We start from the raw sequence: 66066 nt of genomic DNA on the forward strand, positions 1-66066 counted from the left end.
GAGGGCTGTGACCTCTTGTAAAGAACAGGTGGTAAGAGCAAGGAGGGGAAACCCTTTGGGCAGCCACTCCTGCTGAGTCCTCTATTCTGAAAGAGTTAATTGGAGGTGGAGTTGGGGGACACAGGTAAGCAAATGCCTGACAAGCTTGAGTCTTTTTTACAAATATATTCCAGTTTCTTGAGCTGGGAAGAGTATAAGACGTAGGTTACTTTACCCTAAAAGGTAATCTCAACAGCCAGGCTTCAGTCGGATCCATGGATCCATCCAAAGGAAGCTGGGGACCTCCTACTGATTTCCTCTCTCCCTTCTGGGAAACTCCACATTGACTTTCCTAATCGTCACAAGGCACACTTGGCCCAGGGGTGTTGGAGACCCTGACTTAAGACAATTATTATCTCGAGGGCCTTTCTGGAGGCAGAGGTCTGAGAGGGAAGCAGGCCTTTGTGCATCGGAGACAAAGCATACCTATTAGCTAGGCCCAATCGACTTGCCATAAGTAGGCTCCTGAGGCTCAACCTCACACCTGGCCAGGCCCAGGGCATTCATTCCCAAAGACTCCTGAGGCAATCTGGACCGAAAAGGGCTGGTAAACGCAGTGTGCTGGCAGCTTCCTCTGGAATGTAGGTTTCATTTTCTTCACATTTAATCTTGCCAGATGTTTTTCAACTCTACCCTTAGATCTTAAGAGGAAAATGTTACTTTTATGAACTAACATAGAATAAGTAGAAAAATCTACACTTCTTGACTCAAATTCTATGACTTCCTCTGATTCTTTCTTTGAAGAACTTACTTTGCCCTCAGCCAGGAGTGTCTTACAAGCGCTTAGTGTAATTATAAGTGGCTTTGAAACCACTGGTTCTTAAAAACTCCTAACTCTGGGGGCCTCTTCTCAGAAGAAATACAATGAGCCCATACACAAGCGGACAAATATGATTCTAAAGCATGTGTCAGTCACTTCTCTCCCCAGGTAATTTTGGGGGTGGGTTAAATATGTCTATGCCCCGCCCCCACCATGGCTGACATGTACAATACAAGTCCCGCATCTAAGGCTCAAAGAATGTGAAGGAAGAGGAGAACATAAGGATTGTAAGAGCCAGGGCACTGAAAGGCTGCTGTGAGATGTCGCCTCCTGAATATGGCAGGGAAGCTTCACCCAGGAGACCTCAGCAGTATGGCTGCTGAGTTAAGACCTGAACAAGGGCCACACCAGTAGCCATGCTATCGGGAAGGGGGAATTTCCTGGGGGCCCACCCCTGGAAGAAAAAACAAACTACGGGCAAACACGGAATCCTGAGAGCGGAAGAAATGGTTCTCTTCCGGGAAGAAGCCCCCCAGTTGGCTGTCTAATACCAAGTGGTCAGCTCTGAAATCATATACCCATGAGCAACACCAAATGGACTCAGAATGTTATGTTTACATGTCTAAACACACACGTATACACACACATCACAATAACAACGTTTTAAAAAGAGACGATGATTTCAAGAGGCAGTAAGGTGGGGGTTAGTACTGGGGAGGGATTGGTGTGAGAAAAGGGAAGGGGAAAATGAAATTATGTTTTAATTTAAAAAAATCACGAAGAATGAAAAAAAAAAATCTCATCTCTGTCTTGTGCCTGGAGGCAAGCATTGAAGCTGGAAGTGAGAAGCTGAGTCTGAGGCCTTTAGAAGCCAAATTCTCCAAAGGAAGTCCCAGGACCACACACACACACACACACACACACACAGACACACACACACACACACACACAAGCTCTTTGGTTTAAAGCAGTAGCTGATAAATAACTATTTTTCATAATCCCATGGGCTAACGGGCCGCACATGGGCAGTTCCTGCTCTGGTCTTCCGCAGTTACAGGCAGATGGTGGTGGAGCTGGAACATTCTAGAGGGTTCTTCACTCCCTTGTGTGGATGAGCTGGACTAGCCAAGAAGGATGGGGATGCCCCACTCTGTGTTGCTTTCCACCAGCCAGCTTGGCCTCCTAATGGCACGGTGTCTGGACAGTCAGACATTTTATGGGGCATCTGCTTCACAATGCACAGGAGTTCAGAAAAGCTTAGTGAGTGCTTAGACCTCTGTCTGTCTGTCTGTCTGTGTTTCTGGTGTTTGTGTGTGTGTGTGTGTGTTACCTATTTTGTTTTTGTTTTCTTTCTTTAAGACAAGGTCTCACTATGTAGCGCTGGCTAGTCTGGAACTCACTCTGTAGCCTAGGCTGGTCTCAAATTCACAGAGATCCGCCTGCCTCTGCTTCCTCAATGCTGGGATTAAAGGTGTGGGCCACCAAGCCTGGTTTAGGGTTTCTCTGGACTGAGCCTCAGAAGACCAAGAATGCCACACCTACCGCTTTCTATAGGTAAGGCTAAGGTCATGTCAGATTCAAGGGCAGGAGAACCAGGCCCTGTCTTTCAGTGGGAGGAGGGGAACACAATGTGTGACCTTGTGTAACCTTTAAGCCACATATCCATTTGTATGGTCAAGCATTTTGCATGCTCTAAGTTTCCTATTAAATGTCATTTTCAAGTTCTTGAATCTCTAGACAAGGCTAATTTCTCCTTTTTGTACAGTGCATCTATACAACTCTAAAACATAGGCACATAGATTTTCCAGACCTTCACACTTTACAGCTACCCATTTTTCCAGTGACTATAAATTCTACAAGAGCAAAATCATGGGTTTTTTAAGGTGTGTGTGTGTGTGTGTGTGTGTGTGTGTGTGTGTGTGTCCATGAAGTCTAGAAGAAGGCATCAGATTCCAGGAGCTGGAGTTACAGGTGACTGTGAGCTGCCTGGTAGGGGTGCTTAGAATTGAATCAGATCCTCTAAAAGAACAGCAAGCAATCTTAACCTCTGGGCCATCTCTCCAGGCCAAAGCCATGGTGCTTAGTGTTTTACGCAACACTACTTCCCAGACATTTATCCAGTGTCTGATCTTTCTTCAGCTTCTGCATCAAGCTGAGTCAATCCTGGCTTTCAGTGAATGGGGAAGGAGGGTCAGAGCTAATTTAGCTGGCATCTCCCTGGGGTTCCTCACTCACTCTGAGCCTTGATACTCATCTCCCAGACCACAACACTACTCTTGCAGATCTTTCAAATAGAAACCTCAATATTTTAGAAGCCTGTTGGCCATGTGGCCGTGCGGGTTGACCGCAGCATCTTGGAGGACTCAGAGTTTTGTAATGGCACAGGTCCTGTCCAAGGCCACTCTATAGTGTCCCAGGCATAAGATGGCACCACCTGTGAGGTAAGGAGGCTCCACAGTAGTCAGTGACATCTTGGAAGCTGAAGGTGGAGCATGGGAACAGGGAATTCAGAGCATACCCTCAAGAAAATGCATCTTGTGGACTTTTAGGGAACTTTGGTCAGACTCTGCTATTGGAAATGGGGAGGTTAGGAGGAATTTTTAGAATGGGGTTCTGATTTGGCCAGTGAGACAGAGATGGGCCACAAAAGATAAGAGAGCCATTTTCCATCAAGCCTTGAGGGAGAGGCTGGGCATGAGTGTGAGCCAGACCTCAGTCAAAACCATGCCTCAAGAAGAACGCATCTTTATTTCTATCCCTCCTGCTAATTCCTGGATACTCATTTGTGGTAGCTGTTACGGCTATTAGAGGGAGGCTTTGTCCTTCACACTTCCTGCATGTGCTGTGGTTTGTAGAAGCAGGTGACTAAATCTGGCCAATGAGATATGAGAACAAGAAGACTCCACCCCCTAGACCCGCCCCCCCCATCAGAGCCTGTGATCAGAGCCCTCCGAGATCTCCTTTCTTTGGGTCCTATGTCTAATGGGACAACATTGGTGAGTTCAAGGCCAGCCTGGGCTACAGAGTGAGTTCCAGGAAAGGCGCAAAGCTACACAGAGAAACCCTGTCTCACAAACAACAACAACCCCTCTCCAAAAAACCAAAAACAAAAAACAAACAAAGACAATATTGAACACAGCGGCTGCCTCTTAGCCCAGGCCTCTGAGTCATTTAGTGATGAAGAGAAAGAATCCTCTGGCCTGCCTGGAACAGCCCAGTAGCTGGAGGATCCCAAGGACCTGTGCTGCCTCAGTCACTGTTGTGCAAGATGGCCTGTGGGCTCGCCAACGCATCCCACGTCAGAAGGATCTGGATGCCATTCTCTCCCCGATTCTGACACTCATAGACAATCCTGTGTTTTAGAATTCCCGCAGAGTCCTGGGGAAGTTGAGAAGTTAAGCCCCACCCCTTCCTCACTCTTCCTCATCATTGGTACATCACATCACGGTGGCTCCTTTGTCGTAGCTGAGGAGCCAGCACTGAAGGGTTATTATGAACCAAGGCTCATTCTTTTCTCTCATTGCCATAGTTCTTACCAAATCGTTTTTTCTGTCTTTGCACCTCCTTAGGCTTCCCTAAACTGGGGCAACTCTCAGACTTTTCTTGGGGTTTGACGGTCTTGGTAATTTTGTTTTTCCCTTGATGGTTTTGAGGGATGCTGGTCAGGAGTTTTATAGACTGTTCTTCAAAACTGGGGCTTGTTAGATGTCTTCTTCATGATTAGACTAAGGTTATGAATTTGTGGAAGGAAGGCCCCGTAGATGGCCCTCAAAGAAGGATGTAGACTATCCACACAATATCACTGTCTGTATTGGCTGTGTTCAATTTCTTGAGGCCAGCTTTCTCAAGGATCCACCCTGGAAACTTCTTCCTCGCTCACACCAAGTCTTTGAAAGTGTCTTAGTTACTTCTCTGTTGCTGTGATTAAAACAAAACAAAACAAAACAAAACAAAACAAAACAAAACACTGACCAAGACAACTTAGAGAAGGAAGCCTTTATTTGGCTTAAGTTTCCAGAGGGCAGAATGGCAGCACGTAGCAGACGTGAAGGCAAGAGGGAAGCACATCTTAAACTAAAGCAGGAAGCAGAGGGAACAAACTGGGAGTAACAAGTGACTTTGGAACCTCAAGGCCCGTCCCAAATGGCATACTTCCTCCATCAAGGCCCCGCCTCTTAAACCTACCCAAACAGTGCCACCAGCTGGAGAATGAATATTCAAACACCTGAGTCCATTGGGGGTATTTTCATTCAAACCCCCACAAGAAGTCACTAAACACAGCCCACACGTGAGTGACAGGAGACATCCTCCACCTCCCTGAAGGAGGTGCGTCTACATGTATTATCTAGAACGCATATGAGGAATTTTTCTCTTCTTACCCACTTACTTTATTTGATCATTTGCTTGTATTAGCATGGACTAGTGAATATTTATTTCATACACTATTTTATGTCCCTATGGTAGGTTATTGCAGTGTTCACCACTGGGAACTCATCCAGTTATCGCCCGTGTTGCTCTGGTACACCCTCATCTTATGTTCCTTGAACATGCCCTTCCTCACCACACAGCACTCCAGGCTCATCCTGCTTATTTCTTATCCCTGCTCTCGATTCAACCATTGCGGTAAGAAGGCCAGGGTTTGTTTGTTTGTTTGTTTGTTTATTTATTTAGAAAGGTGGGATGAGAATCCAGGTTTGGGTGCTGGGTTAGACACCCAGACATTTCATTCTAATGTGCAACAAGGATTGGGAACCAGTGAGTTAAAGCCACACTGCTCCTCGGCCCTGTTGCCCATGAGCGTGAACTTGATCATCAGCTGGTTCTTGTGAGGTCACCAAACTCTGCACAGCACAGCACTCTACCACCTGTCACAAGCTATTGACAGATCGGACACACACACATTTTCACTTACAGTCAATGGAAATTGGCTTTTATGAAGGAATATCTATGTGTTGTTTGTTGCGATGCTTCTTGTAGTTGAAGTATTAGCAGAATTGATGTTCTAATGCCAACTTCTCCCAGAGCCCAGTCCTCTTGGCACCCAGAGAATACAGGGAGTAGAGAGTTCAGCCTCTCAAAGTGCTAAGCCCAGAGGAGCTAACCCAACACACCAGAGATCAAAGTGTGGAGGGGACCGTATATGTTCTGTAACCAGCAAGAGAATTCTTGCTTGGTTTGAAGTGTGTGTGTGTGTGTGTGTGTGTGTGTGTGTGTGTGTGTGAGGGTGGGTGAATGGATGTGACTGCGTGTATACACACACACACACACACAAATGGTGGTGTGAATGTGTGTGTGTACCTCCGTTTTGAGGTGCGAACCAATCAATGTACATGAGAATGTTGGTAGGTATGAGATTGTGTTTGTATGAGAATCCACATATAATGTGTATGGGGCAGGGAGACTGTGTGTGTGACTAAGATGTATGAGTGGGTGTGTGAGCATTAGAGAGTGTGAGGTTGGAATGGAACAGATCACCTTTTCAACATTCATTTTCCTTCTTTATTCCACATGGAACATTGCCAAGTGCCTTCTCAGGGCACACTCCGGCCCCTGGAAGGAGATTAGTTGTCTCCAGAATGGGGGCTCTTGGTGTGGCACATTACTAAGCCTCATCTTTCCCTATCTCCTGAGAATCTGGGTGCAGCATGAAACAGCCAAATATTTTCCCTGTCACCACTAATGATGGCCCCACAAGTTCTCGGATAGCAGAGTTAATTCATCGCCATAATTAACAATTTTCTGATATCATACTAACACCAGCTAATTATTCCCTTGGAGACAAAGCAGACTGACAGAATGCCACTAGGAAAGAGGACACACCCCTCCCAGAAGCTCAAACACAGGCTGTGTGACAGTTACATTGCCATGGGTTTCCAGACGGGCTTGGTGACCTGGAATGTGACTGTGAGACAGAGGTAAGTGAGCGTCAGTTACCACTGTGGGAGCCCAAACTTCTCTCTATTGGGCTTGCTCTCTTCTGGCTCAAAAACACCAGAGCTTTGGGGGCATGCTGACCATCCTGCTAGCCCTTCACTGACACCAGGGTAAGCCCAAAGCAGTCCCAGCCCAGTCTGAGGTCCTAGGGTGCAGAAAAAGAGGCCCTCATCTCCACCTCTTCCAGCTACCCAGACACCCTAACAGCACCCACTCTCTCCAAGGCCCGTTTGCACATTATTTGAGCGGCACGCTGACCAGCCCAGGCTCACAGAAGCACATTAACACAGTCACTCCCCACCCCTGCAGACAGGACCTCTCACGGGGGTGGGGGGGTGGGGGGGCTTAACACAGTGCTATAAGAGAAGGGCCTGGGCCCAGACGTGCCTCTCAAACACCTGGGACAGATGGCCCCCTCACCTCCCGTAACACCTCAGCTCCCTAGTGAAAACAGGAAGCCAGAAGTGAGAGCTCTGCTCACACTCTGACATGGGACAAACCACAAACCCACAAAGACTCATTTGATGAAAAGAAGAAAATCCATCCCAAGGCTATTTTTGCTGAGTGACTGTAATGGCCCGAGTGGACACTGGGTTTTCTTCCCTCAGTTACTCAAATGGTAACTCTAATGGTGTTTTCCTTTCCCAAGCAAGAAAGTCCCTCCTCAGGGGGAAAGTTCAGTCAGCTCTTACCTGAGGCCTCTCTGTATTCATACGCTCTTTTTAGTAGCTGTTGTTTCTTAGAAAAGTCTCGGTTCCAGCAAAATAGAGAGGAAAGTACAGAGCTTTGTTGGATGCCCAAGCCCCATACATACACAGCCTCACTACTGCCAAGAGGCCCCACTACAGTGGCACCTTCCTTACAACTGATGAGACCCAGGATGCATCCTTACCACTCAAGGTCCGCCGTGTCATAAGCGTGTTTGCTTTTGGGGTTGGACAGTCTATGTGTTTGGTCCAATGTAGGATGACATGGGGCCACCCCATAATATGCATGGCATGGTGCCTTCCCTCCCTAAGGACTCTTGCTTCCCTTCTGCCTCCCTTCTTCTCTGAGCCTGACTCGGCCACACTCATCTTGTTACTGTCTTCATAGTTTTGAATGTTCCAGAACTCAGAGCATATGGCACATAGCCGATTCAGACTGGATTTTTTTTTTATTTTCGATGTGGGAAATTACTCAAAGTGGACCATCTTGGACTGGAAAAATGGCTTAGCATTTAAGAGTAATTTGCTCTTCTAGAAGTCAGTTGGCTCACTACTGCCTGTAATTCCAGCTCCATGGAAGCTGACGCCCTCTTCTGGTCTCTGAGGGTACTGCATACATGTGGCATACATTCATACAGACACACACACATATGCATTAATAAAGATAATAAAGTGAACCATCTTAGTAATATGCCTGAGGGACTCCATGTTCAGGTCTTAGTAATTCATTTCTTTCTGGCACTGAAGAACATTCCACTGTTTCCTTAGTCGTTCAACAACTCTGAGACACTGTGTTTGCACGCAAGGTTTGACAATTGCAAATCAAGCCTCGCGTAGAGTTTTGTGTGAACATAGATTTTCAGTTCATTTGGGACAAATATAAGGAGAACAACTCTGGATTGTGAGGTAAATGTGCTCAGGACACTTTCACTTCTTCGTGGAGGAACAGCAGACGGATGACACAAGGGATGTAGTCAAGATTAAGGACAAAGGTGTTGAGGTGATGGCTCACTGGTAAAGTGCTTGCTGATGCCTTTGGTCTCTTCTGTCATCAGTGCTCCTACTGGGGTAGGAGATGGAAGAATTCCCAGAAGCTCGTGGATTAGCTAGCTCAGCTAAGATAGCATCATAGCAAGGACAAGACAAGACAGAACCACAAACAAAACAAAACTCCTGCATCAGACAAGGTTGATGGAGCAACAAGATCTGAGCTTATCTCCTGACCTCCACATGCATGCCTAACCACATATATGAACCACATGTTCATATAGCGCATGCACGAGAACACACACACACACACACACACACACACACACACGGTTCAGGGTGAAAATGAGCAATTAATTCTTCCCCCATCTTCACTCTCCTCAGAGGAACCCCACATTCAGTGTCTACAGTCTGCATGGAATGGGGCCTCTAAACCGTAGGACACCAGAGCTGAGTGAGGCTCATCACCACTTGTGTACATACGTGTGTGTGAACGCACACTTGGAGGGAAGACACATCAGTCTCAGCACCTATGAGAAATCATTTTTCCCTGTTGCTTTATCACCTATAATTTTTCATTTCATAAAAATGAATATGAACCTAATGAGGCACGTTAGGATTTGATAGCATCAACAATGAGGCCAATGGCATGGATTTTATCCTTTGCATTTACACGGCATTTCATCCCCCAAATTGGTCCCTAGGTCCTGTCACGATTACCATGTCATAACAAGCAGATGATACAAACTGTAAGACTCTGGAACCTTTTTTGCAAATGGAACTCGCACATTCATCCTGGACCCTGCTTTCTCTTGACAGGGTTATCATAGGAGCTCCCAAGACAGAATGGTCCTTTGGATGTCCTGTCAAGTGGACAGGAGAGGTTTGGAGAGTCTGCATCACCCTGAGTGGCCAGATTTGGAAACAGGGAGCCAGAGAAAGACTGGGACTCTAGAATCTGCAGGGACAGAGGCAAGAGATGATAGATAGATAGATAGATAGATAGATAGATAGATAGATAGATAATACATACATAATACACACATACATAGATACATAGATATATAGATACATAGATATATAGTTATATAGATACATAGATACATAGACAGACAGACAGACAGAGGGAGCCACTCAGTGAGCCCCAAACCATCCCACCTCATCTGCAACCAGGTAGCCAGCAGAACACAAGCCCCAAGCCACAGGACACACAGATATAGAGCCATGATGGGAACCTGCCATCACCCTGCAGCCGCACTTCCCTTCACAGCTGTTCTTGCTCTGCACCTTTGGGACATTCCCACCCCCTGCCTTTTCTCACACTGCCTCTCAGCAGGAAGGTGGTGGGCTGTAGGGACAAGATAGGCAGTGTGGGTGGGTGTGGATGCCAAATAAATCCTACCGGAAGAGAAAACAGAAGAGAGGGCTGCAGCTCAGGTGCCTAGCCTGTGCAGGGCCTCGGGGGTCGGGGTTGGGGATGTGGGGGTGTGGAGGGTGTGGGGCGGGTTCCTATTCCAAGCACCTAACAGCTCATAAATAAAGTATATGAATAAGGTCCATTCCCTGATGTGATTTGCACATGTGACTGACTTTATATTTCAATTGTTTTGAGGAAATCTATATATACTAAGGAATGTGGGCTCTAAAATTTTTAAATAAAAAATGGGGTATGGGGGGGAATGCCAGTGATAAGCTGGTTTGCTTTGATGACCTGAGCATCCCAGTGGTGTAGGGGGTATGGGGACACTGTCCTCCTGGCAGGAAGAGGTACAGTGTATATAGAGAATTTAAAAACAATAATCCATCCAGCTCAAGCTCATCTGCCCTTCACCACCCCAAAGGTCACTACTGTGATTAGTGTAGGTGACAAACAGTTCCCACAGGCCCATGGACACACGGCCTCTTTGCTAGGAAATGCAGGCCAGGACTGCATGTGGCTCCTGGGGTGTCCTCTGTAGAGGTGCTGGGGGGGGGTGGATCCCTCCTTTCCTGACCACTCCCACTTTCTCTCTTCTCTTCCTTTCTTCCTTTTTCCCCTTTCTGTCTGTCCTTTTTGTTTTTTCTTTCTCGTTTTTCAAGACAAGATTTCTCTGTGTAACAGCTCCAGCTGCCCTGGAACTCGCTCTGTAGCCCAGTTTGGCCTCGAACTCATAGAGATCCGCCTGCCTCTGCCTCTGCCTCCCGAGTGCTGGGATTAAAGGCGTGCGCCACCACTGCCCTGTGGCAGTTTTCTTTAATGTGAAGTTTTTCACCTTTGCCTTGAGTCAGTGTGCAGCCATCCTCCTGCTGCCAAACCTAAAGATTTGATGTCCTAGTTCTGAGGCTGTAGGACCAAAAAAAAGTCAAGGTCCCAGCTCCAATGCAGGCAGTTGGGTGAAAGCTGCCCCCACCCCCACCCCTCAGTCAACTGATTGGCCGGGACCCATGACATGATGGTCCTCCTTTCTTGGTCCATTGGTCTATATATTAATCTCATCTCCAAATACCCTCACAGAGACACCCAGACATGTGATCAGATAACAAAAATTCCCACCACTGCTCCTCACATGGAAGAGATGGGATGAGGGAAAGAGATACATCAATTGATGGTCCAACTGTATGATTCAGATTCTTGGCTACACTACTGCTCACACCTGGGCAGGCCATTTGGGTTCTCTCTGTGCCTGTGTCCACATCTCACTTGGGGCTCTGCCAACACCCACCTCTCAACCAGCATATGCAAAAAGCTGCTTCCCTAAGCGCCATTACTGGCGCCTTTAGTGTGTGTGTGTATGTGTGTGTGTGTGTGTGTGTGTGTGTGTGTGTGCACGTGCTTGCACTCCAGATGGCTGGAGGATTTCTGATCAAGGGAAACAATAAACTAAGGCAGGCTTACCCAAGGCTCCTGAAGAAAACTCCAATTACTCCCATGGCTTTGTCTTATTATTATTTTTTTATTGCATTTAGCTCTATGACATGGGACCTCTTAAGGGTAAGAATCTCATCAGATCACAACACAGCTTTTCCTGAACTAGCTAACTGTGTACATGTGGGTCAAAGTCCCAGGAGACTAGAAATCCTTTCTTTTAAGGCCCAGCCATCCCCTAACCTGCACCCCTAGGGCCCCAGGACTCACTGAGTCCTGGATTTCACCAGAATGCTGAGCTCTGGTCTCCCTCTCTAACCGAAGCGCTTTCTAGCCAGGCATTCTGGTTTATTTGCTACAGCACGTGTGAACTCAAGCTACACTTGAGAATGTACTGACACAGGAGTGAACAGCCCTTAGAAAACAGACTCCAGGGGCTTGGAAAAATGGCTCAGCAGCTAAGAGCACTGGCTATCTTTAGAAGACCCATATGGCATCCATGACTCCAGCTCCAGAGGCTCTGATACCCTCTTCAGACTCTTTGGCCTATACAGGCATCAGGCACACATGCGTGTATCACACACACATGCCTGCAGACAAAATACTCACGCATAGAATCAACAAAGCAAAAAACAAAACAGACTGCAGCATCCACAGCCCAGCAGCCTTGTTGGTGAGCAATAATGGGTCAATATGTATTTATTGAGCACCTACTGCATACAGGACATTGGAAGCAGACACCACAGTGTCCCTTGAGGTCAGTGGTTCTCAACCTGTGGGTCACGACCCCTTGGGGGGGGTGTCCAATGATCCTTTCACTGTGACAATCTTAGACCACTGGAAAACACAGATACTTACATTATGATTCATAACAGTTGCAAGATTACAGTTATGAATTAGCAACAAAAATAATGTTAAGGTTGGGGGTCAGTACAACGTGAGGAACTGGATTAAAGGGTTGCAGCGTTAGGAAGGTGGAGAGCCATTGCCCTAGGGCCTCAGAGGGAAAGGTCACCCACTTCTCTTACCCCAGAGCTGCTCTTCCTCTGATTGGTTAGAACTTGATATTTTCAGTCTGATATACCTGCTTTCCTCTCCTCCTGGGTGGGTGCTCCCCTCTCCTCCTGGGTGGGTGCTCCCCTCTCCTCCTGGGTGGGTGCTCCCCTCTCCTCCTGGGTGGGTGCTCCCCTCTCCTCCTGGGTGGGTGCTCCCCTCTCCTCCTGGGTGGGTGCTCCCCTCTCCTCCTGGGTGGGTGCTGTATGCCTTGAGAGCCTTAGTCTAGGTTTCTCTGTAGGAAAAGAGCTGATGATTCCTTTCTCAGACCTCCAGGAAACTGCTGGCAACCGTAGATAGGTTAGCACAAGGCACATGCCTGCCACCTGTAGTGGTTCGTTTCTGGACTGGGGTGCTCCTGGTTGTTGTTTCCTATGTGTTGGGGTGAGATGCCACTCTAGGGTTTAGGGGCACAACAGGCAGAGGTTCAGAGGGGTCGGTAAAAGCTCAGGCTTCTACTCCTGTGGGAGTACAGAGAATTGGGAAATCAGTACTGTTCAGGGTCAATGGGGACATTGCTACCTTGCTACAGGGCTGGAGCCCAGCAGCTCAGGAGGTAGGGGTCTCTATTCAAGGCTCTGTGCTAAGTCTCAGGAAGCACTGTCTGGCCAGAGAGCGCACCCCTGGCAATTAATAGGCTTGGCCTAGTCCCTTGCAGGGACATTTCACAGCCACCATCTCGTAGTGAGGAGGTAGTAAGGGCAATGGAGGGAATGTGTGCCTGGGACCATCCTAATCGGAGGATGATGGGCACAATTCTTCCTGCTCCCTTCTGCGCACTGGTGCTGAGGAGGATGGGAGGAACAGCCCCACACAGAGGTTCAGGGTTGCCTTTCCTGTTCTCCAGCATACACTAGGTCTGCCCAGCTCATCAGAGTGTGTCCCTGGGGATGCTTTCAGCATCGGTTGTGACAGCAGGTGTGAGTGGTCTCAGGAAGGAAAGGTGGATGGTGGAGAGGGAGAAATCTACCTCCAGGTCTAGGTGGTACGTACCCACAGTGGAGGTGTGTCACCAACATCCCTAGTCTCAGAAGGTGAAGAAGAGTCATGGATTGCTAACTTTTCTCACTTCTTATCTCACCACTGGGAAGTGCTTGATTTATCCCACAGATAAAACAGAAACCCACTACTACCATCATGAGTGTAAAGATATTTTCAACACCCAAGGTTATTAGTGAGAATTTCCTAAAAAAATAAAATAAAATAAACGATTGCATTAGAAAAATGTATGAGTGTGTATAAATTATTTACCATATCAGGAAATACATTAATCATGTAATACATCATAAATATAATAAACACCATGTGCATTTTATATAATAATAGTATATAATAGACACTGTGAACTGTACTTCTTAAATGTCATTTTTCTTATTTATTTGTTTGGCAATGAGTGCCTTGCTGGCATTTGGAGAGCTCACAAGAGCTCCCAGGAATGCTGGATTCATCTCTACTTCTTCTATAGCAGTGGTTCTCAACCTTCCTAATGCTGCAACCCTTAAATGCAGTTCTTCGTTTGTGGTGACCCCCAACCTTAACATTATTTTTGTGGTTACTTCATAACGGTAGTTTTGCTATCATTATAAACTGCAATGTAGATATTTTTTGGAGATACAGGTTTGTCAAAGAGGTCATGCCCCACAGGCTGGGAACCACCGCTATGCTGAGCTATGGCTCACACTGCATCCCACCTATAAATGCTGGCCAACTGGACTCCACCAAACATGTCTGAGACAGGCAGAGTTTTGGTCACCCCACAGCACCTGGGCACCCACAGCCCAGTGGGTGCACCTAGCTGGATTCCTTCAAAGCAGCGAAGGCTGGATCAAGATTCAGTCTTGCTTCGGAGGCTTCTCTGTGAGGTACAATTTATATGGCTGTTTCCTCAGAATTGAAACATTCCCTTCTGAAGAGAGTGGGGGGGTCCCAGATGCAAAGGGCAACATGTCTAGGAAAACAAAACTTGGAAGGTTCTTGGGGGGGCCCTATGCTGCCTGTATAAGAAGTAAACAACTGTGCAGGCGGAGATTCTGACCACTGAGCCAGAGCAAAGAATTCTCTGACTGTCCAGCTGCCTGTAAGCTGTGCAGAACTCCAGGCTTGTGGTTCTCAAGAGTGGTCACCATGTTGAGGAGGGGGTTCCCTGAGGCTTTGCTTTTGAGTCATCTCTGCTTCTTGTAAGTCACTCCTCCCCCACAGTCTTGTTAGTAACCTCGAGACAAACCCATTGGCTTGCCAAGTTGGACATTGGTGCAATTGTCTGTTGTGGGCTTCTGGGGTGAGTAGATGTGTGTGTGTGTGTGTGTGTGTGTGTGTGTGTGTGTGTGTGTGTGTGTGTGTGTGTGCGCCATCTCCCCAGGAAAAGTCTCACACTGCAGGAGCCCAGATGAAATGAAAAAGCAACCTACCAACGGCAGAGTCTGGCACAAACTCTAATTGAATCCTCATACGCAAAGAGTGTGTGACGTGTAGAAGTGAGAATAAGAAAATTGCCCCAAGTCCAGAGTAGATGACCTTGAAGGGACATGGCTTGCTGTAGTGGAGTTCAGCTGTCAACCTCATTAGCTCTGCCTAAGGCCAGCTGGAAATCTCTGCTGTGTCAGCGGCGGTGGCTATGCAGAGAGGTTCCACTTCGGAGGCTTGGAACACAGATCTCAGAAATTTACAAACACCCCTGATTCTCTGCAACTTTCTCCATGAACCGATGGAAAAGTAAAATGCCATTGCAGGTGGAAGGTGCCTGAGACAACTGTCCAAGGTCAGAGTCTGCCTTTCCTAGGACATGTGCACCAGCCAGACTTGGCCAACCCCCCAGCAGACCCCTTTCTTCACTCTGTATCTGGGCTTCCCTGCCACCAGCTCCATGACAGAAGGCTCCAATGGTGGCTGTGGTCTGGCAGAGTCCCCACAAGAGGTGGCAGTCAACCCCTAGAACCAATCTCCTCAACCTTGGGCTAGGCCGGCTGTGCTGTGGGATAGGGCTTGTTCTCGGGGTCTTCTCCAGGAAGCCCCATGGCTAGACATGTCCATTTTCTCCAGGAAGTAAGTCTAGAAGCTGGGGTGAGCTGGGAGCTGCCCACCCACAGGCCTCTGTGGAGCCTGGTGCAGGCTCCTGTCGGAGAGACGGATGATGTGGCTTTCTGGTCTCACAGATTCACCTAATATTCCATGTCTCACCCACATTCATGCAGCCCCAGAAGGAATGAGACTTTTCATCTCCCAAGTCACAACAGACACCCCAATGTGGCTTCTAAGTGCAGCCACTAAGCCCCACCACCCCTTGATTCTATCCAGATAGGGCGTGCAGATCTGGTCAGCCTAAAAGAAAACCTCTTCCAACCCAACTGCTAATGCTCTGCACTGAGACCCTGGGATCTGGGGTGATGTTGGCCCAGGGCAAGGTTGTCTACAGTGGGCTAAAAGGCCCGCCCTCTCTTTCCCCAGTGTGTGAATGTAGGTAAGGTTGCCCAGCTCTCCCAGACTCCTTACTGCCTTCCTCCGGGAAGCGCAACAGTGACTGTGGCGATCTCACGGGCTCCTGTGAACAGCCCACACATGCCAGCTGCTGTGACTTGCTGGGATTATCACTGCCCCTCTGATAATGGCTTAATCAGTGGTAGCCATCCTCGTTAGCTGTTCACCCTCATCTTCATTATGGGGCTGTCCCGACACCACCGCATACCCTGGCTCTCTGGTTCTTACTCTGCTGTTTTTAGCAGTTCCTAAGGAAGCATGTGTTTTGCAGGTGGAACGCTGGGCAAGAGCCCCATTCCTGTGGACCAGTGAGAAAACAATGCCAGGGCTGATGAGGGGAGGTGGGCAAGGCGGGGGGTGGGGATGCCAAAGAGCAGAGGGCCACTCTGAGGAGGGTGGCGCCACCGCCGGCAGCACACCGATGGGCCCCCTTCCTTTTGAAGGACTCTTTCCCAGACTCTGAGTCACCGCCAGCTTGTTAACACTTGCTGGTTTGTCTCCATCCCCGAGCTTGTCACTAAGTGGTGAGAGGGGCTCAGGGCTCGGACTTGTGAATTCCCCGGTGATGCCAATGCTGCCAGTGTGGGGGCACAGACTTTGAGAAACGCTGCTTTAGTTCCAAGCCCAATGATGTATCAGTCAGACGAAATCACTGGCAGGTGAAAACGAAGCAAATGAACTAAGCAATGATATGAGAGCTTTTGGGGGTGGGGTGGGGGGCACTCTGGACACTACCAAGGCCCAGTTCCAAACCAAACAGAAATTCATCTTTGGCTTTAGATCAAGCAATAAAGAAAGAAGAGTAAGTCCAGACCTCATAGGGTGCCTCCTCAGAGAATGGGGTGCCTCCTCAGAGAACAGAATAGTACCCCTCAGTATTCAAGGCTGTTTCAGTGAGCCCCCCAGACTTGTGCAGATGTGAGCCCCACTGACTATCACAAAGGCCTTGTTACACAGAAGCCCCATCCCTGTCCCCGCAGCTTCCCTGAGAAGTCAGCAGAGGTCTCCCTCAGCTTCAGTAATGCTCCAGTGGTCCTTCTGTCCCTGCCTCCCCCAGGCTACTCTGAGCCCCTCCTCCTCTTCCTGTGGTCCCAAACCTGCAAGTGAAGTCAGGGCAAATTGCTCACCCTAGGCTTCCCCTGACAGATGTTATGCACATCCATCCCAAACCAAGGTATATGTTACAATCCCTAGTGTGGAAATAAAACAAGCAAGGATGCAGGATTCCGGGCAGCTAGCCCAAGGTTGCTCCTCTTGAAGGATGGTTCTTGAACTCCATCACCAGCAGATCAAGCCAGAAACTGATTCACCACACAAGACTCCTGGCTCCCTGGCCTTGACCTTGATTTATTGGATAGTTGTTTCCTCCCAGAGAGAGGCTCTGTAGCTTCCTGAGCTGTGAGCCAATGCAGAAGGTACAGGAATTCCAGTCACTGGAATAGCTGGCAATAATCAGAGTAACATTTCGGATGGCTACTTCCAGGTTCACAGTCCACCATGTTAAGACCCTTCCTGTCTTAGCAGAGGGCACCGGGTCCCAAAAGTTCAGCTTGGCAGGAAAGGGAAGGTCTCATGCCTTTCATGGGCAGTTGGTTTCTAAGCTAAACCAGTCCAGTCCAGAGGGCTGCCTAGCTGGTATTCCTTCATTCTTGAGGATGCAGTGCCCCCATGTGGCCATCGCCCAGCATAGCCACCAACAGGATATAGTAGCTATTTCTTCCTCATCAAACTGTTGTGTCCCTAGTGTGCTGACTGTGAGACCATAGCCCCCAGCATGGTCTAAGCATCCCTTCAGGCATTGCTGGGGAGGCTGACTTTCAGGTCTGTTTTTGCCCTGTAGGGTTTCACCCTCACCCCTTCACACCCCCTTAGTGACAGGTGAGACCAAGGGAACTGTTGTGTGACCTCTAGATGCAGGAGATGGAAACGAGGGACTTTTTACACAGAACAGCATGTCTACAGGGATTGGTTAAAGCTATGTCCACACTTATAAGTGCAGATGGGCCAGAAGTGTTAAAGAAGTTTCTCCCAAAGCCATCCAGACCATACGCATGGATCCAGAAGGAATTGCATGTGGCGGCTGCTGACGCTTGCTGAGCTTGGCTTTGGCACAGCTTAGAAAGGGTTTTTCCCCTCCCCTACATAATCTTAAATCCCTGAACATAGGTAGGTGGTTGGGTGGGTTATGTTCTCACCTTACCTCCCCTTTCCACACCTCACTTCCTGTTCTCTGGCTATAAATAAAACCTGCCTGAGCCACAGGGCACAGAGCTCTGAACCACCCCTCCTTGTGTCTGTCTGGTTCCGTTCTGAAACAGCAAATAAAATCAATTATGATCCTGCAAAACTAGACTGTCGTAATTGTAAATGATTCATACTTGTAAGTGGGAGGAATGTTCTGGAACATTCTTTTTGAAGAGGATGACTCACCACTATCTGAAGTGAGAGAGAAGAGAACACTAAATAAAAGCAAGAACTATTTCCCCAAGCCCTTCTTTTCTTTGCCCAACTGTTGTTCCTATAATCTCAAGAGAAACTCTCCTGGGAATGAGTTGTAACTGTGAACCTAGACACTGCCATATATATGTCCATACACGCACACGCACACACACACACACACACACACACACACACACACACACACACACACACATGTATACTTGGACCCACACAATCTTGATCTTGCAGCTTCCAAATCTCAAAACTAAATAAACTTCCTTTCTTTATAAGAAGAGATTTGAGTATTTTGTTATAGCAGCAGAAAATACGTTGTGGAATATTATTTTAAGGTGTGTTTTGTTTATGTTGCATTTGTTTAATTCTGTGAAGCTGTGTTACTGTGCCTGTGTAAGAACTGGCCAATAGCAAGGCAGGAGAAAGGAGAGGCGGGGTTGGCAGGCAGAGAGAATAAATAGAGGGAGAAATATGGGAGCTAGCTAGTAGCCAGAGAAGGAGGAGGACTCCAGGGGCCAGCCACCCAACTACACAGCAAGCTACAGAGTAAGAGTAAGATTTACAGAAGTAAGAGAATGGGGGAAGACCAGAGGGAAAAGACAGACGGGATAATTTAAGTTAAGGAAAGCTGGCAACAAAGAAGCCAAGCTAAGGCCGGGCATTCATAAGTAATAATAAGCCTCCATGTGTGAATTTATTTGGGAGCTGGTGGCAGCCCTCCCCCACCCCAAAAGAAAGAGCCAAAAAACAAACAACAACAAAAAAAACACTAAGATCTTTTCTAAAATCCATCCCTCTTCCCACTCACCTTCCTTCCAGTGTCCTGTTCCAGGAACTCTACTGGCTTTGGAGGCACAGATACCTCAGGCCAGTCTCTGTACTGACTGTATTCCCAGACCAGTGAAAACTGCATTGTGATGATCTGCCCAATGGGCCATCAATACCTGTGTAAACTTGAACATGGGCTTGAGGGCTTCCCAGTGTCAGGGCCAGGGCCTGAGCCAAAATGAAGCACAATGAGGTTTAATATGCTGGCTGTGGCTCGAAATGCACCTTGGTTATTTACTGCTTCAGGCCACAAAGAGTGTCTCAGGTATCAGGAGTCCCCAGATTACCTCACCCCTCACTCTTGCTGGTGAAGGAAGGGTGTGAGACACTGAGCATGTTCTTTCCTGACTGAACAGTGGTATTCTCCTATTCCTCTTTCCCAGAATGGACTGCTTAGGCTTTCTGTAAGAAAGTGCCTCTGACTGGGTGGCTTAAACAAGACCTTCGTTTCAACAGCTCTGGAAGTGCAAGGCTCAGGTTACCGGCTGCTTCTGAGGTGTCTCCTCGGTTTGCTGATGGCAGCTCAGATGGTCTTTCCTATGACTGTGCATTCCTGTGCTCTCTTCTAAGAACACATGGGTTTGGATTAGGGCCCACGCTCACGACCCCCCCCCCCCCTTAACTTCAGTTATCTCAAGCATATTTGAAGTCCCATCTCTCTACAGTCCCAGTCTAAGTCACTGGGAGGTAGGATGTCAACACGTGGGTTTGGGGGAACATGATTCAATCATAGGAGAATCATGCAAATAGGTATAGGATATGAGCAACTTTGTGAGAGGGCATTATTTCACCAACATCTTCAATCAACCCATCTAGACGGTGACCAAACATTGATCTCTTTACCTCCAGGCCAGGAGAAACCCAAAATCATGGGAGGGCTTCCCTGTTTGCCTCAGCCAGCCCCTTGGGTATGGAGGGCTTATCATTGACAAGGGAAGTCCACACAGCCCTTGGTGGTGCCCCATGTGGTCTTTAATTGTCAATACCCCCCCCCCCCACACACACTTCTGATGTGGCCACTAGATATTCCTCCGATACTAGCTTTTGTTTGCAGCAGTCAGCAGCCAGTACATTCCACATCTGTGAATGATGTTATAGCTGGAAACCACCAGATGGACTGTGGTGTGCGGAACGGTTATTAAGGAGAGTCCCTGGAACTGGCATTGACGGACGAAGAAAGGGAGGCGACGTGGGTCAAGACAGCAGTCAAGTGACAATGCCAGCCCATCAGTAACCTCAATAGCCAGAATGATCCCCCAGTGATGGCCTGGGTCAGGCAGAGCCAGCCTTTATAAACCCATATCGATCAGTCGCAGATGTGAGCTGCTCAGGAAGTGGATTGACCATAGGCGAGGCAGCTCTCTGTTGCTCAGCCAGCTCAAAAAGGAGCAGGAAGCAGGAGCCTATAGACAGACAGCATGGCTGTAAGAGCCAGGGCAGTGCATCCACATGCTGGCTACAGTCCACACTAAGCCTCTCTAGTTGGCTTCTAAGTGTGGATTCTGGAAGCATCTCTGGCAAGATCCCCCTGTTGATTTGTCTTCTTAGGAGAAACTTAAGGAGGCAGGGGGTAGGTACATGGCTGAGGGGCAGATCAGCTGCCTGATCACGCTGGAATTCCTGTATCGGATATAGGCCCTTACCAAAAAAAAATGATAGAAAGGGGATTCAATGTCAACATCTTTGGCTGTGTTGCTGGACCCAGGGCTATAGCTGGTATTCCACAGTACCCATCTATACTGTCCATTCTGCCCTTGCCCTCAGACATGTCTCAGCTATTCCCAGGGGCTTTCCTGAGAGGTGTGAGCCCCTCATCTTCCGGCTAGGGTAACTACACTTGGCCATTACTGTCTACCCGAACAAGAGACATCTCAGGGGTCAGTCACCTCTGTTCCACATTTCTTCTTCCCTTCCCCAGTACATGACAGCAGCTGGGCATCCCCTTCCTCTTTCTGGTTAGACACCACCTCCCCCATCAGGACCACAGCTGCTTCTGGTCATCCTTAAGTGCCCAGATTGAAACTGAAGTTTCAATGTGTGATTCAGCTAGCTTTTTCTCATCTTTTCAGACAGAAGGCTCCCTTGAGAACCAGATATTTTGATCTTGAGAACTTGCACCTAGGGCTTTGGGAAGCACATATGTTCCAAGAGGTTCCTGGGAATTAGAGGTGGCACTCGTTGGTTCTTAGACCCTTGGGTCCTCCTGTATGGGAACATAAATAATTTGTAGAGTTGATTGACCCTAAGTGTCTCCTTCATCCTGGAGAGTAGCATTCTGTTCTTGTATCGCTGAGCTGGCCCTGTGCCCTTAACAGGCCACACTGACTTCCTGTGAGCCTCGATTTTCATACCTTTATTCTGTAAGGAAGCTTTCCAGTCCTTTGACAATGATACATGATACCCAATGCTAAATAAACAAGCTCTCTGGGGGCACTCTAGTGGCGCTTCTGAAGAGCTCTGTGGTCAGACCAGGCAGGGGTATCTGTCTATTTCGATCAGAATGAGTCACTGGCTTTAATAGGGTGAAAGAGATCCATTGAGATCAGTTTGTTGCTGGCTCAGACTTGTTTATTATGGCAGATTGGGGATTTGCATGGTAGACCAAGCTTATGTCAACTTTGGCAAATGAATGCCTGCCTGCACCATCAGACCCATTCATAGTCTCCACTTCTACCACCATTGAACCAGCTCTGGGGTGGCCAAGGACAAAGGCTGGTTGAGTCATCTTCTCTACTAGGTCATGATGGCCTCCAGCAAACTAACATGAAACATGACAGCCATCATTCTCTGTCAATAGCCCACAGATGCTCCAACCCCCCTCTGCATCAGACACCCTGTCCCAAATCTTCCAGGCCTTGTCCTTCCAAGTTCCTAACAGTAGGTAAGCTATTTGGTCCTGCCTGCGGATCCATCTATATTCTGACTTGGCCTGCTTTCCTTCACCTACAAAGTGAACTGACAGGTTCCTTGTCCTCCGTTCTGCCCTCTATGAGGTGTGTCCTGCACAATTCTTCCAAGACTACCCATGAGTGGGGCTGTATGGAACTGTCATTATTTAGATCATGTATCCACACCATGCCCACTTGGACATAAACTAAGCTTGGCCATTTTCTTCTTGTCATCTGGTCTTACTTGGAATCCGTCACATAGTATGGGTATGAAGATGGTAGGGTGGCATTGGTCCACGAAAGCCTGGGTCACCTGTTTGTGTGGTGGCTGTACCCTCTGATCTTGCCTGTGTACAACTGGGAATATTCCTCCTCCATCTTTAGATGGATTCTTGCTGTCCCATGCCACTGAATCTTTTCTGCTCTGCATCAGAGAAATGATCTTGAAAAATAATGTTTTGTTATTATTATTATTGATTTCTTTTTTTTTTTTTTTTAGTCAGGGTCTTGCACAGCCCAATTTGGCTTTGAATTCACTAAGTGTGATCTTGACCATCTGATCTTTCTGCTCTGCATCCCAGGTGCTGGGATTACCCATAGGCATGTACCATACCGTTGATGTGGTGCTGGGGCTCAACTCAGGGCCTTGCATATGCCTGGTAAACATTCACTGGGCCACATTCTCAGCCCAATAGAGTTTTTTGTTTGCTTGTAATGAAAAGCCACTGCCAGTGTATTCCCTTGTTTTTCTACTACTGAGTTAAGTAGTAGATGGAGCAGTAGTTAAGTAGTGGACTGATTCCACACCACTACTGTGTTGAATAGCATTCCTCCAAAATTCATGTCAGAACAGAGTCTGTGAATGTGGCTGTCTTAGCTAGCTTTTCTATGGCAGTGATAAAACCCCATGACCAAAAGCATCTTAGAAAGGAGAGGATTTATTTGGCTTACAGGTTACAGCCCATCACTGAGGGAAGCTACAGCAGGAACCTGGAGGCAGGAGCTGAAGCAGAGACCTTTCAGGAGTGCTGTTTACTGGCTTGCTCCCCATGACTTGCTCATCTAGATTTCTTCTGTATACCCCTCAGGAGTCTGCTTACTAGCTTGCTCCCCATGACTTGCTCATCTAGATTTCTTCTATATACCCCAAGACCACCTGCCCAGGGGTGGGACCACCAATAGCAGGTTAGGTTTTCCCATATCAATTATCAGTTTGCTTACCCACAGGGCATTCTTATGTGGGCATTTTCTTAACTGAGTTTCCCTTTTCTCAGATGACTATAGCTTGTGTCATGTTTATAAAACAAACAAACAAACACAAACACACACAACCAACACAGTGGCCTTATCTGAAAACACTGCTTCGGGTGTAATCAAAGTCGAAGGGCATGTTCTAGAAGGAGAAGGCCAGATGTGCATGTCGGGAGCAGAAGGCCACATGCTAATGAACAGGAGGTCCGAGCTCTTCATGAAGAGCCGAGGAACATGAGGGACAGCTAGAAGATGCAAGGGACTTCTCCCTGAAGTTCATAGGACACATGGCTCTGCTACCACCTTGACCTTCATCTTCTAACTTCTAGGACTGTGGAATGATGTATTTCTAGTGTTTTCAGCCAGAAGTCTGTGGCAGTTCTGTTAGGACCACACCAGAAAGCTAATTTAATACCTGCACACATCAAGCCATTAACCTTGTTATCATGGAGGGATTATTTATTAATGAACATTTACAACACTGTACATTTTAGCTATCCCAACAACCACATACTAGATACACAATTTCAGTTCATTAAAATGAACAGGCAAAGAATACAATGAGGTAAACATTGCCACATTTAAAATTGGCCTTGTGGAAGAAACAACAAATGGCAAATGTTGGTACTAACATCTTTACTCTCCCCCCCCCCCATCTCAAACAAGAAATGAAAGCGAATCTGGCGAATACTCCATAGTCTATGAATATATCACTACTGATCTCTAAAGAGGTGAAAATCTTGACATTCATCGATATGGACTAAACTTGTTCAAACCTGCTCTAAATAAATAAAAAAAAAATTACACACAATTCTTAATTGGTAACAATCATTTCACAAGCACAAAATCAGTGCTAACATTTCATAGTAGAAATGGATGAGTTGTGAATATGCAGCTTTCCAACCTACCTATTAACCACTTTCTCCAAAGCTCAGTGGGAAATAGTGTGTCGGGGTACTAGCTGTATGAGAGGTAAGGTGGTCTGGGGACAGCCTGTACACAGTAGAACACTACTAAAGTCAAAACAATGCTGTAAACAATGGAGACCCCAACTCAACTTGACAAAAGCAAAGATTCAAGATACCTAGCTGCAAACGCCATATTCTCCTGACTCTGGGGCCTGACAAAGACTAAACAAAATAGAATCCAAGAATATTAAAAAACCATTTCATCAAAACCTCTCCAAGAGGAGGGCCATGGGGACTGAAAGCCTTTGAAACTTTTCCCCTGGAGTTTTTCCACAGAAAACTAGCTTGCAGGCACAGAAAGGAATGAGTCAGTTTCAGACTACAGATTCCCTCAAATGCTGTAGAGCATTCTGAGCTAGAAATGAATCAAGGATGTTTCTTGTGGGGAATGAAAGGGCATTAACAGCTTTACCTGTAAATCACTCTGGTCCTGAACTAGCAGTTAAGAGACAGACATCTGGGCATGGCGATAGATCTTTCAGTGGACTCAAGCCCACGTCTTCTCAGCTACAATTACAGGGTCAGTCCCAAGTCGGAGTGACTTTCCTGTTCTTACTTAAAGCACATATGAAAGCTCACAGAATGAGGAATTCTCTATTTCTGGGTAGGTGTCTGCCTTTGCTGCAGGCAGACATGGACGCCCTTCCCCCTTTTACATCAACCTGCCAATCATCCTCTCTCCTTTGCACCAGACTGTTTTCTCCCTACAGGCAGTCCACAAGGAAGAATAATCAACCTTAATGGGGGGGGGGTCTATGAGATTTTCCAACACAGTATTCCCTACTAATACCCTTGAGTAAACAGGAGGAAAAAGCAACAAGGCATCTTAGTTTGGGTGACGAAACAGCATGATGAAAAGCAAGATGGGGAGGAAAGGGTGTATCTGGTTTACACTTCAGTAGCACAGTTCATCAGCAAAGGAAGTCAGGGCAGCTGCTCAGCCTGCTTCCTTATATCACCCAGGACCACAGCCCAGGGATGGCACCACCCACAATGGGCTGGGCCCTCCCCCAGTGATCACTCATTAAGAAAATACTCCACAACTGGACCTTATGGGAACATTTTCTCAAAGGAGCTTCCCTCCCTTCTTACAGCTCTAGCTTACATCAAGTTGACATAAGACTATCCAGCACAGCATCCTGTACCATGCTTGGTAGACACTAGAGACATTTAATACCACAAAGCTCTAAATCAACGAGTCAGTAGGTCCCTGGAGCAAACAGGTCATTTTTAAAGTGGAGGACTCAAGTCACAGGTTCCATGTCTGACTCTACCTGGTTGACCGTGGGGCCAAGTTTGGAAGAAGATAGATGCCCTGTTTCTGTGACGCTGTGTCAGTGAACTTGTGAGGGCAAGACTTACTCTTTGAGACACATGTATTTTTATCCAGAAGGTAAAACAATCCATGTTTCCTGACTTCCCTGAAAGAACCGTGGGTCTTTATAGGCAGAAGTTGGTATGCACTGATCTCGGGTCTCTCACATCTGGTGGTTTTCTTCTCAATATTTAGGAGTGTTTTCTTTTGCCATAGGAGAGTAAAAGCGAGGAATCTGCAGAAGTCCAAACAGACCGAACACCACCCAAAGAAAGTAAGGGCCCTCCCCATTCATTATAGGAGACAAAACAGCAACTTCCAATTGTGTCCAACAGTCCCCATAACACTCACGTCCAACCGACTAAATGGGTGAGGGTGGAGATCTGGGAATAGTTAAGAAAACACCGTGATAGCTAGCTTTCCTATAGCTTCAAACCCTAAGATCCTATTGTCTAAAGTCCCAAGGCAAGCCGGGCAGTGGTGGCACACACCTTTAATCCCAGCACTCGGGAGGCAGAGCCAGGTGGATCTCTGTGAGTTCAAGGCCAGCCTGGTTTCCAAAGTGAGTTCCAGGAAAGGCGCAAAGCTACACAGAGAAACTCTGTCTCAAAAAAAAAAAAAATTATAAAGTCCCAAGGTTTTCAAAACAGTTCACAGTACTCAATCTTCATCCAGCTTTAGTTCATATTCCAGTTGTGAGGGTGCGTTATTTCCTTTCCCGTTGTTCTGATAAACACTATGACCAAGGCAACTGACAGAAGAAAGGGTTCCTTTGGGCTTCTGGTTCCAGGGGGGGTGAGTCCATATGGTGAGGGAGTCATGGCAACAGGTGGCCAGAGCAGGAAGCGGAGAGCTCACGTCTTCAGTTACAAATGTGAAGCAGGGAGAGCACACCAGAAGTGGGGCAAAGCTGTACAGTCTCAGAGTCCACCCCCAGAGACAAGCCTCCTCCAGCAAGGCTCCCTAACATTGGCCTGATAGTGGCACCAAGTGGGGATCACGTGTTCAAATGCTAGTGTCTATGGGGGGGATGGGGGGTGCGTTTCTCATTCAAATAACCACACAGAGAAAGTCATCACTGTTTGTCTTTTCTCGGGAAAGCCACTGGCACACCTGGAATGCAGCGCACGGTCCACTAAAACGGCGTCTTCTTTCCCAGGTACTGCAATGGGGCCTGGCTGCCCTGCAACTGCAGTGTGCAGCTAGCTGGTCTGTCCATACGCTCCCACTACAGAGGGCTCTGAAAATGACTCCACTTAGAACGATGCACAGAATGCCAAGAGGAGCCGATGGAAAAGCATCCGGGTGGAAGGCAAGACTACTCACTAGGGAGGGGACAATCTGATGGCTGAAGGGATTCCTTCCTCACCAGAGAGAATGAAAAACTACTGGAGCTTGCTTCGGCCTACAGCAAAGAGAAGCAAAAAGTCTTTTTGGATTTTGTGGGACACGACAGGTTCCAAGTCCTTTAACTTTCCTTCACTTTTGTAGGAACTCAGCACGAGTCCCTGGCCTTGAAATCAGGATGAGCAGCTTTTGGCCAGATGAAGCTGGCCTCATAATTTACCTCAGCGATCCAACTTCCAAATCACACTAGGCCTTTCATATCATTTGTTCGTGAGCATAACCACCAGGAATCAGGGGGTTTTAGGCAAGAAGTGAGTGGGGAGAGCCGAGGACCACTGTGTGCTGTGCACTTGGCCTATCTGGAGTGGACACTTTTTGTCCACAGATATTATGTCAGCAACTCAGAGAGAAGCCACTGGGCAAAGTGTGTGCTGCTGCAACCCAGTCTGAACCACAGAGAAAAGAACTCTAAATTCCGAGTTGGCTCAGGCAACAGAGCTTGCTCAAGTTTGTCCCAGGAATAAGAGCAAATTCTGGAGTTGTCTGTAATTCTGGAAATAGGACTTTGCACATCTAGTGGAGGGCGCTTCTATTGCCTGATGCTATTACACTTTGTCATTGTTAAAACTGAAGCTCACATAACAGAAGCCAAGTACCACCTCCACTCCTAGCCTGGCTTGAGTGCTTCCTACACGACCCTAGGCAATGGGCCTCTCATTTGTAGAGAACCTGGAACAATACACTTTTCTCTCAATGGCATCTATAATCCACTCATTTATAAATCAAGACCCAAGTACAATTCAGAGAGAATGTCCCCAGCTTGGTGGAGCACCATGGTGGCACTCTAACTTCATTATTTTGTGCCACTGAACTATTGTGACAAGCAGGTCGTGTCAGGTCCCCGCCTCTCCCAAATCCTTCAGGGAGTCCTGGTCTACTACTGCGAAGTGGGTGGAGGTGTGATGCGGAGCCCAGAGTGGGTGGGGCAATCAGACCACATTCCCTTTGGTATTGAAACCCGGAACACTTGGGTCTTTCTTCTGTGCATCAATGTGGCATGGGCTTTTCAACAAGAACACTGGGGATGAGAAGACTCTAGAGAGGCAGACAGAATCAGGACGAACAACATAATGGCTCTGAGGCCAAGAACTCAAGCAGTTATAACACGAAACAAGTCAGGGGCGAGAGTAGAGCCTTCCAAACACTAACTAAGCACAGACACTGGAGACGCTACCATGACATTGGCTGGACACTTGCGGAGAGAAATAGTAACAATAGTAACAACTTCCTATTTTTTTTCCAAATAAAGCAAGAGAATAAGTCAAACTCAATTTTCACGAGTAAATTCTAGTAAAGGATTTCTACCACAGGGGTTGCAGTTTTGTTTTATGTGACCAGCTGATGTCATAAATGCCAAAGAGAGCTGAATCATTAATGCATGAAATTGCTTGCCCAAAGGGCTTTTAAAAAGCCTCTTTCAAGATGACATTGAAGATTCACAGTAAATAAGATGAGTGTTGTATTCTAAGTCCTATGGTGAAGATGAGTTTCAGTGACTGGAAAGAACAATAGAATACATTATCATTGTGATCATCAGACCTTCCTAATAAAATGCTTGATGGATTGATAAACCATTAACATTTTGTATCAACAAATGTACTTCTAAACTAAAACCCCACACCTTGAAGGAAAAAAAGCAGAACTCGTCACTGGGGTTTGCTCATCAGGGCCTTGTCTGTCAGGATGCTCACCATACAGACTAAGGTGGACAAGCTGTTCAGGACAGCAGCAATGTCTGGGTATTCCCACCCATATTCCCCAGATGCACTGGAGGTCGGGAATCACACCTACATTACCTGATGGAAAATTCCCAGTTGAATACACACACATGAAACTTTGCTTAAAAAACAAGTTGGGCTGTATGTTTGACTTCCTAATGCACATACAGTTTTAACTCATTTGTGATTACTCTTTTGGAGTGTTTATAAATATATAGTCTCAAAATAACCGCTATTCTCAATCTTTTCTATGCGCAAGATACATATTGTATTTTCACGTTCATTTAATTACAACATGCAATTTACAACACCTGGAATTATAGCAGGACATGAAACACAAACACAGCTTCGTCCAGTAATTATGACTTCTTAGGTAAGGACTGGACAATGATTCAATTCCTTAAGTTTTGCAAACAGGTTCACAGCAACACACAGAGCCCAAGTTCATTTTTTTTTTTTTTTTTGGCTTGCTTGTATTCTAATAGATCTGTTTCCACTTGAAAACGTGGTTCTCACTTGCTGCCTAGCCACTGGCACACACGTTTTCCATCTATCACGTCAAGACACTGACTAGGAATGTAATCACGTTTGACACTGAAGTCACATGTGAACCATGTGTGCGTCCCATGCTGGTAGTGAGCTGGACTCTTGAAACATCTGGTTTAAAGAGATTTTCTCATGAGGTTCCCAACTTCCACTGGAACTTCGGGTTAATCTTGACCAGTGTCAGAGTCCAACAGGCATACTTCTAATGTGTGAGAAAATTGGTATTTGACAAATGTCCCATTTATCACCTTATGGACAACAAGCATTTTTACAAAGAGCAGTGAAGACGATGGGAATTTATCCCTGCCTGGAACTCATAAAGACACAGGGGTTTCCAGCAACCTTACTGTAGAGGAAAATCAATTCTCTCTCTCTGTGTTGTTAGCCAGCTCTTGGCGACTATTCATCTTACGTGTAATGATGACTAATATCCGTCGAATGGCAAGCAGCCGCTCTTTCAAGGAGGCCATGCCGAGAATGGCCAGCTGGGCCTTGCGTTCCAAAGGCAACACAGCCAGGATCCACCAGGACCAGGCAGGGCCACTAGAATTGCTCTGTGAAAGACATGAGGGGATAAACAAAATTAATGCCTATCACACAGATGTTCCCTAATTCAGTTTTTTTGTTTAACCAGAAAATATGGGCAAGAATGGCACCTTCTGTTGTAGGGATAGGTCACAATTCATTAGGTCATTAAAATGCAGAGTTCCAAAGGTACAAGGAAAGGACACAAAAGAAAGGACTTGTTGAGAGAAACTTGTTCCACGGAGCAGCTCCATGAACGATCTGTCTGTGTTCTCCCAAGTGTCCACATAACAATGTACACCCATCAGAAAGAAAGATCACAAATGTTACCTCTAGATACCAATGTTGTAGTATTGCTTTGTAAGCTGTAAGTGGGCTAGCTAATGCATAATGTTATAAAGGTCAAAAGTGTTTGGATAAGTTTGAATGCCATGGGAAAGCTGAACTTAAAGCCAATGTGGTAAAGCATGTGTAACACACATATGCATACATCACTCTAAGTGGTAACTAATGTGAATTTATACATACGGATCTAAGTTTTGTTTAGGTACATGTGTATATGATGTTAGTCTTTATTGCATGTAATCAAATGAGCATTCCGGACTGAACTCTAAGCAAGCATGGATGCTCAACTGGTTTCTGGTCTTCCTGGTTCTAGAATGAAGACATTTAAGACTATGCCTCTCTGCTGACAAGGTTTGGATTCTCCTCTATTCCCTGTAAAGAGGTACCACCTGCGAGCTAGGGACAATGGACCCCAGTGGCTTTACCTTTAGAGTTGAGTCATTTCACTGGAGGATTAGGAATAACCCATTAACCAAAGCTCAAAGGCACATCTCAAGCCTCTGCCAAGAAGATCTGGCCTGCCCTTCAGAAGCTGGGGAAACACTACAGAACTCAAACTCTCCTCTTCCTGCATCCCACAAGATGGGGGAAATAGACAACATGCTCAGTGAGAAGCTCCTCACATAAAAAGTCCTCCCTTAACTAAAATCCTCATCACTGGCAGGACAACGGTCTTCAAAGATCTCACTGTCTAATGCCTAAGGCCAGTGACAATGTCACTGAAGTGGAAATGGGGACCTTGGGAGATGTGACCAAGTCATTACAATGGGAAGATTATCCTAGGGCATTGATGTAGCTACATGGATCCTTCCGGGGCTGTGGTCTGGGGGGAGATGTGACATGGAGAAAGGAAAAAGGAGAAAGGGCTAGAACTGGAGGCCGGCTGGCTTTGCAGTGCTGAGGAAGGCCAGCAGCTAGAGGCCGACAATGCCGGAAGCAGTCTCTCTTATAACCACCAGAGGGCGATGTGCACCGTCATTGCTATGTCAAGCCTGGTCCATACCTGCAGGGCTGCTGACCCATACAAAGGTAAGATAATACACCGATATTGCTGCCGCCACCACGTTAGTGACAGCAGTGGTGGGAGCAAGTCCACCCATCAATCAGAGATTGGTTTAAATTGATTAGTCTAACTACTTTCCTGGGAGCGGTAAGAAGGGGTGGCCAGGAAGGTCTTGGAGGTGATTTCGGAATCTAAAGCAGCGCCTCCTAAGCTTTACCCACTCATGACATTTTTAAATTAAGAATTTTTTACAACTCTAGGCACAGAGGTACCTTGCATCTACTAATACAGATTGAACATTTACTACTAATATACACATTTATTCTTAAACGATTCTTTTATATACACATAATTGTACCATTTATTAAAGAGTAAAGTAAATTCAACACTAATTAGGTATATGTGATTGCTTATTTTTTCACATAAAATATAAATCTTGGCTGAGAATGAAATACTGTAAGACATAGAGCATTGTCGATGTTTTTCAGAACCAAATGATATTCTGAATTTAAATAACTATCAATGTCGAGAATGCCAACTTCATATAAATACAGTGTGCTTAGGGTCATTTCAGCAAATGCTGGAAATACTGTTCTAATCCCAAGCCATATTTATTTATTGTTTTTCTTTTTCCAATGAAAATCAAGCTAGCAACTGTGCTAATTAGCTTCACCTGTTGCACTGACCCAGCCTGGAGTCATCTCAGGGAATCTCCATTGAGGGATTACCTACATCAGATTGACCTGTGGCCACTCTTGGGTCAACAAGATTCAGGCAGCATCCATTGGTACTATGCAGCGTGGCAGCATGGGCAGTGCAGAGTACACACCATGTGCTCAGAACCAAGGCTGCAGCGAAGACCCTGGCCCAGCACAAGCGAATGCTGCTGCCCCAAACACCTCAAATTCACTATGCACTCAATTTTGAATTCATGTTTGATCATGGTGCACTCAGAAACCTTTACTGTTGGCAAATTTTTCTTAACCCTCACATTTAGTTATGTGAGCCCCAGAAGGGGTTGCAATCCACTGTTTAGGAAACTTGTATTAAAAGCACTCTTCTGGGCCTGTGCGTGCGTGCACGCGCGCGCGCACACACACACACACACACACACACACACACACACACGAGAGCCAGAAGACAGAAATGGATGGGGGAAGACAAAACGCATTTCACTTTATACTAAACATGTTGAAAGCTGGTCCTTCCCCCTACATACACAATGTCTGCCATCCACACACGCACCTATGTGCAGTTGGAAGGAACTACACACTTTGTAACAATTCTAAACCTGAGCAGCTCTGCCATTAAATGGTGAGGCATTGGTGCTTAGATATACTCCCCAAACTATCCCATTTATTTTCTGAAGGGCCAGCAGCAACAGAAACTACTGGGCAGCCAACAAAGAACTAGGGATTCCAAAGTAATGATGACTGTGGGGCTTTCTCTTAGGGCAGTCAACATCTTGCTCGGTATGTGCAAAACATGATGTGTTCGAGCCAATGGAATGATTTTTGTTTGAGGCGGTCTTCATGCATAGCTAGAAAACATTAATTCACCCATTCTGTGACACAAGGCACAGGGCTGCTGTGTTAAGTTTTCTTTGAGCAGCTGGTGCACGAGCTGGCTCGTCATCATGGTGGAGTCCAGTGCTGCGCTGCTGAATTTTCCATCAGAATGATGAGCCTCATTACATTGCTGCTGGAAACAGCAGTATTACAAGAGGAAGGAGGAAAGCCTACCTGTGGCTCAGGCTCCCTGTCTGGCATCGACCCAAAATGGCTGAGGATTTGTTTTTTCATGTGATCCTGAAGAGAGGCAAACCAGGAAACAGATTGCTGGTACACCGACTCGTGGAGGGCGGTGAGTTCTTCATACTCCGGACCTTCCACCTGGCCAGAGAAGAGAGGTGGACATTTTAGTCATCCACACAGACACCAGGTCTCCGCACACCGGTGACCTCTGACAGCTAAGTGGGTTTGTGACATTTACTCCTTCACTAATTCCACAAAATGACATATTTATTATAGAAATGTTGTGCTTTTTAATATATCTGAGATCTACCAATTGCACCATGATTTTTCTCTTAAGACTCTAATGAGAGCACATATTCGACATTATAAATAATTTTCCACAGGTAAAGATTATGTACTTGATACATCGTAAGTTATTTAGCCATATACATAAGAGATGATTGTGTATATCCTGACATTTGAACATCCTGACATTTTATTTTTAAAATGCCAGTGATATAAATATGTATGCAGAGGAACCAGCAAGATGGCTTAGTGAGTAAGAGTGTGCAACACCAAGCTGGACCACCTCAGTTTGCTCCTCAGAACCCTCATGGTAGAAAGTACAGACCGCTGTAAGTTGTCCTCTGCCCTCCACACGCGCACGCGCGCACACACACACACACACACACACACACACTAATAAAAAATAAATAAACAAAAGACTTTTTTGTTAGGTATTGTTTTCTCTGGATAGTTTCCCAGAAGCGCAACAAGGAGTCAGAGTCTGGTATCTTGCGAATGGTTTTCCTGTTACCAAATCACACTCCAGGCCCTGTGCTGGGGCAGTACTGGGACCACCACATCAGCGACCACTCAGCCACGCTGCCATGTGCCACGCCTGGTTTCTGGGACTCCGTACTGTTCAGCCAATCATTGAGTGCACCTGCATAGGATGGCCTGGCAGAGCAGGAGGAGTACGGGACTAGCGCTTGGGCGTATCTTAGCTTCCTCGCTGGCTCTCATGTGTGCATGGCAGTCAAGATCACAGCCTTGGAAAGTGGATAAACCATCTTTTATAGATAGAAAACTCTGGCAGCTACGAAGCCCACAGACATTGTAACCAACAGAAAGATCCTCATAGGTTGGACTTACACAGATCAACATTCCTATGCAATAGGGATTTTCTTTAAAATGACTTCATAAACTGCATTTAAAGCTGGTATTAAAATAAATCTGCATACCATCAAAAATAAGGTGTCATCTACAACAATGCCAATAATGCTTCATCAAATCTGTTGTTATCCTGTAGAATGAGCCTGAGAACTTTCACACTGGACCAGTCTTTGCAGCCAGCCCCATGGTCCAGAGGCCTTGGAGTTGGGCTGCCTGAGGTCCCTTTGATCTTTGAGGCTCTCATGGACATTAGCCACAGACGTGGCAGTTAGGAGACCGACAGAACCCACTTAAATGAACGCATGTCTATGTCTCCAGTGTTACTTCTAGTGTGATGTGAGAGGGCACATACTTTCACATCCACATTTTAGATTTCCACCAAAAATTTAAGATACAATAGCCGGGGGGTGGTGGCGCATGCCTTTAATCCCAGCACTCGGGAGGCAGAGCCAGGCGGATCTCTGTGAGTTTGATGCCAGCCTGGGCTACAGAGCGAGATCCAGAACAGGCACCAAAGCTACAGAGAAACCAAAAAACAAAAGGGAGAGAGACAGAGAGAGAGAGAGAGAGAGAGAGAGAGAGAGAGAGAGAGAGAGAGAGAGAGAGAATAATTCAAAGTATTTCCTCCTACTAAGTATGATTAATTTTGTTATAACATAACTTATATACAAAAAGCACCCTCTCCACAGACCTTGTTAGGCTGAAGGAATTTTGTCAACTGTACAAGGCAGTGTGACCCTCAGGCCACCACCCTAAACTAGACCGAGAACACTGCTACCACCCAGAAAGACTCTCCAACCCCTATCCCAGTCAGCTACAAAGACCACCCTGTAATTCTGACCTCTGTCTCCAGGCCATGCTTGTCCTGTTCCTGGAAGTGTACAAGAGACAAGGCTTTTGCCTGCTGTCTGTGCATAGTGAATATCCTCACGTTTGGCTCCCTCTCTTGGCCCGTCTGGAGATTCACCCATGCTCTTAGAGCACCAGCTCGTTGTATTTTGTTGCTGATAAATCTCCATTGTATGATGAATTGGAACAGCTTATCCATCTGCCCAAAGGGTGTCTAGACTATTTCCACTTTTAGCTACTGATGTGACAGTGTGGAGATCTCTGCATATCTTTATGAATACCTGTTCAAAATACCTGGCCTATTTGTCAAAATATGGGTACTGATGTTTCTGTGAGATAAAAATGATTCTCAAAGGCTGAGAGATTTTTATGCTGGCTTTGGAAGGCACTTTTAAGCACTACTGTTTTATTTTATGCCTCATTCTGAACCATACCAGGAATCACTGTTTGTGACTCAAGTGCTGGCCATCTCCATATTTTTAGTATTTTTTCCCAAATTCTGTATTTTATATGTATGGATGTTTTGCCTACATGCATGTCTGTGCATTTCTGGGGAGGCTAGAAGAGGTCATCCAATTTCTTAGAACCTGAGATACAGGAGGTTGTGAGCCACCATGTTTGTGCTGGGAATCGAACTTGGGTCCTCTGGAAGAGAAGCCAGCACTCTTAACCACTGAGCTATCTGTCCAGCAACTCCCACCATAACATTGTATTGAAAGCCAGTCTAGCAAGTCATTTACATATGGTCTACTGCTGCTTTTAACCCTAAGAATAGGAACTAGTAATTTGCAACAGAGACCACATGACTTGCAGGGTCTAAAGCACAGTCATCAATTCGTGTCTATAGGGAACTGAGCCAGGATATCTCCCATAGATACCTAAGTCCATATAAAATGGTGTATCATTTGCATAAAGCCCCCACACATACATCCCCCTCATATTTTGATTACTCATCTATAGATTCCTTGACCGAGTAGAACAGTTGTTACATTCTACTGTTTTGTTTTTGAGAGAGCGTCAAGCTATGTTGCCCAGGCTGGGCTCACACATGGGTCAATCACTCTTTCTTCCTCAGCCTAGAGAATCTAGGACTACAGATGAGTGCTACATGCAGCTACACCCCGTTGTTTAGGGAATAATGACAAGGCAAACATGCCTATACATTTCCTTTAGAGGCACAAGTTGGTTTTGTAATACTTTCAATGCACCACCAACTGACTCTTTGGAGAAACCAGAGACGGAATGTCAACTGACAATGATCTGGCCTTCATGGGAAAAGTGTGCCGGTCCCCAGGCTAGAATATCAACCATGGGAGCCGAAGCCCATGTTCCCTAAGGGCAGTTTACTTTAGGAGATTTCTCTACCAGCTCTAACTCAAGTGAAAACGCATGTAGAGTAAACAACTCGAGGGCTGGCTTAAGAAGGGAATAACACTGTAAGCACAACGGAGAAGAAAACAAGGTGGGTGATGCTGGTGAGACCCTGGTAAAACGGTCCTCACCTTCTCATCCTCCAGGTACTCAATGTCGGCCGTGTTATAGCCGTCTCTGTGGCGGTGGTTCAGGACTTTGAAGCGGCTGATCCCGACTGCATCCACAACGGAGCTTCCATCGGGAAAGGTTCTGACATCCTTTATCTCCAGCATGCAGCCATACTCTGAAATCCTGAAAGGGCAGGTGGGGAAAGAGACAACCGTGTCTAAAATTCAGATGCCTTCGCTTCCCCTGAAGTCTGGCTTCTAAAAGGGATGCAAAGCCAGACCGAACAAAGGGTGTCTCTCCATCAGGCCAGCAAGATTATCATCCCATGGATAATGCGTCCTTCTGTTGAGTACCACCTATACATACTGGAGATGGTGGCTGGGATGGCAGAGGCCTCAGGCCTCAGCATCAAATGAGGTAGAGCTCTAGAGGGACCTGAGGAATGGGAAGAGACCAAATCTTGAACGTGGGGCTGTAGCCTCTTGGCCAGGCCATGTTGGGGTTCCAGTAAGCACAAGACTTGGTGTTGCTCAGACACTCTGCTCCCGGCCCACAGAGCATCTCCCCACTTTCATTGCATTGTCCCGATCAAAATCCTGAGGCAGGCAGTGTACAGTCACTGCCTATGTCTCTCTGCCTCCCCTTTACACTTCGCCATTCCATGTATGATCCCAGCAGAAGCCACAGATACCCTCCAGGTGGCCATAATCAGTGGGCACATCCTGCCACTGAACTAACACCTCCTACCCTCTGGGGCCTCTCTGGTCCACCACACTGCTGTCCCCCTGCCTCCTTCTTACATGCTGGGACACCCAGGATGGGTGGTATCCTTAGCTGCATCTGTTCTCGCTGCGACCCTTTCCCCAGAGCTCTTCCCGTGTAATTACCAAAACTCTCACCAGCTTTCCGTGATACTCATGATGGTACACACAGCAGTACAGAATATGGACCTGCCCAAGCCTCACAGAACATGGAGGCTTATTTAAGTCAAGATTTGAATCCTAAGATGCCCGTTTCCTAAGTTCTTACAGTGAACAACTGCACTATGGACCTCCTAAACTAAAGACGGATATGGATTCTAAAGTCACAAACCACTTCCATGTCTAATACAATCTTTCCCTTCCTGGTTATCCAACAGAATCATCTCATTCCTGCCTGTGGCATGCACACGGAAGCACTCTGAAGATGCACTGTGTTTTCCTAACTACTGGTAAACAACCTCTGAACGCCAGCTCTCCATGTCTGCCTCATAGACAGAGCCCATCCCATCCAGGAGCATCTTATCTCCTCTGTGGACAAGAGCCTGTTTCGTGGGGCCAACTCCTCTTGCCTGCAGCTCCCAACAAATGCAGTCTCATGCTGTTCCACAAAGGGCCATCACTGTGTTTTTAGAAACTAGCTGGATTCCACCGCGCTACTGTTTCTCTGGTTTCCCTTGGTGCCCTTTGCGAGAAGGACTTGTGTGCCCTCTGCTCTCCGATGTGTTTGAGAAGCGCGGTTGATCATTCATCTGGTTCATTCTTTTTCTTGCTCTCTTGGTATAACTGCAGCAGCTTTTGTTACCCCGCTTTCATTGACTTCTGATGAGCCCAAATGGAACAGATGCTAATTTCCTAAGCCCTCATGTGCTACTCAGCATCTTATATTAAAAAATCTCTGCCTGCCCCTGTGAAAATAATCTCTAATATTTTCTATTAATTATTTTTACATTTTTCTGATTTACAGTTTTCACAACAGGAATCTGTTAAAAACATATACATAGTAATATAAAGATTGAAAGGGATTTTTGTTGTCCTATTTAGACTGCCCACTGCCTGCTACTTTGATCGGCAGCTTTTACTGGTGGTCTCTCTCTTTCATGCAATTATATGTGGATCTGGAGTTCATATGTGAGTGGATCTGTACTGATCTCCATGTTCCGTTTCTCTGATGACTATGGCTGATGACTCTGCTATTAGGGGATTGTCCTTCCTTCTGATCATTTGATTTATTCAAAACTGCCTGGTCTTGGTCCCTTTCCCGGTCACACTGATTCTAAAAGGGGCAAACAAAATCCTTTTGGGATATGAATGGAATGAATTAGTTGGATAGAAATGGCATGGAGTCTTACCATCCATTAACAGAGGCCTTTCAATTATAGCTTCATGGATGTGGATCAACAAAGTTTTAGGGTTTTCTCATACATGTGTATTCTCTTAAAAAATGATTTATCCCCAGGTATTCATGGTAAAATATGTTGAGTGGCCCCTACAATACATTCTCCTCTTCTTCCTGGGCACATGGACAGACTACACAGCCCACCCTTCTTCACAGTGGGTGTCAGATACGGGAGGTGGCTTTTCCCCTCCAGAATCCTCTAGGAGTACATGTACCACTGGCTGATATTTGGGTATGACATCACCATCACGGTGACCACGCAGCAGCAGTAAAGTCTCTCTAAGGACAGGAAGGGACTCTCCAAAGAAGCCCCAGCAGACTGCTGCCTCGCGGCATCCTCTCCAGACCACTGAGGTGAAGGAACAAGGAGTGAAGCCACATGGCAACAGTTTGCAGAAAACTGAACAATTTAGAGTTGTGGAGAGGGAGAAAAGCTTCACTGGTAACGGAACCATTTTTCTAAACCAGAAAGGCCGGGCCAACGCTGTCTGTATGTAGATGGGCAAGAAGAGAATTGCAAGCAGAGGGTGGCATAGAGGATGGAAGCATGCACTTCCAAGAATTCGGACAGCAACATGGAGGTGGGCTAGCCAATGCAACAGCTAAACAGAAGGGGCAAACCAAGAGGGCTGGGGTGGTATTTCGGCTGGCTTTGAGCTAATGCTTTTTGAGCAGAAATGGCAACTACCAACTAAAGATTTCCAAGTACCATCCTTAGCTGTTCTAGAAAAAGAGGAAGCTTGACCTTAATTAGGACCCTCAAGACACCATTTCTTACCCGGCGTTCTCAGCAGACAGACACATGCCAAATCGCTTGGTGCCAGTTTCCATGCATCTTCTTATCATGAGCCGATAGCGGGGCTCGAAGACGTGGAGAGGGCAGGGAACCGTTGGGAAGGCCATGGCACACACGAAGATGGGCACGTCTCTGGTCAGACTGCAGAGCAAGGGAAAATGTGAACTTAGCTGTGGGAGCTGTTCAGAACAGAAGCGAGCAGTTGCTAAAACAGCCAGAGAGGCCAACAAAACCAAATCTGAGCCTGACTCAGGGCTGAGTGTGCGAGGACAGCCAAGGATCCTGGCACGAGAAAGGTCTCCACTCAGCCAGTTTGCAGCCAAGTCTGTCATATTTAATTTGATGAGAGAGAGCATCCTGAGTTATATGACCGTACTTGTAAAAGGTACAGCTTTGAATTACACTTAAAAATACTGCACAAAGCAAAAAAAGCACACAGTAGACAAAGGCATGCAGTTTTAAATAAAAAGTGGAGGATGGACCAGGTCTGTATGGAAACACAAACTATAACAGCTGGAGATCTCCACAAGTCCCACACAATCCTGCTTCCTGTTCTGATTTTTGTCTTTCCATGTAGAAAGTTACTCAGTTACAGAAAACAAGTCCACAGTTTTCAAAATATATACTTTGAAATATTCCTTATGATTACTTACAATTATATGTCTACAAATATTTTGCAACTTTTTTTTTTCTATTTAAAGACCAAAAACCTCTGTTACGGAAAACCCAAATCTAAGATAAGGCCCATGTCAAGGAAGATTTTCCTCGTTATTCCGCACCAAGGACCAACTTCAAGCGAGCAATCACTTACTTCGATAGTTCCGACATTTCTTCATCATAAATCCTCTTCCTGTCGGACAGCTCCTCTGGTAAGTATCGGAATATCAATTCTTCAGCCAGAACAGTCACGTTAAAATTTCTGGTTGCCAACAACTATAACAAAACAGGTGTGTGAAGTGACAGCCGAGAATAATAATTCATCCTGAGGGGCAATGCTCAGTCCTGAGTCTGGCCTTGGGTTTGTTCTGTACACGAGAGAAAGGGGCTGGCTGGCATTTGCTGTTTGGGTGACTAGTGCTCCCTGTCACTACAATAAAAACTGGATACTTGAAGTCTTTGTCCTTAAAGGGCTTGTATTTAGCGAACTTCCAAGATGTTTCTTTTTTCTCTTTTGAAAAAAAACTTCATTGATTTTTTTGGTTAGCACACAGAGCAATGGGTATTACTGTGACATTTTCATCCACATACATGATGTGTCAGGTTTTGCTTCTTCACCCAGCCCTCACGAGACAGCAGGAAAAGTGCAAGCAAAAGACGTGTGCTACAAATGGTCACAGAGGCAAGCTTTTATTTCCATGAGCATAGGAAGCCATCTTCAGGTCACTGGATCCTGGGAGCATGGGTGCATTAGAGAGCAGGGGAGGCGTGCCTGTCAGCAAGAGATGATAAGAGCGTGGGGGACAGCCACAGGGGCACTCCCTAATGAACTGCTGCACACAGAATGTGTTTAAGGCACAGCACAACGCTGATAATCATCCTGCTACCCCTGAAAAGTTTAGAAATTTGCAAGGCGAATGCAATTTAATAATGTAAGTGCATCATGCAACATAATAAGGCAAGTATGTACGAATGTTTTAGAAAGGTTTTAATGATGAGGACATATTTTAACATGTTTTGGCAATGAATTTAAAAGTTATAATTGCAGCCGGGCGGCAGTGGCACACGCCTTTAATCCCAGCACTCTGGAGGCAAAGCCAGGCAGATCTCTATTTGAGGCCAGCCTGGGCTACAGAGTGAGTTCCAGGACAGGCACCAAAACTACACAGAGAAACCCTGTCTCGAAAAGCCAAAATAAAAAATAAAAATAGCAAAAGTTGTATTTGCTTTAAATTTTATCTCATTTTAATACCCTCTCCTGCAATGTCAGATTTTGTGTTTTGTTTTGTTTATATAAATGGACTCAAGAGTTTCTATTTGGGATAATATCAACAAATAGGTTTCCTATATGCCTAAGTTTTACCAGATTTGATTTCAGACCAGAGACAGCAACAACTGATGACTGGAAAGGGCATAAAAGGGACTGGACAGCAGTATGGAACAACTCGGACACACACTAAGTGCACCTAATGTGTCAAACTGTTGGGAGTGAACACACACTCCAAACACAGATTCTGCTAACTTTTTTTCAATCTAACTCAATGGTTTAGATCTGAAAACGACTTTAATACTCAGCTACTTCTGCATCTGATGAAAAAGGTGGGAAATGATCCATCTTAGATTAAAAAACTGATTTTAACAAGTACACGGTGGAAGAAAAGCATGAAATGTCTACCAAAGTACAAGAAGAGAGGGCCTTTCATTTCACAGGCCACTTGCCTCGGAAAGCTTGTCTTTGCACAGAGGACAGTGTGGAGCATGGTCAAGGCAGCGCTCAAGGCATTTCAGGCAAAATGTATGTCCGCAGGGTGTAGTGACAGGTTCAAAGAGCAACCTAGAAAGAAGATCATGGTTTTCACCAAGATTCATCCAGAACAGACGCTAAGATAAGCTGCCTGTTTAAATGGATGCCCTATGCAGTGTCCACAAAACCATGGAAGTTGTTTATATCCACTCCTCCTTTACATTTTTGTTAAAGAAAACAAATCAATTATTATTGATACTATTATGCTGGCTAATTTTATGTTCATTTGACACAGGCTAGAGTCATCTGAGATGAGGGAGCCCCAATTGAGAAAATGCCTTCATTTCTGTAAGCAAGCCTGTAGAGCATTTTCTTAGTGACTGATATATGGGAGGGACCAGCCCACTGTGGGTGGGACTATCCCTGGGCTGGTGGTCCTGGGTTCTATAAAAAAAAATCAGGCTGAGCAAGCCTTGGGGAGCAAGCCAGTAAGCAGCACCCACCATGGCCTCTGCATCAGCTCCTGCCTCTAGGTTCCTGCCCTGTTTTAGTTCCTGTCCTGACTTCCTTCAATGACTATGGATATAGAAGTGTAAGCCAAATAAACCCCTTCCTCCCCAAATTGTTTTTGGTTATGATGTTTTATCATAGCAATAGTAACCCATATTAACACACACACACACACATCTTAGGTGTGTATTGTATGCCCACTAATAGTACCTTGCAGGTGGTTACAGAATTCAGACACACTTACTTTTAAAAGAGCTGCATGTATTCTATGCCAGCCTACCTCATGCATAAAGCACACTCAAAGTCAGTCACATCAATCACGAACTCTGGCTCTTCCAGAGAGTTCACCTTCCCCTGAGGTGAGGAATCCGCATCTGAAAAAGTTTTCAAATGTTGTAACTAACATCCAAACTTCTGAGAAACACCACACAATGAATTTATTTCTTCTGCACAAAATGTTTCACTATCAATGTTAACAAATGATGCTGAAAATTCTTGTCCAGCAAGTTTAAAGCAAGAATTGATCATGTTGGTACAAATTCAGGAGAAAAATTCATCCAAGTGTTCTCTTTTTCACTATAAAGCCCCTGCAAAAATTAACTCTAGAAAATAAACTGGTGTACTCATTTATTTATGTATTATACTTGTGTAAAGATCTTTTAAAAATTCATTTAAGTACTAACTAACATTCTACCCCCTTGGATTTCAGAATGTCAAGAAACAGCTTGCTGACCTTTCTTGGGAACTTTCTCAGGGGTGTTCCTGTCACACTCATCTTCGGTATCACTTGGGAGCTGTCTCTTTAAAGTGCCACTTGGTGCTGCTGGGATGACACTTTCCAATGCCTTTTTATCCTCTTCACAGTGTAGACCCAGAATGAAATATAGAACTGAAGAACTGGCATTCCTGAATACATCAGACTTCTCAGATGGAGTCTATTTAAGAAGGAAAAAAAGAATCCTGAATATTCAAGAACCATAGGATACAAGGAAAAACAAAACAAAACAAAAAGACCCAATATGCAGTAGCCTTCTTAGAAAGCTCTGGAAACGGGCTGTGGAGACGGCTTAGTGGGTAAGTACTTTTGTGCAAGTCTGAGCCTTGGGTTTGGATCCCCAGTGTCTGTAACAGCTGGGTATGGCAGAGCTGAGCATGTCTGCAACTTCAGTGGGAGGGGCGACAGCGGGGCCAGTGGAAACAGCATGCTCCAGCATCAGTGAGAGGCCCTGTCTCAAAACATATGTGGAGCAATAGAAGATGACACCCCATGGGTTACCCCTGGTCTCTCCACACACAAACTAGATCTCTGGGGAAAAAGAGGGCCTGTGCTCTTGAGCCCAATTGGCCTTTTCTATTAGGTGATCAGAAGTGCTTTATACTTTTCATGGTAAAACACAGGATAATTTCTTTCTGAGAAGACCAATCTTCATATCTATAGCATATACATCAGTGTATACATTATATATCATATGCTCAGATATATCTCTGCTCTCTTTTCTCCAAGACAAAATAATATGAGGTCTCCTGATGTCCTGGAGATGTTCTAAAAATGTGTGGAGATGTTTGGAGGGGCTCCAGGGTTCTCATCTACACTGTTCCATTGGAGTTCCACCAACTTCATTTAAAAGTTTTAACTAGTGTTTACATCTAGCCTGTGTGATCCATGATGCCCATGGAACTGCCAGCACCCCAAGGGCAGACACATGCAATCCACACCTCAGGACTGCCTGTGTCATTAGCCTCACTGCCTTCTTCCAGAGGATTCTGGGGATTCGTCTCGTCCTCACAATGGGCCTCTGGTCCGCTTTCGGTGGGAGCTGTCGACTTCTGATGCTCATTTTCCGAAGCTGGAAAGAACACCTCACATATAACCTATAAATTTTCCAAGAAGAGAAAAGACATTGTAAAATCCTCTGGGTGGTGTATGGGGGGGATCTCTAACATTTTTTTTAAAGGTCAGCAGAAGCCAAACAGGCCTTTAAAAATGGAAAAGAGTAACTGCCATATTTCCAACTGCCAACTCTTTAAAATACAAACATTTTGAATCTGTACACAGTGTGTTAAGAACTGTAGACTCTAACCCCTCTCCACCTATATTACCAATGGAAACATATGGGAATGCACCCAGAAAAGGGAACCCCAGAACCCCTTTTCTGTGCAAAAAAGATGTTTCAAAGAAAGGAAGCTGTTCTTAAGTCCCTAAAGTGGGTCCACACTACTGTGGAAGGAAAGACCGACTTGTGTTCTACTGCACCACAAAATGAAATATGCTCATCAGCAGAGATTATAATGTAGACATATGGTAGCTGTTTAACTGTGATAAAAACAGGAAACGTGGACAAAAGGAACCCCAAAACTCCTAGTCACTGGAAATGCTACATACAGTCCAGGTGGGTACTGTCTAGGCATTTGGCTAGGATAGACTCCTACATTAAAGCATGACTCGGCACTTCTGGACCAGGCTGGTGAAGCGTTGCTGCACATCCCAGGTCAGTCTGTGGAGCTGAACTGTGCATGCTACGTGGTGCTTCACAAGCCAAACTCTAGGATCAGGACAAATCCTAGGACCAGTACTCTGTCTCCACAGCTTCACGCTGCAAGTTGGCCTCACATGTCAACTTCTCATCACAAATGAGCTGTGTGTACGTTACCTGGACAGACATTCTGCTGCCTATCTAATTAGAAGTTATCAAATGTGGTGCACGTGATTACTGTGTTGTTAATCATACTATTGCAGGCATTTGAAATCACGTGTGTTGTTCTGACAGGCAAGGGTTCCTGGCATGACATAAAGCCATGCGCTATACCTGAAGGAGGAAGTCCTTTATGAGAACTCATACCTTCTGTGTTTCCTTCTTGGCTGAGCTGCATTCAGGGTTTAGAGCAAGGCAGTAGATAAACTCCTTTAAGACTTCTTTACTTCTTCCCAATCCAGAAAGAATCTGAGCTTTGATATGATGCCCCTGGATTTGCCCAAAGACAAAACACAGCAAGATTATACACATCTGGCAACAAGAGCCCTGGAAACAGTATTGGAACAGTTTGCTATCACTGCAGATAGGTGGATGTGTGTGCACCGCATCTTCCTGTCTTGGAACAGCTCTCAAGACAAGCTTTGCTGTTTAATAAACACATCTACAACCAGAATGCACTTATCACTGACACTGAGATTTGTGCCCAAAGATGTTCTAAAGGACATGCTAAGAAAGAAAGGGAGTCTACCAACCTAACTTTATTTATTGTGTATGGTATTTATGAAACTCATATAATTTACAAAAACTCTTGCATAGCTAAGAAATTAAGTGTGTAATATACTCATCATTAATTTTAAAGCAATCTTGAACAAAAGATCAAAGCCAGGCATACTTTGAATTCAAAATATATGATAAATTACGACAAATAAAAGTTACAACTTCTATATACTAACAGTCACCATTTGTTTAAACTTGTATATGTGTGTATGCCACAGGCAGAATCGATCTTAGAGGTCAGAAGAAGGTGTTGGGACTAAAGAGGTGCTGCACCTTGTTTATGTTTCCTTGATAGTCTGATGTCATTTAGTAAAATACTGCTGGAGTTCCTTTTCATTTAACCAATTGTGTGGATTATTACTGAATTGGTACAATCATTTCATATATGCTGAGTACAAGTTCCCCTTATCCTGCAGTCTTATCTGTTCCTAATCTGTGTCTAGCTTTTCATCTCTGCACCAATGTCTTTTGACAATCAGGAGTTTCAAAACTTTGGTGAGGACCCACTCACCAAATTCTTTCTCTTGTATTGTGTACCTTCTGGTCCCATCTGCTGGCTGCTGATCTTACATTTATTTCCTTTCTGTTGTCCACCTTGGTTTTATTTAAGATTTATTTTTAGTTCTGTGTCTGTGTGTGACTGTCCGAGTGTATATACCATATGTGTGCAGGTTTCTGCTGAGGCCAGAGGAGGATGCTGGATGCCCTTGAGCTAGAATTGAAGGCAGTTGTGAGCCACCCACCATGGCCAATCTCAAGTCTTCTGGAAGAGCAGCAAATGTTCTTAACCACTGAATCATCCCTCCAGCCCTTCTCCTTGGTTTTAATTTGCTCTTATTGATGTAGTTTCATAAGATAGAAACTAGATTTGGGACCTTTGACCTTTAATAGGAGATGATAATAATTTAAATTTCTTTCTAATAATGGCTTTTTTTTGTTTTGTTTTTGGTTTTTTGAGACACAGTTTCTCTGTGTAGCTTTGCGCCTTTCCTGGAACTCACTCTGTAGCCCAGGCTGGCCTCAAACTCACAGAGATCTGCCTGCCCCTGCCTCCTGGGTGCTGGGATTAAAGGCGTGCCCAGTTCCTAAGAATGGCTTTAAGGACATCTAAGAAATTAAACATATAACATATTTTATCATTAATTTTAAATACTTGATAGTTTCCTTTTGATTTCTTCTCTGTCCAAATGATTGTTTGAGAAATAAGCTGCAGATATATAAGGACTTCCTAGCTTTTTCTTGCTCTTGTTGACTTCTATTTTTAGTGATTTTGAGAGAACATTCATTTGAAGATTTCAATATTTTGGGTCTTGATACTGTTTTATGCACACTGGATCTAATGGACTAAAAAAGTTGTGTATGCTATAGTTAAATGCATTGTTCTACAGCTGCCCATTAGGTTGAGATGAAGTCTCCTTCTAGGTCTCTAAAGTATTCCTTAAGTTTCTACTGATGCTCTTTGAGATTAATATGACTTCAATTTTTGTATACTCATGTCTTCACATTTAAAATGAATTTCTTGTAGATACTGTATCGTGGGTCTTGCTTTACAGGCATGCCGATGTTTTCTATTCCCACTTTGAATATGCTACTCCCGTGCTGACTGGCCTCCATGGTGTCTCGTGAGATGTTAACCATCCATCTTGCTATTTCCCTGTATGCCATGTTTTCTTGCTACTTTCAAGACTTTTTTTAACAACTCTGGCTCCAACAGCAGATTGATTGTGATTTGAGTTATTTTGTGTGGTTTCTTGTTTAACTCGTGCATCTGAAATTAATGTTTCCCACTGTGGTAGTTTGAATGTAACTGGCCCCATAAGCTCATGGGGAGTGGCACTATTAGGAGATGTGGCCTTGCTGGAGGAAGTGTGTCACTGTGGGGGTGGGGGGTGAGCTCTGAGGTCTCATGTATGCTTAAGCCACTTGAGTTCTGATCCCAACCACCCAATGTGAAAACAGCTGGGAGGGAGGGGGAGATAGGAGGACCCCAGGTTCACTGAGAGACCCTGAATAAAAATATAAGGTGGAGAAGCAATTGAGGAAGACATTGTAATATTAACCTCTGGCCTCTACATGTACCTACACAGGTGAGTGCAATGGCACACACACACACACACACACACACACACACACACACACACACACACACACACAGAGGCATACACCTTGTATGCACCCCTCCACACACTCATATGTACTCACGTACTCGCGTACACATGCACACACACATACACACACACACACTCAAACACAGGCACACACACACACACACACAGAGGCACACACACTCACACACAGGCACAAAGGCATACACCTTGTATGCACCCCCCCCACACTCATATGTACTCACATACTCATGTACACATACACACACACACACACACACACACACACACACACACACGTACCATAACCTTAATCAAATAGATGTTTCCAAAGCCAATGAATAAGCATAACTCACCTTAGTCAGGAGAGGCTCCCTCTGACAAACTGCATCGGCATCCCACAGGGCTTGCTCATAGTTCTTCATGGTTAGATATAACTCTGCTCGCAGCAGCAGTAGCGAGTTATCATCGGGGGCTGAAAGACCGTAGAGATACATGCGACTGTATTTAAGGATTCATTGCTTTTAGTCATTAAACTTTTAAACCACAAAGACAAATATGAAACAGCTCCTCCCGGGGATCACAGGATCACATGTACAGTTCACTAGGTACATGAGTACAATTTACAGAGTTTCTGTCAGGAAAAGAGAAACGAGCTTAATTGGACTTCAAAATGCATCAAGGAAAAACAAATTTAATACTGACTGTTCCTCCAAGCCCAATCTCCAATAATAAATCAAGTAATTAGGTAATCCAATAATCCTAATCTAAAATGCTTTCAAATCTGAGTTTCAGGTTTGGAGGTATTTCAGATTTTATATTTTTAATCGGAAGGCATTCAAAAAGAGAAAGAGAGCCTCTAAAACCGTTATGGACCAGATAAAGCCATGCTGTAAAATTAGGTATTTTAAAGGGGATATATGAAATACATTTCATGGAAAGTACACTAAGAAATTTGTGCTTTAAAGACTAATAGAAAGGGATGTGTAGATGGCTCCATCTATGAAGTGTTTGCCAAGAACCAAAAGTAAAAAGGAAGGTGTGTACAGTGGAACACGCCTGCAGTCACAGCACTGGAGAGGTAAAAGGCAGGAGGCTTGCCACGGTGGTGGCGCACACCTTTAATCCCAGCACTCGGGAGGCAGAGCCAGGAGGATCTCTGTGAGTTTGAGGCCAGCCTGGTCTACAGAGCGAGACCCAGGGCAGGCACCAAAATTACACAGAGAAACCCTGTCTTGAAAAACCAAAAAGGGGGGGGGGTTTCCAGTGGAGCCCCAGTGCATCAAAAACAAGGTAGACAACCATTGAGAAAAATGCCTGACACCCACCACTTCTAGCCTGTACATTCACACACAGGAACACATGCATACACACATGCCACACACCAAGAAACTGTATCAGAGGGGTAAAACATAATTTGTTTTCCTACACAACCATGTGCATGTCCATTGATCTATGTAACTGTATTATACCTTCTCAACTTTCCTCCCCATGCTTCTCATATGGAAGATGTATTGGTAACCATGATGATACAGACAAACCCAGCTCCTCAGAGAAGCCCAAAAGTCACCCTCTCTACAGAATGACAGATAGTGCATAACAAGTGCTGAAGGGGAGGGTACCACAGAAACTCACAAAGCCAGAGCTCCCCAAAGTTGAGCCTTCACAGCTGTTTTTCACACCCCTTGACTTTGCCCACTCCACCTCCTTCTTCTTAGGATCCTCACAGCAGGACCAGAGCTGCACTTTTCCGTTGATAACTGCTGAGCACTTAGATCCATTCCTTTCTCTCTTCCTGAACACGTTTTCAGTTTGCCTTGAAACCTTGACTTTGACCTCAAAAGTCTTACGTGGGCCTTTGCAAAGGCCAATATGCTTACTATTAGTTTATGTAGATAACCAAGCTAATGTCCAGGGAAAAACTCACTTAAGACATGGTAAGTTGCAAAAAAAAAAAAAAAAATGTGTTATGGACACCTGTCATTGATTGAGAGGCGTGTCAGGGAAAAGGATGGGGCAATGGGGAGCCAGAGTCACAAGTAGACATTCCCAAGTTTGTTTCTTTTTAACTGATACAAATCAAAGCATAACAACAATTGTTTTTCACTGAACTGTGATTGAAACCTCCTGTTGCTAATTTTTAGGACATAAGGTAAACAACACAAAATAGCTCCAGGAAGTACCTGAAACTGACCGGATTCACTAAGGTCCTCCCTCTCAGTAGTAAACAATAAAGACCTTTGAGGGGCAAAGCAACAAGGAAAACTTTCGGACAAGCTAAGCTGCAAAGGAGACTCTCAGGATGAGCCAAGCTGTAAGCAAGAAACAGAGATCACCCAAGAAGCCCGGAAGGAGCAGAAATCAGCTGAGCTGCCTTGAAGAGGTATAGAACAACTGAGCCACTGGGAGCTGCCTTCAAGTTGTATAGTATACTCTAAATATCCAGCTTCTATGAGATGTCACCCATGTTAGGGTGGGCTTTGGTGATGCAGCTGTCTTTGAGTTATTTCTGCTCCTGTAAGTAACCCCTCACCCATATTCCTGTAAGTAACCCTTTGGTCTGTCATGGGCTACCTATCTGTGGTGAGTAGATGTGTGTGTTACATCTCCCCAGGAAAGACTTGTCACATAACACTCACTTGCTCACTCTTGTCTCTGGTAATACAGGTCTATTGTGGAATATTTTGGTAAGGGGAGGACATTTCCCTTAAGGTTGAAAGCTCTCCCATCCTCAACATCAAGTGTAAATGTCCAACTGTTAGTTGGGTTCCATAATGAGATCTTATATGCTCCATCTCTGAAAATGTACATATAAACTGAGAGGCACTGACAGAACTCATAAGCAAATGTATGGTTTTTTAAAAAACTTTTTATTGTATGTGTATGGGTGATTTGCCTACATGTAAGTCTGTGTACCACATGCTTGCCTGGTTCCCTCAGGGGCCAGAACAGGGCATTGAATCCCCTACAACTGTAGTTACAGATGGTTGTGAGCTGCTGTGTGAACTCAGGTCCCAGCCCATGCTCCTAACTTCTGAGCCATCTCTCCAGTCCCAAGTGTATGGTTTTTAAAAAATATATTTTTTCTTTATTCTTAAGAATTTTATACATGTATACAGTGATATATGATCATATCCATCCCCATTCCAACTTCACTAATAATCATTACCAACTTCCTGATATCTTCCATGTACATACAGGCAACATTAATTGTACTCAGTGGGTTGTCAAAAAGAAACCAACATCAAACAAACATATTTTAAAAGGAGACTTTTCACTCCCTGGAAGAAAAACAATTCTTAATTCTCAGAGGCTCTGCCTTCAAAAAAAAAAGTATGTCATTATATGGGAACTATAACTGTAGACTCATAATTTCTAACTGAAAGATTAGGTAAAAGTTCCTTAACTGCACCATTACATGCATTTTGATAACTCCCTTTTGGAGGGTTTTAGAAATCTAAACCAAAGAAGCTACTGGAACTATGGACTGAGCTTCAAAGATAACTCCATGGGCCGCATACCCTATGCCCACTACATGAGTTTCTCCTGGCTCCTGGCAGTTTGCCGGCTGGTTCTCTTGGGTTTGCCACACAGCTGCATTGTGTGCAGACAGTTACATTCCTTTGACTGTACTATTTCCAGACCTTATTTCCTTTCACTCTCCCGTTATAAGAGTATTGATAGTGAATCCTCATCCTCTCCCTCAGGCCTGCACTATTCCCCCCCAATTCTTCCCCCCCCCCTCAGGACAGGGTTTCTCACTCTGTAGACCAGGCTAGCCTCGAACTCACAGAGATCCGCCTGGCTCTGTTTCCCGAGTGCTGGGATTACAGGCGTGCAACACCACACCCAGCTTCCCCTATTCTTGACTTCAAAAGACTATGTCTAGGGCTGGGAGTTGGCTCAGTAGCTGAGAGCACTGAGCTGAGTGGCTCTTCCAGAGGATCTGGGTTCAGTTCCCAGCTCCCACACGGTAGTTCACAACCATCTGTAACTCTAGTTTCAGGGAATTTGATGCCCTCTTCTGGCATCTGGTGGCACGATGGGCACACACATGTGAAATGGCAAAGGTGATGCTATCTTGTCCTGATTTTATTTTGAGACATTCCTTAGCCTTCCACCCCAACAGCCACATCCATGTTGGCAATGCTTTTGGTGGGACTGTCCATGACCCTGACCACGGTCCAGACATATTAACCAGAATAACTGGTGTTTGTGCAGGCTAAAACTAAAATAGCTAAGTGGAAGTGAAAATTAGAAATAATGGTCATGTAGTGTCTGGAAAACACCATTAAGCTCGGCAAAGAGGCAGATGTTGTTCTGACCCCCTTCAAGCACTGATGTAATTGTGGGTTTTATCTTTTAAAATGCTGCACCCCTTAGCTCTACACCAAGAGACTCCATGGCATGAGCCAGCTCTTGATCATCAGCTAAAATTGGACTCATTGACTTCTATACTTCTAATTGACTTAATTAGTGTGGTCATCACTATCTCACATGGATTATTCCACAGACATGTAAACATCCATACATAGATAATTGCAAAAAAATAAAGACTGTGTCCAATCATTGATGAAGTTAGCCAGGCTACCTTTGATCCTAGATTCCTACCAGGGCTTTATACCAGAGGATGCTATGTTCCAGGAGGTCGTTCCAGGATCTGAAAGATGAAAGTACCGTGTCTCCCTCCATCCAGTGGATGATGCTAACTGACTTGTCTAATACTGGATTGTCCTTATATTCTGAAAACAGGCTGCTAGACTCATTTGGTGAGGATTTCTCATCTATGCACATGTGAAAGATTGGCCCACACATTCTGTCTCATAAAAAGAGATGGAAATATTCCTGTTTCTCTATAGTCTGAGATGTAAAGGAATCAAGCTTTGAAAGTCTTTGTAGCTTGTGGGCAGAAGACAATCCCTCAGCAACATCCCAAGCTCTTTCAGATTACTCATTCACACTAACCTTTTACTTCTTCCTGGGCCCCTTTGGATCATTCACATTTTCCTGTGTAAAAGCATCTACTTTACATTGTTTGACCGTCTGTGATAAACTGTTGTGTTTAATCGTACCACTTCTTCTCTGACATACTACTTGTGTTTTCCATTTTCTTTCCCGTTTTCTTGTCCATCCCTGGCCTGGGTGACAATCCAACTTGACTAGTTAAGCAGGCTCTATTTCTCAACAGAGGAATTATAGCAGCTTGTGCAGATGCAACCAAAACACAAAGCCTCGTGACAGATTATACATACCTTTGATGCAAGACCTGAATTTGAAATCCACTTTTACCATTACTCATCAATCCTCTGCTTACACCAGCTATATGCTAGCTTAGTCTGGAAGCTGGCTGGGTTAAGAATGCCTTCCCCTTCTTTCAAATCATTCTTCTTTTTCTAACAAAGGATTTAAGTTTACTCCTCACTTTCCAAAGGCTGCTTCTCCTGGAGTCCAGAACTAATCAGATTCACTTCTCACGTAGACATCAAACGAATCAAACCACTTTCTAAGCAGTAAGACATACACTGATAAAATCAAGGGGAATTGTCCATAAATCACTCAAAAATCAATGGAAACGGAAAGGTAACTTTTGATGGCTTTGTGTGGAGAGAGCATATGACAGAAACTGTGTAAGTATATCCGCCAAGTAACTAACCCAAATTTAAGAGGGGTCATCAATTAACTCTGCTGTAAGAAGGTGTCAGGAGGGCCTCCTGAGATAGTGCCTGTGAGACAGCCAGAAGTATTTCTGCTCTGTATTTTGAGTTTGTCAGAGACTGTCTTCCAGTTGCCCAGAGCAGCCGCTGCACAGGGAGCTACTTGTTCTGCTGTAAATGCTCTCAAATGTGTGTGGAAGCAGAGAAGGGCACCACGTCATTTAAAAGGAGTTCAATTAACAGACAGCTAAAGCACTAAAAGCCTGTGCTGAGTTCCCCAGGTACAGCAAAAGTGAGTGGTAACACTCCTCGGGCTATTTATTCAGCGTGCTGTAGGACCAAGTCCACGTCTTCACTGTGTATTTTGAACATTTATTCATGTAACATTGCCGTCACCACCCACCCAGTTCATGCTCAGCACCGAAGACATTCCCTTCCTTAAGTATTTTCCTGTGTGACAGATCCCAGGCAAGAGCGACCACCATTCTGTCATTAGCAGTTGATGTGAACACCACGGGATACCACTGCAGTAGTGTTTAAGAGCTAATGTACTGCATTACATGTTTTTTTTTTTCTAACTAATTAATTAGTGAATGCGGGTATGCACATGTCTCAGTGAGCATGTGGATGTCAGAAAACAACTCTCCTTCAACCTTGTGAGAACAAGAGAATCAAACACAATCAGATCTAGGCACAAGTGATTCTAAGCACCGAGTCATCTCACCAGCTCAATATAAAGTTTTCATTCAGGTCAAATGTTTCCTTATTTTAATTGTGATTTCTTATTTGATCCATTGTTAACAGTGTGCTTGGAAGTTCCCCAAGCTCACATTGATATTTTGCTCTGTCGTTAAGGAGTATTAAGAGGTAGGGCCTAATGAAGAGATCAGGCCAGGAGGGCTTTGCTCTCATGAACAGGCGAATGAGGCTATCACAGGGCAAGTGAGTAACCGCCAGCTAAGCAAGCCTCTGTGCTTGCCCCCTTCTGGGTCTTGTCTTGCAATGCCCTCTGCTTCCACAGAGCAGGGTCCTCAGCAGATGCTAGCACTCTGATACTGGATTTCTTGGCCTTTATAACTATGTGAAATCAGTGTCTTTCTTTCATAAACTTAGCCAGTTTGTGGTATTTTGTTATGGCATCAGAAAACAGACTGTGACAAGTTCTGGTAAAAAAAAAATGCACTGCTCTGTTTCCAAATATTTGAAGATTGTCTGCTTATTTATTGCTTAATTTTCCTTTAAGATCAGTGTTCAAGTAACACACTCTGTTTGATTTCAACCTCTAATATTTGTTGCATTTATATTACAGTCTAACCCAGAGTTGGCCTACATCGAAACAGGCCCATAGTCCTTGAATTCGAACAGGTGATATATTCTGCAAGTACTCCATGTAGTAATGCCTATGAAATAAATAAAAATGCCAGTGTATCTGTTCCAACATACGGCCTTACCTACTTTTCTCTTCATGTTTTTTCAATCACTAAAAGTTTTGTTTAAACTCTTTAAAACAAGAGTTTGATTTTGCCGCCTTGTATTCTTGGCGTGTGCGCCCGCTCACATACTTGTCAGGTGTCAGGACCCTCAGAACACAGCTTTTTTTCTGTTGAACCAGATCATATATCCTAGTCATCTCCATCCCTCTTAACACACTTTGCCTTTATCTGATGCTAATTCTGTCACATCAGGGCTCTTTCTGTCAATCTTTCTATGCCATTTCTTACCAATTTGGACCTTTTTGTCTTTGTATCCAAAGTTTTTCTCACATGGAAACACCAGATAGCCATGTTTCATGTAATCCAGTCTGTCGATATTCAGATCACTTAACATGAAATGTAAAGTAAATGCTCACTTTTCTAGGTGTCTCTTTTGTTCTCTGTGGCTTTGTTTTCACCTTTACATTTTTTTTTTATTGTGTCTTTATGACTGGGGTGGGATTGCCTTGCTGGGGAGGTCACTGACTTTGTTAGTCCATTCCTTTTATGTTCAGTGATTTCCGGGGATAGAACTCAGATCCCCAGGCTGACGTCTTTACCTGCTGAGCCGCCTCAGAGGTCTCTTTGTTACTCTTTTGAATGGGTCAAATATTTGTTATTTCACTAGAGCTTTTACATTTCACCTTTTCATCCTTTTGGTAGTCGCTCAATTGAATATACTATAAAAAGTTACCAGGATACTTCTAGCATTTTTACCACACCCGAGGCAGCACACGCACCACACAATCTTTATCGCTACCTCTCAGTTTCGCTTTTGTGTAAGTTATCAGTGCCACATAACATCAGTGTCTCTTGAGATGCCACTTTCATTTGCAGGGTTACATTTCTAGTCTTCATCCCTTCCTTGGTCCCAAGATTTTACATGGGTAATCTTTCTTCAGCGAAGCCTTCCCCTCAGGATTCTGTGTAGCACAATCCTGATAACAATGAAGTCCTTCAGCACTGCCCATGGCCTTGGCCTAAAGCATGTTGACTTCCTTTTCACACGAGAAAGGTATTTTTAGATGGAAAACAACTTCTAGATAGGCTTTTTTATTCTTTATTTTTATTTATTTATTTATTTTTTGAGCTGAGAATCAAATCCAGGGCCTTGTGCTTGCTAGGCAAGCATTCTACCACTGAGTTAAATCCCCAACCTTTATTCTTTATTTTATGTTTTATTCTTTCAGCCATTGTCTCCCGGCTTCATTAGCTTGGTGTGAAAGTTGGCTGCCAGTCTTATTATGACTCCTTCACAGGAAGTAAGCCCACTCTGTCTTCTCTAACTGCTTTCCAACAACGTTTCCTTCTTGATTTTGGGAATTTCGATTCAGTGAGTCACAATTTTTCATCAGCTGTGGAACATTCTTGGTTCATTTTTTTTTTCCTTTTAAATATTTCCCTTCCTCTTCACTCTTCATCTGGGGTTCCAACTCCACAGACTTCAGAGCCCTTGGCTGTGTACCATATACTTCTGCTCTATTTTATCATTATGATCCAACATGGAAACGTTCTATTAATGTGTGCCTTGGTTTCCTTTTCTATTGCTGTGATAAAGACCATGACCAAAAGCAACTTGGGGAAGAAAAGGATTTATTTGGCTTACAGATCCCAGGCCACAGTCCACTGAGGGAAGTCCCGGCAGGAACTCAAGGCAGGGATTGCAGCAGAAGCCGTGGAGGAACATCAGTTACTAGCTTGCTCCCCTCTGGCTTGCTCAGTTATCTTTCTTTTTTTTAAATTTTTTATTATTATATTTGTGTTTTAATTTTACACATCAGCCATGTGTTACCCTGTCCTCCCCCCTCCCGCCCCCACCCCCACCTTCTTCCCAGCCCCTGTCCTCCATTCCCATCTCCTCCAGGACCAAGACTCCCCTGGGGATTCATTTAAACCTGGTGGATTCAGTACAGGCAGGTCCAGTCCCCTCCTTCCAGGCTGAGCAAAGTGTCCCTGTGTAAACCCAAGGTTCCAAACAGCCAGCTCATGCACTAAGGACAGGTCCGGGTCCCACTGTCTGGGTGCCTCCCAAACAGATCAAGCTATTCAATGGTCTCGCTTATCCAGAGGGCCTGATGCAGCTGGGGGCTCCACAGCCTTTGGTTCATAATCAGTTATCTTTCTTACATACTGCAGAACTTTCTTACATACCACAGAACCACCTCCCCAGGGGTGGCCCCACGCACAGTGAGCTGGCCCCTTCCACATCAATCATCAATTAAGAAAATGTGCCGCATGCTTGTCAACAGACCAAGATGGGGGCATTTTCTCAATTGATGTTCCCTCTTCTCAGACAACTCTAGCTTTTGTTAAGTTGACAAAAACACTAACCAACACAACCTGTTTCTGGGATTTTTCACCCTAACTTCTGATGTGTGTATATTCTTTTTTTTTTTTCCTCCCATCTAATTAACTTCCAACTTCACAGCCCTAGAATTTCCATCTTGAGTGTGGTGTGTGTATGTATGTTATGTGTGTGTGTAGCCAATTATCTGCTGAATTAATTCTCTTCATACATATCTGTTCTCTTTAACATATGTATTCATTTAATTACATTCACAACTTATTGGCAAAGATTACTCACAAAGCCTCTACTTGGGTAAATCAGAACATTCGATCTTACTTTTTCTGTGGAAGGAATCAAGAAGGAAGTATTTGGGACATGGTGCTAATGATTGCTACAAACATTCTAACTTGAAACATTTATGGCCTTTCGTACTGTACCAAAGCCTCTAATTAGAGCTAACATTACCATGAAATTTAATACTGTGGTGTATGTTTGCATGTGTGTCTTTGTGCAGTGCTAGGAACTGAACTCATGACCTCATGAATGATAAGCATTCACTCCGCCACTACCCACAGTCCTCCCCTGCCTCCTCACAATCGACAGTCCCTTTCACTCACCCACAATAACCACCACCTTCCTTCTACCAACCTACAGCAGTGCCTCTCAACCTTTCTAAGGCTTCGACCCTTTAAATACTGCTCCTCATGCTGTGGTGACCCCCAACTGCAAGATTATTTTCCTTGCGACTTCAGAACTGTAGGAACAGTTAGGAATCTTAATGTAGATATCTGTGTTTTCTGATGGTCTTAGGTGACGTCTGTGAAATGGTCACTGGACCCCTCCTAAGGGGTCCTAAGGTTGAGAACCACTGCCTTACACTGATTTGCCTCTACCCTTCAGACAAGTGGAGTCACATAGTAAAGATGCTTGTGTGCATGGCTGTTGTTTCTTCTCTTCTTTTTCCAGTTTTTTTTGGGGGGGCTGGTGGTGGTGGTGGTGGTATTGAATATTGAATCTGACACTTGATCAGTAGGCATTCAGACACTGAGCTATACCCCCCCCCCACACACACACACTTTTCATTATAATACAGAGCTTTGAACTCACACTATAGCCCAGGAAGATGTTGAGCTGGCCATGCTCCTGCCTCAGTTTCCCCAGTAGCTGGGATTACAGACAGATCTGTTCCACCAGGCCTGGCAAGTCTGTGCTTCCACTTTGCATTGTGTTTGTGGGGTTTAGGACTCCCATAGGCTTGTAACTGCAACTGCAAACTGGCTGTTTTTCTTTCTTGTGGTATTCCACAAAGGCAATCGAATGTACTGGCCCATTCTGCTCTCACAAAAATTCAAACATTCGTGGTTTCCCACCTGAGTTGTTATTGTCTGTGTTCCAGTGCTTTGCCTATATGAAACGTTTGTGAGCTTCGAGCCTTCTTGGTTTCCAAGGCAGTCAGAGGAGGGCGCCAGATCCCCTGGGACTGGAGTTACAGTTTGGAATCCCCTACGTGAAAGCTGGGAACCTAACCTGTCAGGAGCAGTGAGCCATCTTCCCATCCTCAAGAGTAACTTCACAATCTGGCGAACGTGTACATATACTTCTTTGAAACTGTTAGAAACCAGTCATATTTAACACACGGATACTACCAAACAATTTTCCAGGAGGAGAATTTGCATGGGACAGTTCTCATCTTCTCCAACATCTAAACACAGGGGAAGTATTTCAAATGAAAAAGGCCTTGTCTGAATTGGGAGAGGGGGAGTGGGTGCAGTGAATGCAAAAAAACACAATGGGCAAAAAAAAAAAAAAAAAAGTAAAATATTGATCTTTTAAATATTGAAAACATGTAAATAATATTTTCGATATAAAGTGAAAAACACTGTTAAAATAAATATCACTTGCTTCTTGTCACCCTCTTTAACATATCTACCGGAAAAATTGAAAGTTATGTGGCTTACACTACAGCTCTCGACATTACTTTATACCATACACCAGAGTCTTGGAAGGGACACAAGAACGGTGCACCTGGCATGTGACATTGGCCACCTTGCAGGGTGAGGCTGTTAGCCTTGTGCACCGTACAACCATTGAAATTAAAATGCCACCGGCCACCGCCCAGCCCGTCCGTGGTCACCCTCGAGGCTGACTCACCCATATCCAGGGCCTGCTGGCACCTGAGCAGCGCGGTCTCGGGCTGCTGCTGGCGCTGAAGCCCCCGCGCCTGGCACGCCAGCTTGCGCAGGCGACATTCGGCGGGGAAGCATCTCTCCAGCAGCCCGCTCAGCACCACGTTCACGCGCCGGGCCTGCGCCCGCCCGGGTACCAGCTCCACGCAGCGCTTGCACACCGTGAGGCCGCTGGACAGCGTCACGGGCTTGTAGAGCAGCCGGCCGCAGCGCGGACAGCCCAGCAGGTCGCGGGGCGCCACGGGCACCGGGGACCCAGACGCGTAGCCGGGCCTCGCCACCAACGCAGGCGGCCGTTTGTCGCGCAGGCCCAAGGAGCGCGCCAGGCCGCTCGCCAGCTCCGCCAGCTCCTCGGGCCGCAGGGGACCGAGCAGTGCGGCGCCGCGGAAGGCGCCGATGGCCTCGGGGAGGCGGCCGGCGCGGGCCAGCGCGTCCCCCAGCTGCAGGCACAGGCCACGCTCCGGCTGCGCCAGGCCGGCCAGCAGCGAGCGGAAGAGCTCGGCCGCCTCCTCGTAGTCGCCCGCGAGGAAGGCCGCGGAGCCCTGCTCCAGGCGCTCAGCCGGGGGCTCTTCGAGGCTGCAGCTCACGTCCTGAGGGTCCGGAGGCTGGGGTGCCGGCTCGGGGCTCATCGTGCCGAGATGGGGTGCCCGGAGGCAAGAGCGCGGCCTCCGCCTCCGCTGTCAAGACACGCGCGTCCGCGGACCGGGTCCTCCTCCGAGCCGCCGCGGTGACCGACCACCGCACGACGGGCCCCGCAGGAGGCGCAGCGCAGCGCACGCGGCTCAGTCCCCAGCTCGCGCGAGGCGCCGTGCGCGCCCCAGTGGCTCACGTCAGCTAAGTGGCCGTGGGAGCGTGGTGACCCCCCTCACAGCTTCTTGGCTGAACCTTTTCCGCTGCTCCCGGCGGGCGGCCCCGCGCGGCTGTGCGCGCGCATCCGCTTCCCGCCGCCCCCGAGTCGCTGCGCAAGCTGAAGCGAGCAGCCTTGTGTCCTCGTGGTCCTCCACCCACCTGCATCTCGGCACCTGCCTGTTCCCCAAGGCCTAGCTGCCTAGACGACCCGTGGGCCCCAGCAGTTTCCAAACCGGTCAACCATCCCCAAGAGAATAAGACCCTGCAAAAGAGACCCTGCCCCTGGGCTCTCCAGTAACACACGAATCCAGACAATGAAGATTACATACATACATACAAACCATCCAGTTTACATTAAACGTCTTTAAAGTACAAATGAAGCTACAGTGTTAGGAAGCAGATTGGAGGTCATTTGGGGTTGGGAGCAAGGACATGCATGAAAAGTCACGTGAAGAAATCTTTGGGGGGGGGGATATCTTGATTGTGGAGATGGTTCTGATACCAGGTAGGTGAGCAGTCGGATGAGGTAACCAAGGAAACCGCAGCCCTGGCTCCTGATGGTTGGAAAGCCCCTTTGTTGTTAAACACCATTGAAACTGCAGATATTTGTTCTCAATGAAAAACCAAGGCAGGGTGACATTTCCCACACACGAGTGCACTAACAAATTATAAGAAATAAATTAAGTTAAAATTTTAAACTGTCATGATGAGGTCGACTAGGGTAGCAAGAGCTGATTGTTTTTCTCTGCGAATTTAGAGAACTTAAAAGTCAGGAAAAGCAAGATCTCAGCCAGGTTTTGTTTAAAGAAAAGTCCAGGCACAAGGCAGAGTCCACAAAGAAACAGACCCCATAGAGAGGAGGGGGTCTGAACTCTGGAATCTGAGTTTGTCTGTGTGTGGGATGGCGTCTTCTCCCTCAGAATTGTCTGGTTTGGGCTATTGCAGCGGGTTAGAAAATCCAGACAAAGAAAGTGAGACCTCTGGTTGGAGATTTGAAATCCTTGTCTCAGAAGGGGAGAAGGACAGTGAAGTCGGCCATATGAAATGTTCAAGTGAACAGCACATTAATCTACTGCATTAGTCAGGGTTCTCTAAAGGAACGAGCCTGATAGAATGACTATGTTAAAAGGCATTTATTAGACTGCCTTGTGGCATGTGATCTGGTAGCTCAATAATGGCTATCTCATGATGGGAAGGTCCGGGAATCCTGGAGCTGTTCAGTCCGAGAGCCTGGATGTCTCTGCGGTTCCAAGTCCACATTGGAATCCCAAAGTAGTTGGTTCTAATACCAGCAAATGAATGTGGACAGACCTGTGAGAGTGAAGCAAGCAGGCAAAAAGGAAAGCCTCCATCTTCTGAGTCCTCATGTTTTTGGTTGTGAGCCTAGCCTTTAACAGCTGAGCCATGTTCTCTCCAGCCCTTCCATGTTCTTTTATGCAAGCTGCCTCCAGAGGGTGTGGCCCAGATTTAGAGTGGGTCCTCTTGCTTTGAATAATCTGGTCAAGAAAATCCCTCACAGAAGTGTCCAGCCACTCAGGTTTTAGTTGATTCCAACTATAGTCAAGTTGATAACCAAGATCAGCCATGGAATCTACCCAGACCCCATCTCTGTCTGTCTCTCAGACTGCCAGACCCTTGGTCTCTCAGAAGTATATAGATGTAAATAACAGCAAATGTAAAGCTAGAGCGGTCGCCTCAATAGATGATTAAATAGATTTCATGACAGAAAGGAATGATTAGTGATAGGGTCCCTCCTAGCGACAAAAAAAAGTTCAACACCATGAGATGGAATTCTAAGCAGGTTATGTAGGCAACATAAGAGCCTCCATATATGTTAGGAAAAAGAGAGCTCACAAAACAACTTAGTTAAGAATTGATGAGGAAGAATAAAAGTTTACCTTTTTTAAAGGATAATTTTGGTTTTTGAACAGATCTTCATAATGTGGAAGATTTAAAAACATACTATGTTGAGGACAAAGAGAAGCACTGGAGAAGCCAGGAAAGTTAAACACACTGGCATCCTTCGAAGGAAGATGTTTAACCTGTCTTCCTTTTGGAATGCTGGGAAAGGATGTGGTTTACAACCTCCGCTGTCTGATGAGCCAGGCCCCACCTGTATCTCCCTGAATTTATGTTTACTTATCCCAGACTCTTTCTCCTTAAATCTTGAACGTTGCTCCCAGGCCATAAAACTCATTCTTAGGAGAGATGTCACTTGTACTTTACAACAGGCTAAGTAACTTGTATGTTATCTCAGGGACAGGCCAATCCTGACACCCACAGGCATTATGTTTACCTCAGTCAATCTCCCTAGACTCTACATCTTACGCAATATCCCTGAGTCAACAGTGCCCATCCTTGTGAAAGAAGCCAGATGTACTCTATAAAGAATTTCAGTGTAAACACGTCTCAAATTTGTTGTGCACTTGCGACTGCATTAATTGTTATCAGAAAACTCTTTTCCAAAATTGTGCTGTGCTTAAATATGGATAAAGTAAATGATCTGGTGTCAGACTGTAGATGGCCTGGCTCAGCTAGCACCACTGCAAAAATCTAGCTGGTTCTAGTTTCATTCTTTCCTCACCCTGATCATCTTCCCTGCCTGCCTTAAAGCCTGAAGGGACCCCTCCGCAATACTAGACAGAGTAGAGAGGACATGAATAATGAAGTCTCCTTGGTCTATCTTGCAGTTTCATCAACTCATGGCCCCTCCCACTTCTTTGCCACCCTAAACTTTTCGAAAGGCAGATGACTTTGTGCATATCTCCAAAGGGTGAAGAATGCCTTAAAAATGAAATTGCCATGCTTCCATTAATTAACTGGAGTCACTTGATAACATCATATGTCTAGTTAATTCTTAAGTCTATGGCTATCATTTCTCTGAGAACAGGCATGAAATCAGCCACTTTATCAGCCTATAAAATAACATTTTGGAAACACACACACACACACACACACTCACACACAATGTGTGTCCCTTGGACTTCAAAGCCTGGCTGGTGGCAAGGAAATGAAATTTTTATCCAGATGTGCTACATCCAGTGATCCAGACTTGAGCTTGAGACCTTGTTATCTCCTTTATTTAACAACATAAGCCCATCATCTGAGCATCGGTTCCACTATGCTCAGGCCTGGGGAGGGAGCACTGCTTTCAATAGTGCCAAGCCACCTGGCTCTCTCACTTCTGAAGGTTCCCAAGAGGAAATAACAGTCTGGGGAGCCGGACCAAAGAGCCCGTATGCCAGGAGTGCAGACAGACTGGTGGCGTGGGCTTGCCAGCTGTCTGCACTCAGGGTCTACAGGGCCAGGCTGAGCCAGTCCCTTAGCTGAGACTTCAGACATGAACATTCAGACACCACAGTGGGATACCACAATTCATGTGACAGCATCCTACACATTTGCAAAGCTCAATTTGCACGATCTAAGCATAATCTGTGTGCCCACATACCTCATCCAGTGTTGACACACTTCCTTTCCAACGAAAAGAGGAACCAAAGGAGCACCCATGCCCTTGCCACTGCCCCTATACTTCTCTTTATGCGATAGTTTTGAATCTGAAAGGTTCCCCAAAGGCTCACATGCCAAAGGCTTGGTTGCCAGCTGATGGGCTTTGGGGACATGACTGGGTCCTGAGGGCTCTGAGGGATTCATGATTTGAAGGTATCATTGAGACATGGTGGAAACTAAAAGACAAGGCCTGCTTGGAGAGAATAGGTGTGGTGGTTACCTTGTCAATCTGAGGAGGTTTAGACTCGTCATGAAAACAGCCTTTGGGCACGTCTGTGGAGCGGTTTCTAAATTAGGTTAAGAGATAGGGGGGAAAAACACAGTAATTGTGGGTGGCACCACTGCCTGGGGTGGGGTCCTGGACTGAATAAAAAGGGAGACACTCACTGAGCACCAGTATTCATCTCCTTCTAGTTCCCGAATATAGACACAATGTGATCAGCTGTCTGAACTCCTGCCGTTACAACCGACCGTCTTAGGGTGACGATTGCTGTGTGAGAAGCAATGTGGGGAGGGAAGGGTCTATGTCACTCACAGTTCCATATAACAGCTCATCATAAAAAACAGTGAGGGCAGGAACTCAAACAGGAGGCAGGAGCTGATGTGGCAGCCACGGAGGGGAGCTGCTAACTTGCTTGCTTCCCATGGTTTACTCAGCTTACCTTCTTACAGAACCCAGGACCACTATCCCAGGGGTGGCCCCATCCACAATGAGCTGAGCCCTCCCTGATCAATTACTTATTAAGAAAATGCCCAGCTGGGTGGTGGTGGTACACGCCTTTAATACCAGCACTCGGGAGGCAGAGGCAGGTATATCTCTGTGAGTTCGAGGCCAGCCTGGGCTACAGAGCAAGATCCAGGACAGGCTCAAAGCTAAACAGAGAAACCCTGTCTCAAAAAACAAACAAACAAACAAACAAACAAACAAACAAAAAAGAAAATGCCCTATGACAGCCTAATCTTATGGCGGCATTTTCTCATTTGAGGTGCCTCCTCCTCTCTGATGGCTCTAGCTTGGTTAGTTAAGCTGACATAAAATTAGCATGGTCAGGTCTGCCACAGCAATACTCCTCTCCTGAAAACAACTTCTGTCTTAGTCATTGTTCTGTTACTGTGAAGAGACGCCATGACCAAGGCAACTCTTGAAAAAAAAAAAAAACCCTCAAAAAACAAAACCAAAAGTACTTAACTGGGGATTTACTTATCATTTCTGAGGTTTAGTCTTGTTATTGTGGCAGGGAGCATGGCAGCATGCAGGCAGACATGGTGCTGGAGAAGTAGCTAAGAGTTCTACATCCTGATCCACAATCAGCAGGAAGACACACACACACCACACACACACAGAGAGAGAGAGAGAGCGAGCACTGTGGGGTGTCTTTCTATATGCTGTAAACATGTGTTGCTCTGATTGGTTGATAAATAAAGCTGCATTGGCCTATGGAAAGGCAGCTTAGAGGCAGGCAGGAAATCCAAGAAGAGAGACAGGAAGAGGAAAGGCAGAGGTGGAACAGATGCCAGCCACCACCACCAAAGGAGAAGCAAGATGCCTGCAGACTGGTAAAGCCACAGAATATGTGGCAAAACATAGATTAATAGAAATGGGTTAATTTAAGCTATAAAAGCTAGCTAGCAAGAAGCCTGACCCATAGACCATACAGTTTGCAAATAATATAAGCCTCTGTGTGTTTACTTGGGATCAAACAGCTGCAGGACATGGGAGGGAGAGATTCACCCTGACTGCAGGGCCAGGCGAGACTGGAGAAACCTTCCGGCTACAAGAGAGACTAGGCCTGGCATGGGCTTTTGAAACCTCAAAGCCCATCCCTAGTGACACTTCCTCCAAAAAGACACCAACTCCTAATCTTTCTACTCCTTTCAAATAGTACTACTCCTGGTGACTAGGCATTCAAATTTGTGAGCCAATGGGGGCCATTCTTATTCAAACCACTACAAGCATTCCCCACCATGAAGGGCTATACATTGGAACTGTGAGCCAGAAAAGCTCATTCTTCTTTAAGTTGCTTTGTTGGGGCATCTTTTCACAGTGACGAGTCAAATCTCTAATACAGGGGGGTCACTGGAACAATGACCTAGAAGAGTGCGTCGTGCTTCTGGTCCCTTCTCTTTTACTCTTCCTGGCTTCCCTGACCTAACAGTGGTCCTCAACCTTCCTAACACTGCAACCCTTTAATGCAGTTCCTCATGTTGTGGTGACCCCCCAACCATAGCATTATTTTCGTTGCTACTTCATAACTGCAATTTTGCTACTGTTATTAATCATAAGGTAAATATCTGTGTTTTCTGATGGTCTTAGGTGACCCCATGTGAAAGGGTCATTTGACAACTCCCTCAATGGATTGTGACCCTACAGTTCACTACTGCTCTGAAGTCAGGGGCCAAAATTAATCTTTCTCCCTCTACATTGTTTTTCTTGGGTATTTTGTTACAGTATTGAAAATCTGATACATTTTATGATAAAAGTAAAACTGAGGAAACCAAGGTACCTCACTTGAAAGACCTGGGAAAGGCTGGTGCTGAATTACATCCAAGCTGGTGTTATATCCAGATTGCAGGCACCCCCAAAGACCACCACAGAGACCGAAT

General features: G+C 45.5%; 1 protein-coding gene across 1 annotated transcript; it reads right to left on the reverse strand.

The window, feature by feature from the left end:
- Positions 1-29075: 29075 nt before the first annotated feature.
- On the reverse strand, positions 29076-60045 carry Lonrf2 (LON peptidase N-terminal domain and ring finger 2). Its single transcript, XM_036167893.1, has 12 exons — positions 59072-60045; positions 47864-47982; positions 44992-45114; positions 43868-44023; positions 42885-43086; positions 42432-42525; positions 41617-41731; positions 40052-40173; positions 39223-39381; positions 36308-36470; positions 32790-32939; positions 29076-29728 (listed from the first exon to the last, which is right to left on the reverse strand). Exons 1-12 carry the CDS (start codon positions 59733-59735, stop codon positions 29534-29536), a joined length of 2262 nt encoding a protein of 753 aa, XP_036023786.1. The 5' UTR covers positions 59736-60045; the 3' UTR covers positions 29076-29533.
- Between the last annotated feature and the right edge of the window lie 6021 nt (positions 60046-66066).

Source organism: Onychomys torridus, chromosome 18, assembly GCF_903995425.1.
Source record: "Onychomys torridus chromosome 18, mOncTor1.1, whole genome shotgun sequence".
Lineage (NCBI taxonomy): Eukaryota > Metazoa > Chordata > Mammalia > Rodentia > Cricetidae > Onychomys > Onychomys torridus.

Coding starts and splice junctions, on each gene's coding strand:
- Lonrf2 (XM_036167893.1), bottom strand. CDS start 59,735: ATGAGCCCCGAGCCGGCACCCCAGCCTCCGGACCCTCAGGACGTGAGC. Junction 41,732..42,431: donor GAGTGTGCTTTATGCATGAG/GTAGGCTGGCAT, acceptor TCTTCTTTCTAG/GTTGCTCTTTGAACCTGTCA. Junction 29,729..32,789: donor ACAGGGAGCCTGAGCCACAG/GTAGGCTTTCCT, acceptor TGTCTTTCACAG/AGCAATTCTAGTGGCCCTGC.